General features: G+C 39.1%; 5 protein-coding genes, 1 long non-coding RNA gene and 2 pseudogenes across 9 annotated transcripts; 3 read left to right on the top strand and 5 right to left on the bottom strand.

Moving 5' to 3' along the window:
• Window positions 1-20,714: 20,714 nt before the first annotated feature.
• On the bottom strand, window positions 20,715-22,170 carry LOC133716666 (short-chain dehydrogenase/reductase 2b-like). The gene is made up of 2 exons (XM_062143343.1): window positions 22,000-22,170; window positions 20,715-21,089 (listed from the first exon to the last, which is right to left on the bottom strand). Exons 1-2 carry the CDS (start codon window positions 22,012-22,014, stop codon window positions 20,715-20,717), a joined length of 390 nt encoding a protein of 129 aa, XP_061999327.1. The 5' UTR covers window positions 22,015-22,170.
• Window positions 22,171-26,268: 4,098 nt separating this feature from the next.
• Window positions 26,269-26,863, top strand: LOC133716665 ((+)-neomenthol dehydrogenase-like; annotated as a pseudogene).
• Window positions 26,864-28,910: 2,047 nt separating this feature from the next.
• LOC133714887 (kiwellin-1-like) lies at window positions 28,911-29,842 on the top strand. The gene has a single exon (XM_062141158.1). The coding sequence runs from the start codon at window positions 28,965-28,967 to the stop codon at window positions 29,532-29,534; it is 570 nt and encodes a 189-aa protein (XP_061997142.1). The 5' UTR covers window positions 28,911-28,964; the 3' UTR covers window positions 29,535-29,842.
• LOC133714889 (short-chain dehydrogenase/reductase 2b-like) lies at window positions 29,484-31,143 on the bottom strand. 2 transcript variants are annotated; one of them, XM_062141161.1, is made up of 4 exons: window positions 31,051-31,143; window positions 30,644-30,890; window positions 30,422-30,502; window positions 29,484-30,289 (listed from the first exon to the last, which is right to left on the bottom strand). In XM_062141161.1, exons 1-4 carry the CDS (start codon window positions 31,068-31,070, stop codon window positions 30,236-30,238), a joined length of 402 nt encoding a protein of 133 aa, XP_061997145.1. In that variant the 5' UTR covers window positions 31,071-31,143; the 3' UTR covers window positions 29,484-30,235. The 2 variants fall into 2 exon arrangements, with proteins under 2 accessions (XP_061997145.1, XP_061997144.1); XM_062141160.1 differs by having other exon boundaries at window positions 30,644-30,920; window positions 31,051-31,130.
• A 1,674-nt stretch (window positions 31,144-32,817) lies between these two features.
• LOC133714881 (ankyrin repeat-containing protein At5g02620-like) lies at window positions 32,818-36,244 on the bottom strand. Its single transcript, XM_062141150.1, has 3 exons — window positions 35,280-36,244; window positions 34,709-35,124; window positions 32,818-34,222 (listed from the first exon to the last, which is right to left on the bottom strand). The coding sequence occupies exons 1-3, from the start codon at window positions 35,848-35,850 to the stop codon at window positions 33,002-33,004; spliced, it is 2,208 nt and encodes a 735-aa protein (XP_061997134.1). The 5' UTR covers window positions 35,851-36,244; the 3' UTR covers window positions 32,818-33,001.
• An 825-nt stretch (window positions 36,245-37,069) lies between these two features.
• Window positions 37,070-38,977, bottom strand: LOC133714885 ((+)-neomenthol dehydrogenase-like). 2 transcript variants are annotated; one of them, XM_062141155.1, is made up of 5 exons: window positions 38,882-38,977; window positions 38,528-38,777; window positions 38,147-38,221; window positions 37,886-38,062; window positions 37,070-37,699 (listed from the first exon to the last, which is right to left on the bottom strand). In XM_062141155.1, exons 1-5 carry the CDS (start codon window positions 38,899-38,901, stop codon window positions 37,322-37,324), a joined length of 900 nt encoding a protein of 299 aa, XP_061997139.1. In that variant the 5' UTR covers window positions 38,902-38,977; the 3' UTR covers window positions 37,070-37,321. The 2 variants fall into 2 exon arrangements, with proteins under 2 accessions (XP_061997139.1, XP_061997140.1); XM_062141156.1 differs by having other exon boundaries at window positions 38,528-38,774; window positions 38,882-38,916.
• A 1,265-nt stretch (window positions 38,978-40,242) lies between these two features.
• On the top strand, window positions 40,243-43,437 carry LOC133714892 (uncharacterized). 2 transcript variants are annotated; one of them, XR_009848851.1, is made up of 3 exons: window positions 40,243-40,543; window positions 42,583-42,937; window positions 43,158-43,437. It is a non-coding gene; the product is annotated as an uncharacterized LOC133714892 (long non-coding RNA). The 2 variants fall into 2 exon arrangements; XR_009848850.1 differs by having other exon boundaries at window positions 42,583-42,972.
• A 2,941-nt stretch (window positions 43,438-46,378) lies between these two features.
• Window positions 46,379-48,315, bottom strand: LOC133714883 ((+)-neomenthol dehydrogenase-like; annotated as a pseudogene).
• Window positions 48,316-61,055: the final 12,740 nt, after the last annotated feature.

Genomic DNA, 61,055 nt, shown 5'->3' with positions numbered 1-61,055 from the left:
ACCACTGATTAATTATTTCAGAAGCTCAATCCGGCTAGGAATTAATAAAAACTAATCGAAGCTGATCCATTCAAAGTTGAAATTGAATGAAGATGGAGCCTGTGATGTTCGTCGAGGAAGAGTTGGTATAGGAGCAGTTGTGAGGGATGGCATGGGGAACGGGAAGGAAAGTTGAAAGCTGCACTACTCTCTCTCCCCTCATGCTACTGAAGCCTTTGGTTGTATTAACAGTGTGACGTAGCTAGAATTTGTAATAAGAGGGGCCAAAAATATAGTTTCAACTTTTAAATTAAGATTTACATTCAAGTGAAATATACTCAATAAAGACACAAAGAAAGAAAAAAAAAGAAAAATCTTAATATCCTTACAACTGTAGCTTAAATCTGTAACATGATGGAAATTATTTACTCAAAAACTAGATAAAAATTCATGTAAAGCGAAAGAAATAGGAAGAGTTAGAATGGTCAACAAGGACTTTACAAACAATGTTAAGCAAAAAAATATAAGATATCCCTTCCTTCATTCAAGATGTAATAGAATTTGAGAAATGTATTCCTTAATCTGTTTATTAGTTATCAAAAAAGTCTAACACCATTCAACTCAAAAATAAGATATCTATAACAGAAAAGCTAAGATCAATGAGGTCATTTGACCCTCCTCGACCCTAGCTACGCCCTTGGTATTAATATTGTATGGATTGAGGTCTTACTTGAGAGAATGTTTTTTTTATTTTATTTTTTTATAAATTACTCGTGGAAGCCGCCGCCGTCACCATAGAAACTAATGCCCCCAACTAGACCACCACTACCACCATAACGAACACCGCCGCACTGACAGGAACCTTGACCACCGTCTGCATAATCACGATCATGGACAGACTGCATAATCTGATCCGATCCACAGTAACCCAGTCCCGACAAGCAAGACCGATCCACCATCACCCCCTCGGAGCCATGCGATCCCAGTAGTGCCAACCTGAAGAATCAATGCGGCGATCACCAAAGATGCGATCACCACTGTTTGGCTCCCAAAATCAGTCTGGTACAAACTGTCTCTTTTGAATGCGCGAGCGTGCCAGCACCGTGGGGTGCAGTCGTCGGGGCGTCCCTTGACCTGACTTCTTCTCAAACGATGTGGACGAGGAGAGCACCAACCTCGCCACAAGGTTCTTCTCTAGCCTTCCGGGAAAGGACTTTCTGCCTTACGGATAAGGACTTTGGGTGTGGTCTCTTGCGTTCACCGAATCGATACTTAGTATTGTAGACTAAGCAGAGCAATCACTGGGAAGTTTGGAGAAAGCACGGGTTGTGCTAAAGCGTGACTTTAGCTTCGCTGGGTTGCGAGGGCGTTACCATTGCTTCGCTGGTAGTGACGGTGGCAGTTGCGCTAGCAGTCAGCTCCTGGGGAGACTAGGACTGAAAGTACGGTCGCCGGGTTGATCTGGTGATGCTGACAGTCGGCTCTTGAAGAGACTAGGACTGGCGCGCGGTCACCGGGTTTCAACGAGGTTGAAGATTTGCTCCGGAGAGGCTTTGTAATCGCTGGGATTGATTGATTTTAGAGAGAGGTCTTTTTCTGTGTCGTCTTTAGCCTCATATATAGGCTCTGCAGCTTCTCCTTCTAAATAGGAATGCAATACTATATTTTAGGCCACAGTTATTGGCCTTGAATCAAATCAAAACACTTAATAGTTTTGATATCTATCGCAAGCAATAAAAGATTGACTCTGTTGTAGCAATCTTCTAGGTAAGATTAATTACCTTTTAGAGTCCTGGACGTAATCTTCCTCTTGGTCGCGAGCTGTTGGATATGCATGTATATATGTTCATATATATCTTCGCGAGCACTCATCGCAGGGACTCTCAGTCCAACAATCATGCATATATATATTGGCAGCAAGACGTGGAACTATCACCTTAATTGCATAATTGCATGAGCCACCACAAATCATATATATACATATGTATTCCTTCATTATTGACAATCAAGGATGATCACATGCTTCCTATCTCTCCCACGTCCAGCTACCATCAATTGCATGAGAAAGCTTAGCTGGTGGCCCACCTTAATACTTCCTTAATTGATCAACCAAAGACCTTAATTATGGGTAGAGAAGTACGTTGCCATGTTCTCTCTTTGCAAAAGCTTGGTAATCAAGAAAATAGATCACCATTAATTACCAAATATTTGATAATTAATAGTAAATCAGTGAATATCCAGATTTGCTTCGAGATTGCTTGATCTCCAAGTAGGCATTATTTAGCCTCTAAATAATATATTCCGAACTTGTTGAAAATAAATAGCTTGGGCCACGGATATTGGCCCGGTTTCTCTCGAGTCCCCCTTTATCGGAAAAAATGTTATTTTGGGTTCAAACATTGCCCCCAGACCTCGAAGTCAAAGTTCCCCGTCTTGACTGAAGAGGTCTTGAGTCAGCACTAGTCTTGTAACAACGTCGCTTTAAAGCCACAGGCATTGACTCAATTGATATCACTGGACTGATCCTAGATAGGCCCCTAATTAGGCCATGAAGTATGAATGTCGATGTCTAAGACGAACAATGAGATAGATTCAAAGAGTATCACCTTGATAGACAAGCACTCGTAGATGATGTACTCGCCATAAGTCTTCGAATTGCTCCAGAAAGTATCATCAACCTGAATGAAATACTTTATTTTTAGGCCACTGGAATTGGCCTTAAAGAGCTTAGAACACTGCATAAGTCCTGAGCAAGAATGTTGGCAAAGTAAAACTTTGGTAAAAACTTAAAAGCCACAGGGGTTGGCCTTGGGAGATTGATGATCAAACACTTGCATGAGCCTGATCGTAATAAGAGAGTATAATGACTTCAGTATTCAACTAATAAAGCCTCTACATCTGGCCTTCTGAAGGAAATGCCCCCCAAATCTCGCAGTGACTTGTTTCGCATGCTTTTAACAATCAGGCCAACTAACCATAAATATGGTTTTAATAAGCCTCTTTTGTTCTTAGTGGATGAGAACATGCTGTAGGTATGCATGGTTTAATCAAGAAAAGATGCTGGAGGCAGGCACACTTTTTCATGTAGAACATCCATTCATGCACATGATAGCATGTAACTTGAATTAATTATACTTTTCTCCACCGCTACTTCTAGCTTGACGCCCACTTGATCCATCTCTTCAGCTTCACCTTGATATTCCGGTGATCATATCCTGTCCTTTTCACACACCTACTGCACATGACTTTTTGATAGAAAGATTTCCATTGCTGCTACATCCTATCGTTGATCAGGAAGAAGATTGCAGTAGAGCGACGTACTTCTTATAATGCTGACGCCACCCAGTAGACATTCCAATATATATATATATATATATATATATATATATATATATATGCAAGCGAAAAGCCACAAGTTGGCTCTGAGCTCTGAAACCTGCAAGAAGGTTAGGGCTACGCAGTGTCCTTCTCTGCAAATCAATGTATACTGCCACTATAATTGGCATTAAATCATCTCACAAAGTAAAATCTTCGTAAAATTTCATGGCCACAAGTATTGGCCTGGGTGATACTAAGACACTCAAACAAGTCTTAATTAAAATCATGCCACAGAATTTTGAAATCCCTCCCCCATATATACATACACAAGTGTATAATATTCGAATATATATATTTCCAGGAATTTAAAATCACAGCAACCATGATTGAAGAACATGACCTGTCTTCGTCCAAGCAAGACTTTGTGTTGCCCCCCAGTCCGCAGTCTTGTGCACTTCATTGCATAGTCCCCAGACTTTCAGGAATGGCAATAACAGAGACAAGAGCACCATATATTTCTCTTGTACATGCCCTCTGTAGACCCTTGATGTTTATAACCTGACCACAAAGATATCGCTGCTATACTTGGGGAAAATATTTTCCTTTGCATCTGCTGCCATGCGTAACTACATTGAAAACGAGTGCCGCGTTCTAAAATTTCATCAACCCAACAACTCTAATGCACCTCAAGCTAGGCGCTGCATCGTATACCCCGCAATCATAGAAGCCCATGGAACTGAATCTCTCTCAGGCACTCCATCAAACACCTTGTGGGCATAGATCATATTCTCAGATTTTTTTTTTTTTTTTTTTTTTTTTTTTTTTTTATGAAAGCTCAACAGAGTAGCCCACAGACAGCCAATTTATCAATAAAGTGTTTGCCTCAAAATCGTCTCGGCTCAAATTAGTAGCCGAGGGATTTGAAGTCCAATTGTCCTTCTTGATACGCAGGCGTGCCAACTCGCGGCCAATTGGCCAAGCGAGGTTTTGATAAGATTTGCGCTTGATCTGACTTCTTTCAAGTGACTGTGGGCCGAGGAAGGAACCGTCTCGGCCGCTGGGTTCTCTTGCCTTTGTTGCAAGGACTTTCGGCGTCTTCACCGATGTTGCTTCTAAAAAGATATTTTTGATATAGGTTGCAGAAAGTAAAGTGCGAAAAGTGAAAGAACAAGAATCTAAATGCGAATTAACAAGAATCTAAATGCGAATTAATTAAATTGCATGAAATTTAAAGAGACTGAAGAGTAAATTGCAGGAAAGATAAAGTGCAGAACGTAAAGAAAGCGATAAAAATTAAAGTAAGCTAGAGAAAGAATGAAAAGATTGATATTGTAGAGAATTTGATGTATTGATTTTGAGTTGTGTTGGTCGGGGACCTTTTACAATGAGCTAAATGCCTCCTATTTATACTATTACAAACATAACATTTAGGAAAGAAAATACAATTAGGCGTAATAAATTCCTTAATCGCACCATAATTGCATTCTTCTTGCGGCGCCATTATATTGATTTGTTCTTAAATATGCAATATTCTCTCTAATGCCTTCAAACTCAATAAAGTCTCGGCATTAATTATTCCAAAGAATAATTATCGCCGTTATTTCCTTCCCTTCTCATTTCTTCTCCAAAAGTTAATATCTAATAAAATCTCATAAATATGAAATTTATTGAGATATAATCTGTAAAAGCATCATATTTTCCTCACCTATCGGCCAAATATTTTATGGGCCGATTGACCAAAATTGGGTACAAACATAGCCCCCCCCCATTTCCTTGAGCATCGGCGAATGTCGCCGAGTGGTTAAGGAAATGTTTGCAAATTAAACTTGAAAATCTTCTCAACCCATGTCATGCATAATGAATTATGATAGAAAGATCATCGTTTGTAGCATCTACATAAGCCCCAGCCCATTTAAAGCTTCTAGCCAAAAATATAAATTTGGTCTTCATGGCCTTAAATCTTCACTGATGATATGGTGAGGAAATTGGTATATTTAGAATCTGAAAATGCATCTTTTCTGGTCATTTAAATTAAATTGCCCTTTAATTACTAGACCACATAATCCACCCAAACTTACATCTCATGACCACCAGTAAATACTTAGCAACTTTAATGAAGCTCCTTGAACAATTAGGCACTCGGCCAAAATGAAGCCGATAACGAATATTGCTTGTATATATGGGTTAAAACACAAGCTTTCTTTCCAAGCACACTTTCTTGCCTCTTTCCTGTGTCGTCTTCTTTTTTTTTTTCTTTTTTTTTTTTTTCTTTTGCAGATTCTAAAGAAAAAAAGAAAATTATTATGGCCGTTATGGAGGTGGCCAACGATGCTTTATCGCAAACTTGGAAACTTCTTTGTTTTCGGCCTTTGGTTCAAGCCTTTGGAGGCTGTGAAGCATTAAACTTAAACCCCATGTAGTAGGTTCTTGTTCTCTGGCTATTATGTAGGCCAAATTTTCAAGCTCTGCATATGTACTTGAATTACCAACTTCGGCTTCTACTTCAAATTTCGCCGATTGTGATTTTTCTAAGTCGGCTTTATTACTGACAACCATGTCAAAGTGTACAACCTCCTCACTTAAATAATCAAACTCTTGATGGTGCTTTAGCCCTCTGAGTAGATCAAAGCCATGAATTGGCTCGTCTTCTTCATATATATCATCAATAGGCTCAATGTCGAGATCAAATTTGGGCTTACCATCTAGAGGAAAATCAACCTCCTTGTCAAAACTGCAACCATATTGAGGTTGTGTTTTGGGTGTTTGTAAGTTCCATGCGGCGTGGCTATTGAAGTCAACAAAACTTTTGTATGCAACATAACTGTATCTCCCATTAACACCATATATTGAACTTGAGCCGTTTAGATTCGGCTCGCAGAAACTCATTTGTGAAAACACCTAATACATTAGTGTCCCACTGGGCGTGCCAAAAGATGTTTGCCTCAAAATCGTCTCGGCTCAAATTAGTAGCCGAGGGATTTGAAGTCCAATTGTCCTTCTTGATACGCAGGCGTGCCAACTCGCGGCCAATTGGCCAAGCGAGGTTTTGATAAGATTTGCGCTTGATCTGACTTCTTTCAAGTGACTGTGGGCCGAGGAAGGAACCGTCTCGGCCGCTGGGTTCTCTTGCCTTTGTTGCAAGGACTTTCGGCGTCTTCACCGATGTTGCTTCTAAAAAGATATTTTTGATATAGGTTGCAGAAAGTAAAGTGCGAAAAGTGAAAGAACAAGAATCTAAATGCGAATTAACAAGAATCTAAATGCGAATTAATTAAATTGCATGAAATTTAAAGAGACTGAAGAGTAAATTGCAGGAAAGATAAAGTGCAGAACGTAAAGAAAGCGATAAAAATTAAAGTAAGCTAGAGAAAGAATGAAAAGATTGATATTGTAGAGAATTTGATGTATTGATTTTGAGTTGTGTTGGTCGGGGACCTTTTACAATGAGCTAAATGCCTCCTATTTATACTATTACAAACATAACATTTAGGAAAGAAAATACAATTAGGCGTAATAAATTCCTTAATCGCACCATAATTGCATTCTTCTTGCGGCGCCATTATATTGATTTGTTCTTAAATATGCAATATTCTCTCTAATGCCTTCAAACTCAATAAAGTCTCGGCATTAATTATTCCAAAGAATAATTATCGCCGTTATTTCCTTCCCTTCTCATTTCTTCTCCAAAAGTTAATATCTAATAAAATCTCATAAATATGAAATTTATTGAGATATAATCTGTAAAAGCATCATATTTTCCTCACCTATCGGCCAAATATTTTATGGGCCGATTGACCAAAATTGGGTACAAACATAAAGATAGTACAATCAAGAACTGCTTGGGGATTGAGCTCGATTCCTCGTAGCAGCAGTGAGAGACTATTCTGGATTGGGTATGGAACCTTCTGCAATTCGATTTTCCTTCTTCTCGCCGCCGGAAGAAACTCTCCCTGACTCCGTTTTGGCGTCAAACTCCTTCCACGATGCTATACCTCGATGCCTGCCACTGTGGTTGGCAGAAGATTGTCCATTAAGGTCCACTCACTGGCCTTTAGATCGACTTCACCTCAGTTGTACCTTACCTTGCTGGGAACATTCTAGCGAAGCTCGCTGGCGACGCTTAGGCGGATTGTACTCAGCGAATTCCGCTTAAATGTTTCTATGGAAGACTTTGGCGAAGGGCGTTCAGCGAAACTTGCTTCGGGTAGTTATCTCTCGCCAGAAAAGCATTCGCGAACATGTTCTTCGTGCCAATTTGCTCGCGGCCAGTCGCTCTTCGCGGCCATTCCTTCGCGGCCCCGCGCTCTTCGCGGCCAGTCGCTGATATCTCCGCGTCCTTCGTGACGCATAACTCTCTTTTTGTATTTTTTTTTTTTTTTTACTAACTAAAAGAAAACTGCAAATTGAAAATTAAAAGCAAATAAAGAAGCTAGCAGCAACATGTTTGGCTAACCTCTAGAAGGCCACGGGGGAGGCCACCTATGCTTCACTCCAAGCTCCGATGTATCAAAATTTATAGCATGAAAACCTCTCTTGTGAGAGCTTGCAGGAAAGCAACAAAGATACTTCGCGTCAAAAACTTGGAAGAAATTTGGCTCGTAGAAGGAGTAATATTGCCCCCCAAGTATCTTTGTTGGTTGACGAAGCATGATCTTCAATTGCAAATTTGGAGATGATGGTGTCCCAAGATCGGCTTTGTCGCCAACTACCATGTCATAGAACATGGTTTCTTCAGAATAAGCCACAGATTGGCTATTGTATTGGACCACTTGTTGGTCAAAATTCTCATGATCAAGAGCCTCAAAAGACTTGTACTCCTGCATATGATTCTTGGAACCAATAATCAAATTGTAATTATCATCATATTCATCATAGATTGGCTCCATGTTGAGATCATATTTAGAATCACCAAAGAGTGGTAAATCGATCTCTTCTTCAAAAATAGGCATCTCAAATATTTGTTTGCCTCTATATTTTTCCCAGGCATCATATTGTGACGCCCCTATGGACTGTATAGTATCATCATAGATAAATTTCTTCTGCAAGAAATTTGGAGCTGAATAATTGTAAACAAGAGTTAACTTGTATTGATGATACTCAAACTTGCAGTCGCGAAGTACAAATTGGCCACTAGAATAATTATTCTGGCCATTCTTGCAAGGTGGGTTGAAGATGTATCCTCCATGTATATCAAAGCCACCGCTTGGCCTTGAAACACTGATGAAGAAATTCAAGTTGAATTGATTAATAAAGCCACATGTTGGCTTTTCAAGACCACAACTTAATTGATAATTAAGTTGGCCATGATTGTGGCCACCTTCACCATGACGTCCAGTAGCATGGCCAAAGCTAGATTGATGATAGTAAGGTGGGCCATGCCTTAATTGATAATTAAGTGGATTATGCTCTTGACCCTTTGCATGGTCATGACGTCCAGTAGCAGAGTCATAATTAGATTGATTATGCACCTGCTTTTGGTTATCAAGGGGGTGAACCTGGGCAATATCTTGCCCCCCATGCATCTGATCAGTAGCCACATATTTGGCCCGATCAGTAGCCACATATTTGGCCTGATCAGTAGCCACATATTTGGCCTGATCAGTGGAGAAATCAAATATTTGTTCAGAGACAATTTCATTGTCAGAAGAACAATCTTGTTGATGATCTTCTCCATGCACAGCCTCTATGGAAGGCTGTGATTCAACAATAGGCATGCTACTTTCCTATTCTGCGACGAGTTGGTTGAGAGGAAGGTTTTTGCCTTTAGATTGATCACTTCCTATAGGCAATTCAATCTCAGAAACACCATCTTTGCTTGCAGCTTCTTGATTTTCCAAGAAGTTTTCTTGCTTTGTGTTGATGGCGTCGACCTCCCCATGTTGCGAATCCACATGAGTTGCAGTCAGATTGGCATCCCTCTTGCCCATAGTTGCGGACTCTGCCGTGGTGTTCGTGACATGTTGAGCAGCCTGTTTGTTGCTGCTCGAGAAAAGCTTCTGGCATCTTTCCATAGCTTCTTGAAAGCGTTGTTCACTTTGCTCCCTAGTTTTGGAGTTCTGCTGGAAAAGCTGCTCCGTCTTCGCACACGATTTAATCAACAGCTCCCAATGTCTATTACCATTAATCGCTCGGATGTCCATCTCTTCTTTCCAGCTCGCATCTTCTGGGATGGGAATAGGCACAAAGTCTTCTATCGTCGCCTCGTCATCATCGTAAGTTTTATGCGACTTGTAACTAGAGGCCTTGCGGTTTGAGAAGTTTAGGAACTTGCACTTCTTCTTCTTGAGAAAAAGAGGAATGACTTCAGGAGTTTCTTTTGGTAAAGATTTCCCTCTGGCATCCCAATGATGGAGAACACAAAAAGACTCTAGTGCGGTCCCACTGGGCGTGCCAAAATGTTTGGCTCCCAAAATCAGTCTGGTACAAATTGTCTCTTTTGAATGCGCGAGCGTGCCAGCACCGTGGGGTGCAGTCGTCGGGGCGTCCCTTGACCTGACTTCTTCTCAAACGATGTGGACGAGGAGAGCACCAACCTCGCCACAAGGTTCTTCTCTAGCCTTCCGGGAAAGGACTTTCTGCCTTACGGATAAGGACTTTGGGTGTGGTCTCTTGCGTTCACCGAATCGATACTTAGTATTGTAGACTAAGCAGAGCAATCACTGGGAAGTTTGGAGAAAGCACGGGTTGTGCTAAAGCGTGACTTTAGCTTCGCTGGGTTGCGAGGGCGTTACCATTGCTTCGCTGGTAGTGACGGTGGCAGTTGCACTAGCAGTCGGCTCCTGGGGAGACTAGGACTGAAAGTACGGTCGCCGGGTTGATCTGGTGATGCTGACAGTCGGCTCTTGAAGAGACTAGGACTGGCGCGCAGTCACCGGGTTTCAACGAGGTTGAAGATTTGCTCCGGAGAGGCTTTGTAATCGCTGGGATTGATTGATTTTAGAGAGAGGTCTTTTTCTGTGTCGTCTTTAGCCTCATATATAGGCTCTGCAGCTTCTCCTTCTAAATAGGAATGCAATACTATATTTTAGGCCACAGTTATTGGCCTTGAATCAAATCAAAACACTTAATAGTTTTGATATCTATCGCAAGCAATAAAAGATTGACTCTGTTGTAGCAATCTTCTAGGTAAGATTAATTACCTTTTAGAGTCCTGGACGTAATCTTCCTCTTGGTCGCGAGCTGTTGGATATGCATGTATATATGTTCATATATATCTTCGCGAGCACTCATCGCAGGGACTCTCAGTCCAACAATCATGCATATATATATTGGCAGCAAATAGTTCCACGTCCACCTTAATTGCATAATTGCATGAGCCACCACATCACATATATATACATATGTATTCCTTCATTATTGACAATCAAGGATGATCACATGCTTCCTATCTCTCCCACGTCCAGCTACCATCAATTGCATGAGAAAGCTTAGCTGGTGGCCCACCTTAATACTTCCTTAATTGATCAACCAAAGACCTTAATTATGGGTAGAGAAGTACGTTGCCATGTTCTCTCTTTGCAAAAGCTTGGTAATCAAGCAAATAGATCACCATTAATTATCAAATATTTGATAATTAATAGTAAATCAGTGAATATCCAGATTTGCTTCGAGATTGCTTGATCTCCAAGTAGGCCTTATTTAGCATCTAAATAATATATTCCGAACTTGTCGAAAATAAATAGCTTGGGCCACGGATATTGGCCCGGTTTCTCTCGAGTCCCCCTTTATCGGAAAAAATGTTATTTTGGGTTCAAACAACCACCACAAGCCACAAGTCGTACACCAATACCCATCCTCGCATCTATCCTCCCCAGAGAATCCACATCACGAGCAGTGAGAGTCCCATCAACATCAAACAAGGCAATCACTCCAGGCTTCATAACAGCCATTTACAGTCTGCTACTTCTCCTGCACATCAAATTCAGAATAACACAATGCTCAACTTAAAGTCTAGATCTTTTGATCAAAGAATTGAGCTTCAGCTTGTCCAAAATGAACCCTTTGAATCGAAAACTAGAATTTGACTTTGGAAAACAACATTAGCTTTCTTCAGGATTTGGGCCCGAACTGTTCGGCAACAATAAATGCGGTTTGACCAGGGGCTTCAAGCTCGACCGGACCTCTTTCTTCATTTGGCCCACTAAAAAAAAAGGAAACCGCAAACACTGACATTTATGCAATTATGAAGAACCAACGCCCAGAAACTAAGCAATAAAACAGCAAACAAGTATCCACCCAGATGTTGAAAACCAATGAATTAAGCATTAAAACCCCAAACCCAGTAAGATTTTACTAAAGATTTAACACTGCATTGAGGCCTACACCGTGAACTAGAGCACCCTTAAACCCATCAACCATCATAAACTGAAGAAACCAAAGAACCCAACTTTATATCAAACCCAATGAGAAAAACAAAAAAGATTTGAACTTTAAGATTCAGACTTAATGAGATTTAAAAGTTCAAAAGATGTTTTGGGATTCACCTTGTAATTGGGTCAATGCGAAAGAGAATGTGAAGCAGATCCTTTGCAGTTAGACTTGTAAATGACCAGATTTTGATCCGGACCCGCTCCAAATCCGTGGCTATTGAACAGGTTTGGATCGAAAATTTTGATCCGCTGATCCGAATCCGTTAACCCGTTTATTTAACGGATCAAATATGGATTTTGGTCGATCCGATCCGTTGATAATCCGGCCTGTTTTCGTAATAATAAAATATTATTTTTATTAATATATTATTATTTTTTAAAAATATAAAATATAAAATATGAAGAATTTCTAATACAAATTTTTTTTTTTGCAGAAATTTAAATGACAATCCATCACCCAAGATTCCAAGAAGCATTAAGAATTTTGATAATGTAATTCTACTTTTGGTGATACTTTTTATGTTGTTTTAATATTTTATTAATATTTTATGAGGTATCATGATATAAATTTAATATTACTATTTAAAATTTTAAAATATTTGAAATTATAAACGGGTCGGATTAGCGGATCGGGTATCCGTTAATCCGGCGGATACGGATTTGGATCGAGCTATTAATGATCCGCCTGGTTAACGGAGCGGGTTTGGATCAATTTTTTTTTTAAGTAAACGGATTTTGATTTAGGTCGATCCGATCCATATCCGGTTCATTTACAGGTCTATTTGCAGTGCTCGAATCACTTGTGAGAATTGTTTATATAGAGGATCATGCGCTAACCCAATTGGACTGAACAAATGAAGAGGGCCAGTGATGGCTGGACACGTGTCCTTTGAAGGAGAATTACTCTTCCCTCTTCTTTTTTGAGAGGTAACTTGAGAGTTGAAGGTAGACTAGTAAAAGGGTACACTGGATCTGGTTTCAGATCTAAGCAGAAGAGAAGAAGATATTATAGGGTGTTTTTATTTAGCAGGGAATATGCTATAGAATCTGACATGGAAATCTATTATGAAAATCAATAAATAGCTTTTATTTTTCTGATTTTGTTCTATAATTGGAGGATGGGAGGGTTGAACTTAATTAGGATACTCTTCTTACATTTTGTAGAAAAATTCCTCATCACCAAATTTAAATGCTAGTGGTCCAACTCTTTAGTTTAACCTAAAGATTAGCCTACATGCATGAATGATGGTGTGCATGCCTGCATGTCTCAGCCATCGAAAACAATAACACAATGGTAACGCGATTGAATAGTTAACATATTTCAATCCTGATTCATTTGAAATAAGAAACTAGTAATATCACTGTGCTGTCATTGAGCTTCTTCCTGTTAAAGCGGGTTAGGAGTTAACGCTTGATGCCTAACTCCATTTGTTAAGAGTGGAATCTGATTAAGAGTTGTCTTATTTATATAATGGCTCTGCTAGGGTTGCGCTCCAGCCGCCCTTGGCCTCTCCTCCATCACAGATGGAGATCTATTCCGACCTCCTTTTCATCAGACCTATTGCGCGTGCCTGCTGCTATCTCCTCCTAGAGACCAAGGCCAAGGCTAGGCTTTTCACCTATCTCCTTGTTCTTTCACTCTCAATCTGCTTATGGAGCCCCAAGTGTTTCGCTGGGGACTGCAGATCAATCCTTGTCGTGGTGGACTGAGGCGTCAAGGAGAGGTAGATGTTCTTACCCAAATAGAGCCCGTTTGAAATCGTCGCTGTCGACCAAAGATTTGGGCTCCATGGAGGCTGTGCAGATGAGAGATTTTGCTTGGGCGCTGCCGGCGGTGAAGCAAGAAGAGGCCAGCCTGCGATCTGTAGCTCTGGTGATGAGCGGCTGTGCTCATAGCTTGAGGAATACGGCGACGGCAGGGGTCACGCTATCGGCGCCGGAGTTTGCTGGATTGGTGGATCAGATTCCTCCTCCAACCTTTTCGTTGATCTGGTTCCGACCAGTTTCAACGTTCCATGGCATGGGCTGGGGAGTCCTAATGGTGCAACTGACCCTGTGGTTGCACTTGAAGCTTTTCGATATGGTGGTCATCGCAGCGGCCGGTGGCGGGGCAGTCCGTGGCATGGGGCTGCTGGGTCATGACTGCGCGACGCCAAGATTAGCTGGGCCTTTTGGGCTTGCTTACTCCTTTTGGGGCTGGGATGAGGTCTTTGGGCCTTGTCTTGGGCCTCATGAGAAGTGGGTCAGCCTTCTAGGGTCGGATCTCATTTAAGTTTTTATGTACTTAGCCTATTTACTTGTCTTTGGTAATATAGTTTATAGGCTTTCTTGAATAAGTGAGCATGGGTACCGTCAAATGATCAGATCTAATCTATGTATCGCTGTGGTATACCACAAACTCTTTATCTACCCTGAGATGGTAGAGGGAGGATATGAAATGGTCATTTCTGGCCTGAGTTTATTAATATATCAACATGATATTCTTCAAAAAAAAAAAAAAGAGTTGTCTTATTTATTCACATTTCTTTGCGGCAAAATATATTATTTTAGAAGAGAAGGTCTTTGATGGTGTAGTTACAAGTCTGGGCCCGAAGTCCCTCATAAGTCATGTAATCTGGTGGCGCATAAGATTGTTCGGTTTTGTGTTATTCAGAGGAATTTGTTTGTTTGGTTAGAACATGAGATTTCTTAACTGTTAGATTGTATTATGCATCATTGTTCATGTAACCTTTAAATATATCTCGTGCATGATTATGAGTATTTATATTGAATATTCATTAACATGATTTAATTTCCTCAGAATACTATAGTGGTGGAGAATATAAGTTATCATTTTAGCATTGATAATTAATGTTCCAACTTGCTCACCCTTCGAAATGAACAAGAAAAGTGAAGATGGAGTCATGGTGCATGCAGCATTTGATCACTTTCAGCACTATCTGTTAGATGGCAGTCATGGTACATGCAGCATTTAAGCATTTTATCACTTTCAGCACTAGTGCTATCTGTTTAGTACCATCTGTTTAGTCTTGGTAGGAAACTAGCTTCTTCCTTTCTTTGTAGTTTGTACATATTATGAAGTACGAACCTATTGAAAGGTAGCTTCCGAGAAGCAGACCTCACTTCATTATTATCTAGTGCTACAGTAAGTTACAAACATACTCGCCACTTCCTTCCAAAAATATAGTTTTGAGCATAAACCGTACAATATTGAACCGATGTATCAATTGATAAATTGCAACAGTTATATTGATAGGCCATCTCTGCCTAATGTACCCGGCAATGATTTAGTCTGCTAGTAAGTCTACTATTACATGAGAGCGGTCTATCATCAATGCTGTACCGAAGTATAGTCCAATGTTGTACCGAAGTATAGTCCAATGTTGTACCGAACGAAGTATAGTCCAATGTTGTACCGAAGTAGATCCCGAATTGTAGATATCATTGAGCACAATGTTCATATTACACAAAGCTTTATCAACTAAAAGATAAGACGTCATTAGGTAAGGAAAAAAAGAAAGAAGAAGAAGATAAGACATCACTTTGAGAAAGGAAAATGATTAGACCAAACAGACCTATTGGTACGGATTAGTCTCTAGACTTAGAAAACTTTTAAAAAGAGTTAATTACTGTTTACTCCCTATACTTATAGGATTTCATCGTTTCAGTCCCTGACCTTCGAATCTCACCTAAAAGGTCTCTGAACTCTCAATTTCCTTCCATTTCGTCCCTGCCGTCAAGCTCCATTCAAATTGTCAGTTAAATTGCTGAAGTGGTATTCCTCACGTGCTGAAATGTCTAATTTACCCTCACTTAGTTTTTTTTTTTTAATTTATTTATTTTCTTCTCTCTCTCTCTCTCTTGTTTTTTATTTATTTATTTTTTTTTTTTTTACCTCTTCTTCCAGCTCTCTATCCTCCTCTGGGTTTTTATAATTTATTTATTTTATTTTTTATCCACTTGCATCAGTGCTAATGGATCTTGAATAGGTAATGACTTAATTGGAAGCTGCAAAAGGATGACCAAATGACACAAATAAAAACCCGGATGCATGGACATAAACTTTGCTTTTCTTCTTGACTATTCTACTATATATATCGTTTAACAAGCCCCTAAAAGTACAGATAAGTTTCCAAAAGAAAAGGACTTTCAAAAATCTTTGCTCGCGGTAGGGATGGCAATGGGGCGGGTTGGGGATGGGGATCACAATACCATCCCCATCCCCAGGGTCATTCTCTACCCCCATCCCCGCCCCAATCCCCAATAAAAATATATTGGGGATTCCCCGTCCCCATCCCCATTGGGGACTAAGTCTCCAAACCCGCCCCAAATCCCCAATAAGAATTTAATAAATAAAATAATTTTTTCTCATATTGCCTTTTTTAAAATCAAAATCTACAACAAATAAATTTAAAATATAATTAAATTCATAAATCATAATTCAATGAGTGCAAAAGTCAAAACATCATTAAAATAAAAGTGTAGATATTAAAGTAAAGTAATAAATGTATATATTTGCGATTTATATTATAAACAATAAATTAAAATATATATAAGTTAAATATATGTATATATTATTGGGGCGGGTTTGGGGATGGAGATCACAATACCATCCCCGCCCCATCCCCAATCTTAGATAGTGGGGATTGGGGATCCCCATCCCCATCCCCATCTGTCCCCGAATTCTCCCCCCATTAGGGGCGGGTATCCAATGAAGCTCCGCCCCGCTGGGGATTTTTGCCATCCCTAGCTCGCGGGTAACAAGTGGTTTCAAACCAAACAGAAAAGCAAGCAAAGTTCTAAACAATCTCCACTCACCGCAAAAGCAATCAACTTTCAAGTATCAACCCATCTATAACTGTTTTTTTTTCCCATCATAGTGGCGGTGTCTACCGAAAAATTCAAAGTCAACCAAGCACAACCTAAATCTGGCAATTACAACTTCGACAGAAAATTGCACTGCACCAAATTCGTAATACTTCTTCCAAGAGTGAAAATGCATAACTTCATCATCCCAAAACCCTAGTCCAATTTCCAAACCTCACATTCTGACCAATACATAAAAATCAATTCTTGCATGTCAATCTTTCAATAATCCAACTTTCTACCATTTCCTTCGAAACAAAAACCGATCAAAAATCAAATTCTAGAGCTCAAAAGAGAGGAAATTCACGAAAACCCAGTCACAAAAAACCACTCAGAATTCACAAAATTACAGATTACAACAACGATTACAACAATTCAAGTTCATCTTCTACGAATTTCAACGTGCCAAAAAACAATGGCGACTAGATTAACAACATGCATTTGAATTATCAAGCTCCCAATGCTACGATTCTTTCAAATTCTTCAAGAACAGAAACAGTGAGAATTACATAAACCTAATCAATATGTTCTCTCATTTTCTCAGAGTGAAGAGAAATTTGAGAGCGTCGACTCACTTGGTTGTTGTTGTTGGGTTGGAACATCTTTGTTCTTCTCCTTCTGAGTTGACTCAATGAGTCATCTCTCCCTCTCTGACTCACTCTCTCTCTTCCTTCTTCAACTGAAATTTTAGCTATTAAGGGGAGGAGAGAATCTGAAATATCATTTCTTCGGTTCTTCCAGCTCTCTAAAACCGGGCATCACCATCCTCTTCACGCGCTTCATCCACGCAAGTTAGCGCCACAACCACCACCACTACCATGGCCCCCTCTCGCCCTCTGCCGCCGAAGCCTCTCGATCTCGACCTCACAATCATCTCCGCCAAGCACATGAAGAACTTCAACTGGAATAACAACGAACTCAAGCCCTACGCCGTCTTCTACGTCGACCCCGACCTCCGCCTAACCACCAAATCCGACGACTCCGGCTCCATCCGACCCGTCTGGAATGAGCGCTTCACTCTCCCCCTCTCCTTCTCCCTCTACGACTCCTTCCTCACCCTCAAAATCTTCCACTCCAAACCCTCTGACACTCCTAAACCCTTAGTCGGCTCTCTCCACCTCCCCCTCAAAGACCTACGCGACCCGGATAAACAGAGGAGGAGAGAGATGGAAGAAGAAGAGGTAAAAAGAAAACAAAAGAGAGAGAGAGAAGAAAAATAAATAAATTTAAAAAAATAATAATAAGTTAGGGTAAATTAGACATTCAGTGCCTGAGGAATGCCACGTCAGCAATTTAACGGATAATTTGGACTGGAGCTTGACGGCAGAGACGACATGAGAGGAAATTGAGAGTTCAAGGACTTTTTAGGTGAAATTCGAAGGTCAGGGACTGAAACGACGAAACTCTATAAGTATAGGGAGTAAGCAGTATTTAATCCTTTTAAAAATATTGTGTGTTCTTGCTCAATTTTTTTTTTTGGTTATTATTAATTTATTTTGTAAACTTTTCGAACCACCTAGAATGGGTGAGAATCGGTGTTTCAATTAGCCTATAAAAACCATACTGTGATGTCTATCGAGCAGTGAAGATCTAGAAGAAAACAAAGGAAAAAAAAAGGATGAGATATTTGTCGACGAATAATTTCTGGGAAATGAGAGTCCATCTATTAATATATTGTTTTGTAAGTTTCGAGTAAATAGAGAACTAGAGGCAATTCCCAACTGCTAGAATGCATGTTAGAATACATATTTTTTATGGAGACTCTCGTTATTATCTCGAGATGTTCTCCTTATGCTTATTTTATTTTGGGGTTCAGGTATCCCCCCCCCCCCCCCCCCCCCCCCCGATGTATTCTGCGGTTTCATTAATGGTAAAGGCTTAAGGGCAGCCGTTCTGGCCCTCTTTCAAAAAAAAAAAAAAAAAGAATGCAGTCATCGTGATCCCAAGACTCACAACATTGGGAGATGAATGTTAGTTTTGAAGCATGATTTTCGTCCAGAAACTTCTTTATCATAGCACACAAATTTTAAATAGCTAGTTTCTTCGCACAAATTTTCTTCACATTGCCATGGCCAACAATCATCAAAGATATATAGCTAGTTTTCTATCACTCTAGAAAATAATAGAAATGGAAATATAGCACACAAATTTTGAATAGCTAGTTTCTTCGCAGAAATTTTCTTCACATTGCAATGGCCAACAATCATCAAAGATATATAGCTAGTTTTCTATCACTCTAAAAAATAATAGAAATGAAAATATAGCACACAAATTTTGAATAGCTAGTTTCTTTGCACAAATTTTCTTCACATTGCAATGGCCAACAATCATCAAAGATATATAGCTAGTTTTTTTTTTTGAACGAAAATAGGTCAGCCCTTTCATTAAATACAGCAAGCAGTACAAGAACGAAACACCCCAAAGGGGTCGACAGAAAGCAATCGTTCCTTAGAACCTCAAAAAAACCCTATTCTAAACGAATAGCATCCCAGAAAGCCCCTAGTACACCCATCTTTTAGGAAGTCCAGACACCATTATTCTAAAAAAAATCAGAAACCTCGAAGCAGGCATAAAAGTTAACAACTAAGGCACTGATTTTTGCGACCCGAAAACATAATTAAATTAAACTAATTGTAGAAGGTGACGCCTCACCTTCCACTCCTCCCTCTGCAACCGGGGACACCACGAGCGGAGTAGACTCACCCTCCCCCACTTTCATTGTTCCATGCGCATAAACAGCCTCAGTATCTGATGCTTCAAGAGTACTATAGGCCCTGGAGACCGAGACCCTCCATCCCCATAGCAACAGGATAATACAGCCCACTTGAAACCCTAGACCAGTGAACCCCAAGCTGAGGCCCACAGACCAGATCAAGTCCCAAGAAGCCCACCCACTCCAAATGCAGGCCCAAAGAGCAGTCATACCACCACTGCCGTTCACCATTTGCCGGAATACACCACTTGCGCTTCCACCACCACTGGCAGCACCCACCTGGAGGCCGCCATCCATACAAGCAAGGAGCCCAGTCAGCAATAGAACCAGTTCCAGCAGAGGGTAACGAGCCCTATCACCATAGTCGAAGACTGATTCCAGCCCGACATCCATCTCTGCCGGCAAAGAAAAGACGGGATCACCATGCCCCCGTGCCGTCGTCGGGAAGCTTCGGCATCTCAAGGCTTCAGATTCCATCAGCCGGGTGATGTTGGAATTCAGACCATCAACTAACCAGCCACTATCGATCCCTTGCCCACCTGCAGCCCAGCAACCAACCCAAGCACTGACGCTGGCGTCCATGCCTCCGATATCGAAGACGCTAGACCCTGATAGCCGGAACCCTCTCCACCTCCAAGGATCGATGGCACCTCCGTCGATCCTCCCAGCAGGAACCAAAAGCATATCCGGATCCATCACACCTCCTCCAACGCTGCCACCAGCAAGTACAAAGAGAAGGAAAAACAGAAAAAGACGACCACTGGCACACCCCCGGTTGACGTAAGACACGTCGGGAAAAGACAGCGCTGTGATCCCATTTGTGGCACCAGCCATAGTTTTGAGAATTTTATCGAAGACGAAAAGTCTTCGAGGAAACCCTAGCAGAGCGGCTAGGTCAAGATATATAGCTAGTTTTCTATCACTCTAGAAAATAATAGAAATGGAAAAAAAGTAGGAGAATTTGTTAAACAGCGATAAGTGTGCCTCCTGGCCCACTATTATGTCTCAACTTAACCACTCGTTAAGGTGTTGAGTTTTAATCACAAAAAACCTCGCTACAATTAGGTAAGAACCACCTACTTATAAGTTATGTTTTCTTTTTTCATTTTTCCAATGCAGGATATTTCCTCTCCAAATTGAAATAAAAAGAAATTGGCAATGAAATTTCGTCGGGCAAAGGATACTGTGCCAACGCCTTGTCCGTCGCCAAATTTTCTCATAAAAAAGGAATACCGTTGTCGTGGGATTCTTGTACCAAAAAAAATAAAGCAAAAAGAGGCACACTGACTGAAACAATGGTTTGGCACAAGTTTCCAGCATCATCAACACTAGCAGAGAGCCTTCTTTTTTTTTTTGAATAAAGCAGAGAGCCTTCTTAGTTACACTCAGAATCTAATACACCGTTTGCATATGAACGTGCTATTCTAGGATCATATTCATGAAAATGAAAATGGGTCTGTTGATGTTAATTAAAAGGGTGAGACTTCTTGTACATAGAAGTATAGACCTAAAGGACTACCATTTGGAGCCATTGCCAACCTCACAACACTTGTAGCATCATCGATGGATAAGATGCCGGCATTGCAGGTCATATCTGTTTTAACAAATCCAGGATCAACACAATTGACGCATACCTTCGAGTACTTCTTGGCCACAATTCTGGTGTATGCATTCAAGGCTGCCTTTGAGAGTGTATAGGTAGAGGGGGTAGGAGGCCAGCCTTTGGTTTCAAGCATATCTTCTTTGAAGTCCTTTAGAAACTCACTTAAGACCTCCTCTACTTTCTCTTCTGTAACGTTTTCGGCATCACTTAACACCGCTTTGGCCCATTCATTTGGTATATGCTGATCAAACAACAGGTATGACAGTATAACTTCATCTTGACATTATGGAAAGTGAAAAATCAAAGGGTTAAATACTGCTGACTCCCTATACTTATAGGGTTTCATCGTTTCAGTCCCTGACCTTTGAATTTCACCTAAAAAGTTCCTGAACTCCCAATTTCCTCCCAATTGGTCCCTGCCGTCAAGCATCCGTCAAAAACTCCGTTATCTTCCCCTAAAAAGTCTATTATACCCTCATTTACTTAAAAAAATATATATATTTCTCTTCCTCTTTTTTTTATTTTTTTATTTTTTTTTCTTTTTACCTCTTCTTCTTTCGGCTCTTTCGCCTCCTTCTGTTCATCTCCTCACCAAGATGGTTCCAATCCACAGACCTTCAAGAGGTGAAATGAAAAAAAGAAATAACACAGAGGAAAAATAAATTAAAAAAAAAAAGTAAGTGAGGGCATAATAGACATTTTCGGCAACTTTAATAGAAAATTTTGACGGCAGGGACCAATTGGGAGGAAATTGAGAGTTCAGGGACTTTTTAGGTGAAATTCGAAGGTTAGGGACTGAAACGATGAAACTCTATAAGTATAGAGAGTAAACAACATTTAATCCAAAATCAAATGAACACAAAAAAGTAATCCTGCAGAAATTAAGTCAGTTGCTAAGATTTAATATACAAAATTGCAGTGGCACCACTGTGGTGATAGCATGAGTTAGTTAGAAGTTGTAAACCTGATGTACATGTTTGGTCATCCATTTCCCTACTGTTTAAAATAATTTTCGGGTGATTGCTTAATTAAGTGCCTTAACATGGTATACATTGTAGCTTTGGTTGCAAGGCTTAAGGCTACACTGATAGATTGTAACACAGGCAACTATTGGTGAATAAGATAGCTTTAAGAAAACTCTTCATATATACCTGTAATGTCCCCATGCCAGAAGTAAGACTGACATTCTTGGTGAATCAGATAGACGGAGGAGAGGAAGGAATGCTTTGGTAACTTTCTTTGCACCATAGTAGTTTGTTTCGACACATACTTCAGCTAGATCATATGTTTGAGTCATTAGTTCACTCCAATTGACTCATCCACCATCCTACTTCAAAGAAACAGAACTTTTATTCTCTTGGTTTTGGATGTATTTCGATAATGGACTTGCATTTCAAAATTTGAATATGAGATATACATATATTCTTTCAGGGTCGGTCTTGAGATGCTAATGGCTTGAGGCGAAGAGTAAAAATGTGGCCTCCTATATATATATATATTAATTTTTTTTTTTTCGCTCCAAATAACAGTACAAAATCATGTATTTTGAATAAAAGTAAAGATGAAGTTAATAACAAAACAAAAGTATATCAATATTTATTCCCTACAAAAGTTTAATTTGGGTTAGTTTTCCATACGGAGAAGGAAAGGGAATAGTTCTTCATATGGAAAAAAGGAAAATAAAAGTTTATATGTAGGCCTGGCAACGTGCGGGTATAATGCGGGTACCGTGCGAGTTCTTAACGGGTCGACCCGGTAATAACCCGTTAGCTTAACGGGTTTCGCGGGCTAAACCCGGCGGGTTTGCGGGTTATCCGTTGGAACCCGTTAAGACCCGTAAACTTTTTTATTTTTTATTTTTTATCAAAGCAACTAGAACCAGTTAAGACTTATGTATATAATTTTTTTGACAACAACATTACTATATCACAAGGCACTGCAAGTAGCTTTTTTGACATTGAAAGGCAATCAGGTTGCGTATAAGAACAAAACAAGAATATACAATTAATTACCATTCAAACAGAAAAGGGAGATTCCAACATTCAAAAGGTAACTATTGGCTCTGCAATAACTATTTGTCATAGTCAAAGTAGTATTAGATCTGAAGCCATAGTCATAAGGTGCTGTATATAAAGCAGTCCTCTAAGAAGATTACTAATTCAAAGTTGAAGATCTACATACATACACACGCGGGAGTAGACCATAGCATTGCGTATTTTTATAATTAATTCTTCGTTTGGTAATGCTTGCTAGAATAAGATAAAGTTTGAGAGTAAATTAATTTTAAAAAATTAAAAATCCTAAAGTTTGTTAGAAATGGGTTTTTTGGGAAGGGTTTTGAGTTAACGGGTTTAGCACGTAAGGCCCGTTAATTTGCGGGTTTTTTACGTGCGGGCTTTTTGTAGCTCGGATTAATAAATGGGCGGGTTTGTGCGGGTTTGCGGGTTACGGGTTTAAATGCCAGGCCTATTTATATGGAATAGGAAAAGGAGAAAAAAAAAAAAAAAAGTGAGCTGGGCCACAGGGTCCAAGAAAAATAAGTAATTAAAAAATAATATAAAAAAGCTGAAAGGATGAAGCTAGTTCGATTTGGGCTTTGGGCCCTCCTCAAATCACTTAACTGATTGAAAAAACCAAAAAAGAGAAGGAACTGGAACACGATTCGAACCTTGGTGGGGAAGGACGCGAACTCTCCTCATTTCCGCTAGAGCAACAAAAATTTTCTTCTTTAGAGGAGCAAAGAGTATTTATATATAGGATTAAATACTTGTTACTCCTCAAACTTTTGCCTGAAACACAATTTAGTCCCTCGCCTTACAAATTAAACTAGATAGTTCTTATTCTCTCTAATTCCCACATAACAAGTCCAAAACAGGTTTAAAATGACTATTCTACCCCCAAGATCCTTTTTTTATTTTTTTCTCTGTCTTTTTTTAATTTCTCTCTATTTTTTTTCTCTTTTTATTTTTTATTTTTTTTCTGGCTGGTTCTCTCTCTCTCTCTCTCCAAGCTCGTATCCGACCTCGAGTTTATCCACTCGATCCACCGCACTCACTACCACTCTACAGCGCTTGGTGGGCCCCCTCCACTCCTCATGGAAGCTCCGCAACCACAATTCCATCTCCACCTCCGTCGTCGTCCCCACTAAGCTCAGCCACCTCTCCTCCTCCTCATCCTCCACCACTCCCACCAATAAGCCACCTCACTATCACCATCCAACATATTACGAATGATCAGAAACACCCAGATCAGATCGAGCAATAACAACACACAACCCAGATCATAAACACCCAGAAACAACCCAGATCCTAAACACCTAGAAACACCCAAGTCGTTGACGTACTGATCAAGATCGAGAGGGAAGGAGAGGAACGGGTCTCTGGGTTTGAGATTCGAATAGGAAATGAATATGTTGAAGACCCGACTCGACCCGCCGAATTCGATCCAGCAATTCACGAGGTCCACCGCCACGAAGCTCGACCCAGAACCCGAACCCGAACCCGGGTCCTCCACGCTCTGGAGTCCCAAGAACCCGCCCGCGTCTCCGACAACCTCATCGTCCGGAGAGATGATAAAAGCCAGCCCGCCACCGATCAAGGAGGGGTTCAAATTGCTGACGGAGAAATATGGGAAGAAGTATCCAACTAGAAAGGAGTACATGCAAAGCCGCCCAGCACCAAGCTCTGGATCCGACTGTAGTCCACAGCTTCAAAGAATTCTTGGATCTATCCGAGGAGGCATTCAGCCAGGTGAGGTGGGTTCAGACGGAGAGGTCCTGCGAAGGGATCGTGACCGTCTATTTTGACGATCTCAGGCATGCAGAGAAGGCCTTGGCGGAGAAGAGGTGGCCAAGGTATGTTACTGTGTTTGGGTATGGGGTTACTCTTGGATTTGGGAGTGTGAATTTGGAGAGGTGGAGGAATTTTGTGGGGAGGATTGGCTCTAGATTAAATTAAATTGGAATATGGAGTAGAGTAAGAAGGGGAAAAAAAAAAGAGCAGAGAAGAACGAAGAAAGAAGGAGAAAAGAGGCGCTTGGTGGTAGAATAGTCTTGGAGAGAGAGAGAGAGAGAGAGAGAGAGCCAGGCAGAAAAAAAAATAAAAAATAAAAAGAGCAAAAAAAAAAGAGAGAAATTAAAAAAAGAGAGAAAAAAAAATTAAAAAAGGATCTTGGGGGTAGAATAGTCATTTTAGACATGTTTTGGACCTGTTGTGTGATAATTAGAGAGAATAAGGACTATCCAGTTTAATTTGAAAGGCGAGGGACTAAACTGTTTTTCAGGCAAAAGTTTGAGGAGTAACAAGTATTTAATCCTTATATATACTATCTATATCATATTTACAGAAACTCCGGAGGACCCCGGGAGCCGGTGGCATGAGGCGGCTGCCTCAATCGACAGCCTTGACACGTTTTAATCCTTATTGGGCAGAAACCAAAAAAATCAGACAGAACACAGGATTTTGGTTACGCAGTGAAAACCTCAAATATGAGATTAAAAACACTGCGGGGCTCTTACTCTTGAGAACCCAAAATAAAATCAATTCTCTTATTATGATGAAGGATATGTTTCTTTACGAACACAAGTAGTTCTAGCTCGGCTACAATCACTAGACTTAACTAATGAGATGTTTGTCTTCAACCTTGAACGCCTTCTTCACTTGAATGATCTTCAATTATCACTCTTCTTGCATCCACAACTTCTCTACTGGTCTTGAGAGAATCAATGCATGTAGGTGAATGAACAATGAAACACTTAGACACGGAACAAGTCTTTCATGGACTCCTATGGAACTCTTTCTAAGCAAGCAAGACACACAATAATTCTTGCATCAAAATCACGCCAAAATCAACGCTGCTTTTCTGAATATATTGAGGAGAAAACAAATCATCAACAATTAAGACTTTACCCTAATTGGACTCCTACTAGGAAAGATCTTTTAATAAAAGATATCCAATTAAAATAAATAAATCCTAAATCACCTTGGACTTCAAAAGCACGATTTTATCAGTTGGAAAATATCTTTATAATATAACATCTAAAAATCAAAAGATACTTTCCAAAATTGGACTCCCAAAAACATAGGGTTGACTAGGACTGACTCGGGGATTGCAACACATGTTGCAATCTCGTGCTTATGTATGAGATGCAATTACCATACTTGAAATTCTCCGAGACCAGTTTTGATGAACTTTGTAGGCTTCTTCAATGCTTTGTATAGGGATACCAACGCATCAAGTGTAAACCTTGTACTTACAACAACTAAATGCTTTCATTAGTTCAATGTACTATAATGTGAAAATTGTAGTTTGATCTTTGATTTGGCCAAAGGGTGGTCTATTTGAGTTGACCCCATACCTTTTTCCTATATCTTTGCAAAGTATAAGTCATCGATCTGAGAGTTCAAGAGACCGTCAAAAATAAATTCTTTTTCTTACTGGTTCATGCAGGGACTAGGACAGATTGATTGGAAAAAGTTGTTGACTGAAACTTACGAGTTAACAGAAGAATGCTTGCAAATCAATTATTATGGTGCTAAAAGAACAGCTGAAACACTAATTCCACTCCTCCAGCTATCTGATTCACCACGAATTGTTAATGTCTCATCCTCCAGGGGGAAGTTAAAGAGCATACCAAGTGATCGAGTGAAAATAATTCTTAGTACTGACGTTGAGAACCTAAGCGGCTAAGCGAAGAGAGTGTAGATGAAATATTGACAGAGTTTCTAAACGACCTCAAGGAGAGTTTACTTGAAAGCAAGGGTTGGCCTTCCATGATGTCAGGCTATACAGTCTCAAAAGCAGCAATGAATGCGTATACAAGGATTCTAGCCAAGAAGTACCCCGGTTTTCGCGTCAACTCTGTCTGCCCTGGCTATGCCAAAACAGATATAAACTTCAATACTGGTGTCTTACCTGTTGAAGAAGGTGCTGTAAGTGTCGTGTATTTAGCATTGCTGCCTAATGATGGCCCCCACAGGCCAATTCTTTTTTCGATCTGAAGTACAAAGTCTTTAAACGAAGATTGATTTATGCAATTATATGTCAGTTGTAAGGCAATAAAACTTTTATTAGGGGATAATAGCTTCTATTGAGGAGCAATAAAACTTTTATTAGTTTTTACTGGAGGGCAATAAAAATTTATTGAGGGGCAATAAAAGTATCCGACGACCTCTTCTGTGACCTATGAGATTTTTGACAACATTTCCGGTGAAGTCCGGTGATCGGAAACTGGCGACCGATGACGAGAATCTTGAACAAAATGAGACATCTTAAGGGTGATGGTGAAAACTAATAATTAGGTGAGGTAAGGGGATTAATGTCCCTATAATTAGGGTAAAGAGACATTTTTCCATAAAAAATAAAAAAAATCTTCTAGTATTAATCAACCAATTAAGCCTTGGTTTGGTGGGATTTGACTCCTCCATTCATACTATCATCATGTAATAGTGACCGTTTAGGTCTTCCACAGTTTCGCATTCGCTAGTTTGTTTCTTGTGTGTTTGATATTTACTAGAGAGGTTTTGGCTTAGTCCCCCTCTCTTTGTATCTCTTTTAACTTCTTTAAATAAATTTTGAGGCGTTAAGGAGGTTCATTGCCTTTCTTAACCCTCTATTCAGCCAAAAAAAAAAAAAACAATCAACCAATTAAGCCTGTGTAGATCCATGCCTCTACTGCTTTTGTATGCTGATTAATATATACTTACCTGTGCTGATAAACACCTTCTCATGTTAACATCCACAGCAACATTTTTTCTACTAGCAATCTATGCAGAAATAAAAGTATATTAGTCAGTCCAGGTCCAAGGACATATTGCTCATTTTTAAGACGATATATATCCTAATAATTAAGTCCTAGACTTCCTAGCTATTTCTCCTAATTGCATGAAAGATTGGATATAACTAATCTCAAACACTAGTAGTGATGATTCTCAATTACTTGAAAACTCATGATTTACCCACCATCTATTGGCCATCAAGTTGAAGTTGAATGCAGAGGCCGTATGTGCAATGACAAAAGCAGATTATTTTCCGAAAGTGAATTATCTATCAAAGTTTTCTCTAGAGCATTAATAGTTACGACCAACCAAAGTCACTCAGTATTTCTACCACAAGTTGAAATAGATTTTGCTAACTAAAGAAAATTATCATATCATTGTGTTTAGAATTGACTACTTATTTTCTTTATTCAAGATGAGAAAACTTGCGGTGTTTCATACATCAGTTTTATGGAATCGCCTTCAACATCCCCATGGCCAATTTTTACTCCGTAGTTACATGACTAGCAGAACAATAAGAAGACACTTTTCTAATAAAACAGGGGACACCTTCAGATGAAAAAAAAAAATTAGAACAACCAATAAGGACATTTAGTATAATTTATACACATTTCAGTTAGACAGTTTTTACTTTTTAGTATAGAATCAGCCATAGCGGAATTTCCAGAAAGGATCTATTGGCTTTTTTATTAACTTTTACTACTAGTAGAATCAGAATCATGAAATTATCATGTTAATTGATTCCTAATTTACTGACTACTGAAGTAAAATTTCATCATATGGGGAAGGAAAGGTATACCTTAATGTTCAAGAATTGGTATTAGCAGTCACAATTTCCAAAAGAAAAATATCATGCAGGTTAGACTTCAATAGGTTCCTGACTTTGCATCTCTCATATAGGTTAGAGGCTAGGCTACTCTTAAGATTTTAAGGGAATATCTTTGGAGTAATCTATCATTAATGAATCTTTAGTTAATTTCTCTTGTATTAAGGAATCTTATTCTAGTATTAATCGACCAAACCAATCTTACACAGGCAGCTGCAGTACAGAACCATCATTAAGTACAAAAATGGTTCTTTGTATATGGTGATATAATGAGCTGTATGCGGACAGTCAGATTGTATGTATATGGAAGGTTACTGCACAATTTGACAGTATACTTATCAGCAATATTACATACGAAGCGGTATCTTTCACAGACAGTATGATCATTCTAGAGAGAATCAAGTCAATTGATATTAAAAACCAGCTAGCTAGCTTGATCTCTATATATAGCTTACTTAGGATTCAACTTCCTCAGACCAACCAAAACAAAACCAGCAAGAGTACTCAGAAGAACATGAAGGTCCACTTTTGTTCTTCCGGTGCTTTCCTCTTCATCTTCATCATTCTTGTAACAATCTGTTTGAGCATTGAAGCTCAAACCTGCAATCCAAGTGGCAAAATAGTCGGTAAAAAGCCTCCTCCGGGACAATGTAACCCTGAAAACCAGTCTGAATGCTGCAAAAAAGGCAAGCTCTACACCACTTACAAGTGCTCTCCTCCGGTGTCCAAGCGTACAAAAGCAACCTTGACGATCAACAGCTTCAAGAAAGGTGGTGATGGTGGTGGAGCGTCTGAATGTGACAATAAATTCCACTCGGATAACACCCGGGTCGTGGCATTGTCCACCGGGTGGTTCAACAATAGGAAGAGGTGTTCACACTACATTACCATACATGGTAATGGAAGGAGTGTGAAAGCCAAAGTTGTTGATGAGTGTGACTCCACAATGGGTTGTGATCCTGATCATGATTACCAGCCTCCATGCCCTCACAACATCGTTGATGCCTCTCCAGCTGTTTGGAAGGCCTTGGGAGTTAAGAAAAGCGACTGGGGTGAAATGCAGATATTCTGGTCTGATGCCTGATTAAGTGACTGCCTCTATATTGTGATAAAAATAAGAGTGAAAAAGGTTCATAAAGTAACATTAAATTGCAATCTATAGTTGCTGCTCTCCTGCATTGAGACTAGGAGTAATACAATAACAGGTATAGAAATGAATCAATATTCAATAAGTCTTCTGCGTAGCTAGTAGCTACACACCCTCTTGTAGTCAAAATTCATACCTTCGTTTAGTTTGATCTTCAGATCTTTGTTTACGAATGGCTGGTGAGCCAGAAATTTTTGTAATCACTGGGTCAATGAAGATAAAGTAATACAAGTTTTTGTTAAATATACAGGCTTTGCCAAAATCCATAATTATACAAGCATGCTACATGAGTGCTATCAGGGAAAGAAGCACCAACCAATAGGTGCAGCCACAGGCGGATCTACATACATCATGGGGTGGGCTCAAGTCCGCCCAAAAATTTTGGAGAAAAAAAAATTTCTATATATAGTGTCAACAAAATGTTGTCATCTTGATGTTAAAGCCCACCTGAAAATAATTAGGAATAAGTTTTCAGTCTCCTCTCCGTCATTTTCATCACTAATCAGCGATTGAGTCCTCGTTTTCTTCTTCACGTAGGTTTCTCACTCTCGTTATCATAGCCAGTAAGCCACTGCTTGTTCTCTTCCAAATACTCTCGCCTCCCGGCGTCCGTCGACGACAATACAGAATGATATTTCTTACATTTGTGCATAGTTGTACCGAGAAAATGTGGTAACAGAAGTCCCTCCCAGCTAATCATCAATGGCAGAATCAAGATTCTTTCATCATTTGTATCAAAAATTTTCATTTCACCTCCACAGTCCACATATCCAAAAATGTTCATCCTAAATGACATTTTATTACTTATTGATAATTAAACTCACCTTAGCCATACCTGCGGCTGCAACAGCATTTCTGAAAGCGTCAGGATCTGTAATGGTTCCACTAACACCTGCATTGTTTACCTGTGGAGATTAAACCAATACAAGTATAGATTATTACTTCAGGTTATGTGCTTATATTTATAAGAAATTTTCAGCATAAGCTTGTATAGAACTACATATAGAGAAATCGACTTCTTATGTATGTTTTCTTTGTATGCATACCAAGATATCTAGTTTCCCAAATCGGGTTTTGACAAAATCGGCAAGGGAAGCAATGCTAGCAGGGTCTGTTACATCAAGCTGATGATAAACAACAAGGTCAGAGAGGCCGGAGTCTTTTAATTCTTCAACCGCTTCAATGCCCTTCTTCTCATCTAAAGCTGTTAACACTGTCATGATCCCATTTGAGGCCAACTGCTTAACTGTTCCAAATCCAATCCCCTGATTTGAACCTGTAACAACCGCGTACCTGATCGTGCAGAAATTATTGGATACAGACCTTGATTAAACAAAATTAATCGGGCAAATAGGTCACATGATGAGGGATTGAAGATGAGAGTGGGGCTGTATGCAGGGAAAGTGTATGTATGAAGCTTCATTAGAAATAACAGTGAAACATTACGAACTACCTCTTTCTTGATTCTTCCATTGTTGATAGGCTTTCTAAAAGCTTGCTTTATCTGATTCTTGTATGAACCAGGCCTCTGAATATATAATTCCACTCAGTTTCTATGTAGGGTCATATTCCTATAATTTCTGGGTTTTTTTTTTCTAAACAGATCACACTTTGTCCTGTTTTGCTGGTAGGTGCTTTCTTCCTTGGCAAGCAGGCGAAGATAATGTTCTTTTCTTGTTTGGTTCTTCGTCAAAGGGTGCAATTTGTCTGTTATATATAGAAACTACATTTACATTTCAAATGAAAATGATGAGCAAAACTGCAAAGTTCTGCACCATTTAAAATTAATCATAGAATTTGATTGGCTGAAGATCCAGCTAGCTATAGGTATATATATATCCTAATCAGTATTTTTTATTTGATCTTGTTTGGAGTATAAAGCCAGAAAATCTTCGAGTATCTTCATCTATTCTTTCAAAAACATTAGCTAAGATCATGAACCGACCTACCAAATGCTGCATGCATGGACGACCAAAAGAATAATATGGACCACTGATTAATTATTTCAGAAGCTCAATCCGGCTAGGAATTAATAAAAACTAATCGAAACTGATCCATTCAAAGTTGAAATTGAATGAAGATGGAGCCTGTGATGTTCGTCGAGGAAGAGTTGGTATAGGAGCAGTTGTGAGGGATGGCATGGGGAAGGAAAGTTGAAAGCTGCACTACTCTCTCTCCCCTCATGCTACTGAAGCCTTGGTTGTATTAACAGTACACGTAGCTAGAATTTGTAATAAGAGGGGTCAAAAATATAGTTTCAACTTTTAAATTAGGATTTACATTGAAGTGAAATATACTCAATAAAGACACAAAGAAAGAAAAAAAAAGAAAAATCTTAATCTCCTTACAAGTGTAGCTTAAATCTGTAGCACATGGAAATTTACTCAAAAACTAGATAAAAATTCATGTAAAGCGAATAATTTCTGAGTTAGAATGGTCAACAAGGACTTTACGAACAATGTTAAGCAAAAAATATAAGATATCTATAATAGAAAAGCTAAGATCAATGGGGTCATTTGACCCTCCTCGACCCTAGCTACTTAGCTAGCTACGCCCTTGGGTATTAATATTGTATGGATTGAGGTTTTACTTGAGAGATTTTTTTTTTTTTTTTTTTTAAATTAAATGAAAACTATCCATTGAACTCCAGATTCAAAATTCTCAATATAAACCTCAACAGAGAGGATTATAAGTTCTAACCCTTGAAATTAAGCCATCTGTTCAAATCCCCAAGAATGTTATTGCAAAATAGAAGTAGAAAGTGTTGCCATGAACGTGATCTCAGCCATCAACAACTCTGAACAATATTTGAGCACGTATGGCTCCATATTTCATAAACTTAAATAGCTGAAGCAAGCTTTTGAGGAAGTTATGGGCATTGTAACATAGCTGCTCGAGTCTTTATCTATCATTGGAACTAGAAAAGTAGAAATTGGAAGGAAGCCGGCCCTCTATGGTTTGAGGAAGTTTTGATAGGTGATGTCTACTTGATTTGCAGCAGTGTGGTACTCTTTAATTTCCTTGCTTTCATCGAGCAAGATTTCTTACAATGCCACATTTAGCCCCTTGATTCTAATTAATTAATAGCAAAGGACTTGTAATGAAAGCATTTTTTTATAGTTTAGCCTGTATATATTAAAAAACTTTGAATCGGAAATAATTTATAGGATAATAAAGTCAATTTACAAAATAAAAATAAAAGTAGTGGAAACGTGGTGGGTTTCTATAAGAAAACACCTACTACTTTTAACTACCTCACCACACTCTTAAAAAAAAAATTAAAAAAACCTCCCCACACACAATGTGTGTAGGCCCATGCTAGTTCAAATTAAGAGAAGGAAATATGTGGCTTACATGCTCCAGAGTCCAGACATTCCTATCAATCATTTGTGAGGTAAAGGCCTTTAATATGAATGATATCCTTGATCATAGGTGCTATGAACATCTGAGTTTTGGCTTCCCATTTCAGGGTCCTCATCAGCCTCCCCAATATCTCTCCTTCTCTTCTTCCACTTCGACTTTCGTAGGCAATGAACAACTAGCATAACACCTAGCCAAATAAAAACTGTTCCCAGAATTCCAATGCTTATAGTCAAAAAGGCTACAAACAACAATTCATTTTTCGGATTATGTGGCATGATAACCCATGTGGCTGCAACAAACCCTGTTGCCATGAATGCCACAGCTACCCACATTACCTTATGAGCAACCCTCAACAACCTTATCAATGGCTTTCTCCGATATGGAATGATACTCATAAGAACAACAACTATCGAGAGTGATGTGAATAGCGCGACATAATTGCTTATTTCAAACACCTTGAAAGCAGTTGTTGTGCCTGCTATTGACTTCCCTTTCATATGTGTATCCTGATAAACACCACCCGGGGGACTAATGCCAGCAGCAAAAGTAACCGTTGCGATCAAAATGGCAACTAGTGTTATAGTGTTCCTTGCATTCTGTAGTGCCTCTGTATATACTTTTTCATGTTTCCTTCGCCGGCTGTAGAAAATCTCGGTACTCATTTCTGTTTGGTTCCATTTGCTTGGATAGTGTTGTCTTGCAAAGGTTTGCAAAAGAAACTCATGCTTCTTCTGTCTTTCATATTCCAGTCCCTCTTTAACTTCAAATGCTGATCCAACTTGCTGCTGACGTGATGAGCCTTCCCCAACCTGAAGCTGAGGCGATGACTTGCTAGATGGTGGGGATGGCAGCTTAGGCGATGACTTGCTAGATTGCGGTGATGGCAGCTTAGGTGAAGATTTGCTGGATTGGGGTGATGGAAAAGGTGTTGACATCTGGGACATAGGTGCTGATGATCTTGATGGGGACTTGGATGCAGCAGACCAAGCTATGGACAACTGCAGTTCATGCTCTTTAAAAAATTGTGCTCGTTTTGGAATGTTTTCAGGAAGTGTCACTGGCTGAGTAGTGGCTTTATCTGCTTTTGGTGAAGTTGATAACAGTTCAATCCTTGTTTTACCTCCTGCTTTCATTAGCATGGCTTCAAGACGCTGATTGTCTTCACTTTTCTTGCTCTGTTTGAGGAGGTCAAGGGCTGTCAGTCCTTCATTGTTTCTAGAATTGAGCTCCACTTTTTTTTTGCTGATTAGGTACTCTGCAATCTGGGACAAGAGAAGATAAAATTAATCAATCTCAGCCAGGCCTTATTAACGCACTTTTTTCGCTATGGTTGTAAGAACATTAGGGATGGATGAGCAATTTCAGACTTGTATTTTTTTTGCTTTGATGGACCAAAATTTCATAATGACACAATGACATAATGCTTAAAAATACCCTAAGTTTCATGGCAGAACACTTATATTATACGTTTGTTTCTTAATCTGACCTTTTCATTCATTTTGCAGTTCCATTGTTGTAACTAAGTATGGTATATGTCATTTTCTTTTTTGCAAGGATAAGTCTGTCTATTATGACTACAAGATGCCGGTAATAACAAATTTAGCAAAGTTTCTTAACCGAAAGATGAATACATTTAGGCAAGTTACATACTCTCAAGTCACAGAAAAACTTCAGGTTCTATATTCTGGTCGAAAATTGAAATTATCAATCACCATTATTAATTTGCTTAATACTCTTGAAAAACTCACCTTATGTTGTGCTTCAGAAACTGCAAGATGTAGGATGGTATTACTATAACGGTCTCGACAGTCAAAGAAATCCACATCATCACAGACACAGGTCAAGTATACTATAGCATCATAGCGCCCATATTTCACAGCCAAGTGGAACACTGTCTCTCCGGCTTTTGTAACGATCTGAAAAGATGGTTTAGCCACTGAGACAAAAACCTGAAGGACTGAGATTTTGTAGTTTATTGCTGCCAAGTGCAAGGGTGTTTGACCACTGAGATTGTGCTTTTGAGCAAGCTTTGGATCAAGCTTGAGGAGTGTCCAGGTTATCTCCCTGTTTTCTTTGCTAGTTGCATAGTGCAATGGATAGTTTCCTTTCTCATCAACCATATAAGCAAGGTCAGGACACACTCTTAGCAACTCTTTAACAACATCTGCACCACCAATAAAGATACCATTTATACACATGTAAACAGAAATATAGCTGAAACCATAAAGAAAATGTACTAAACTAGAAATAATTGAAATGTCATTTCCATATTAATTTATACTTAAATGACAAAACTTTTATATATACATAGTTACTTACCCTTGTGTCCACCAGTCACAGCCAAGTGTATACATGCTTGATCAAATCCTTCTTTCCCTAAACCCAGCTTCCCAGGCTCTTTCAGTAAGAGCCTCACCACATCAAGATGACCATAGCTACATGCCAGAGAAAGTGCACTGATTTTCTCTCTACTGTTAAGCTTACTAACTACTTCAGGATTAGCTTCCAGTAGTATGTTTAAAATCTGGGGATTCCCTGTTCGACAAGCTTCATGGACTGGAGTCTCCTGGTTCTTATTCTCAGCAGCAACCATGTCCGGGCACAAAGAAACAATTTCAGATGCCATTTCAAGGCATCCAAACTTTGACACAAGGTGTAATGGCGTGTTCAGAGTATCAGCTTCTCTTTGCTCGAGAATTCCTTCATTTTCTCGGACTAAGCTAGCAAATGTGACTATGTCCTTTCTCTCGATTGCCTCTAAAATCCTGAAATCCATTGTGACCTCTTTGTTTTTGGCCATATCCAAACAACTATATATGCAAAAGGAAGGTGCTTTGAAAGTTTTTGCTACAAGTGCTTGGGTGGAACAGAGAAATCTGTTCACATGCATTGACAAACCAATAAAGATACAAGTTGTGTGCAAAAAGTCCTCCCAGCATCTTCAAAGCAAGTTCATGATGGCAAGATAATCTTGAAGACCATAAAATCTTCAGAAAATTAAAGACCTGAAAAATGAAAGCTGATGGAGGTGGTGATAGGTTCCTGGAAAACCAGATTTGGGACCCCATATCCCATGCAAGTCTACGTACTGGGAAACTTCGTTTGACATTTGAAGCATCGTTCTGTATTAACCAACAACCGCGTAAAGTTGGACAAAGTATGCAAATGCAGGCAAATACTTCTAAGAGTCAACTTTGACACTTCAGTTTCTTTGTTTCAGACAGAACTTAACAAGAGCTTGTTGTACAGAAGTCAACAAAAGTCAATTCACCTGACCTCTGGACTATCACACAACTCAATTGTTAAAGAATCTAAATTTAAGAAAGAAAAATTTCTCGACACTCTTTATTGAACAGTAAGAACATCTGGAAATCAAACATTAAGCTTAAGACAATACGAAAGCAAGCCAACTAGTGGAAAGTTAATACTCACTATCAAACATATACTAGGCCCAAGTAATAATAACCATTTATTAAATAAAGAATAATGAAATTAAGTCTTCCATACTTGTATAATCAAGTGTGTTCTATAAATTCTGTCCATAGAGTTAGCAGCTTATTCACATAGATTGATGTTACTGCTGGACATGGGTTCTTAGAAACAACTTTTGGGACCACAAACCATTACTTGAGTCTACTGGGAAACTTCTTCCGAGTGTCATTGTAGCATGGACTTTTCGGGCATGCTTCTTAATCAATCACACAACCGCGTAAAGATTGGAGAAATTATTGCTGAGCTAATCGAAAGATAAGTATGTAATGTAAGCAAAAACGAATATGTAAATGCAGAAAACATATATAAGGCAAGGGAGCTATAAGCCCCAACTGTTAATGATTGTGATTTGTTTAACCAAGGAGCCAAAGTTGACTTAATGGCTTGAATTGATTTGTTTAACCATGATTAGGTGCTATTGTTTACAGATCTCTATTTTTATTTTCAATAAATTAATTGACATTTCATTCAAAGATAAAGTAGTGTAGCTATTGGCCATTAATTAGCTAATTGCTATACCTTCAGATCTGGGTGTTGCCTTTTTCTGCATTAATTCCTACGTTTTCATGCTGTCAATTATTGGTGTTTTATGCAGTGCATCTTCTCTGCTGCTGATGTTGAGAAGTGAGAACTAATAACTTTTCATATACTTACCAACGAGAATACATAATGACTTATAGTGTACCTATCTTAAACTGATAATGTGTTGCTAACAGTCACAGATTGCTTATTGTAGAACCAGAAGAGAAGCTACTAGCATCATTTTCTTAGTCTCCTCAGAAATTGGATTGATTGCTTATGAATAAGCCATTCAAGGATCACTATTGGAGGATCACCATTACATGAATTGGTAAAATGGTACTTTATACTCAAAAGGATGATGCTTCTTGTTGAAAGAAGAAGATACCGGAGGGATTGCCATTTGGAAACACAGCTAGCCTGGTAACATTTTCAGCAGCTTCATCAGTGGTTAAGATGCCTGCATTGAAGGTCATATCTGTTTTGACAAATCCAGGGCAGACGCAATTGACACAGAAATTTTTGTACTTCTTGGCCAGAATTCTAGTGTATGCATTCAAGGAAGCTTTGGAGAGTATATAAGCAGAAAGTGAAAGTGGCCAGCCTTTGGTTTCTAGCATATCTTCTTTGAAGTCTTTTAGAAACTCATTCAGAACCTCATCTACTCTCTCCTCTGTAAGTTTCTCAGCATCACCTAACACCCCTTTGGCCCACTCGTTCGGTATAAGCTAAAACAAAATGCATGATATGAGATTTTCAGTTTAACTTTGGATATCTTGTTATTCTATAAGCAATAGGCCTCCTACAGGGAAAAGTCTATACAACCAGTGTGTGTATATAGAATGTCCAGCTCACAATAAGTACTTAATTTGGTGAATTTTATAAGGATGCCAAAATAGGAACATTCATCATACCTTTAACCTCCCTGCGCCAGAACTAATATTGACTACTCTTGGTGAATCCGATAGCTCAAGGAGAGGAACAAGTGCTTCGGTAATTTTCTTGGTGCCATAGTAGTTTGTTTTTAGACATTCTTTGCCTAACTCGTATGTCTGAGTTGCAAAATCACTCCAGTGGACGTCCACACCTTCCTGCATCAAGTTGAAGAAACTATATATGTGTTCTTTTGTTGGTCAATGTCGCATCCACATCATATAAACTGAAGATCGACTTACCTTTCCCCTATTTGCAGCTGCAGCTATGAAAGCTTCAGGTTCGTTAGTGAGTCCATTGACTGCTGCATTGTTCACCTGTGTAAGGTTCCAACAGTTTTGATCTTAATTTGTTATATCTGTCACACAAACTGAGATCGAATTCAAAGAAAAGTATGATACCCTTCCTGTAACTTGGAATTAAAACGAGTTAAAATTACGTACGTACAACATACTGAACATAGTGGATAAATACATACTAATTGTCATGTTACAGTATGCTGCTGCAGTTCTAGATTAGCATAAAGTAGACAAAGCAGGATGTCGATCAATACAGTTTACAAGGTATATTCTATGAAAGACATTCAACATGAGCATGAACAAAGCGATAGACAAGTTTCATACCAAGATATCCAGTTTTCCAAAATGGGTTTTGACAAAATCTGCGAGGGAAACGATGCTATCAGGGTCTGTGACATCAAGCTGATGAAAAACAACAAGGTTAGAGAGGCAACACTCCTTCAGTTTTTCAACAGCTTCAATACCCTTCTTCTCATCTCTAGCAGTTAACACTGTCATGACCCCATTTGTAGCTAGTTGCTTTACTATTCCAAATCCAACCCCCTTGTTCGAACCTGTAACAACTGCATACCTTCTGGAAAAAAAAAAAAAAAAATTCGTATTAAATATAAAAGAATATATTAGGTGTTATTGTGGCCAAGGAGTTTAGTATGAATCTTAAAAAATATCAGGTAGCACCTCTTCACTGTTTCTGCCATTGTTGATAGGAGGATGAGAGCTTTCTAATTTTCTGGTTTTTGTATTGCTACTATGTAGTTATAAATTGGATTTTGGTTCTGTAATCATCGACTTTGTCATTTTTCTATTGGTTTGTAGTGTTTGGAATAACTAGGTTGTCCTCCTTTGTTAGATTCTTTTGATGATTGATTCGATTCCTTATTAAGTTTTGATAAAGGAAGAAAGAGCACTCTATTGCCACTTCATAGTTCCCTGCAATGGTCAATGAGGTATTGAGGTCATACATCAGTATATGTCTGGCAGCTATACTCTTCTTCTCCCTCTCCATTTTTTTTTCTTTTAGGTCAACAAACTATAAGACAGTAATGTAAAACCTAGATATATATATGTGTGTGTGTGTGAGACCCGGAAATTTCAAGTGTCTCTTTTGAGTTTCGACGGATAAGTTTTTGGTTGTTTCCTAATCTTCAACATATCTCTTATGACAATTCTTGCAAAATTATTATTTACAAAATTTGTTCAACTTCTATATTACTTTTAAATAATTATCTCTTTTCTACAATTTATATTGATTCCTAACATATTATTTTCTTAAGTTTATTATTATCATCCCATATCGTTAACCTCTTTCTAGAGAACTCCATCGATACTAACCTTATTAAGCCCAATTCTCAAAAGTAGTTCTTTAAGAAACAAGCTTGACACAAGGGTTGGCAGGATTGGCAAAAGCAAGGTCTTGCCTTGGTTGGCACCCCCATCCAAGGTTCGAGCCCCAGAGTTGTCAATTTATCCCTTGCTGGTAGGTTGCTGAGTGTCGGGGTCTTGCGGGGCCCATGTGAACGCTGGTGAAATGTGCCAAATTCACGGGTGTCTAAGTCATCTCGAGGCTTGATTGCGGATACCTGCGGGTCCTACCGCCTGACCACTTCAGTGTGGTAGTGTGGGCTTTGGGACGTTGCGGGGTCTGTCTACTCCCAATTGTAACCGGTTCGGGGCCCAGATATTAGTTGGGCTCCTACCAAGGCCAGCCTCGAGTAATCGGGGCAAACGGCCGATCATAAAGTTCCTGGGCCGGGGGGTCCTGCCTTCCCCCCTCCCAAATACTCATTGCCCAAAAAAAAAAAAAAACAAGCTTGACCTTTTTCGGCCGGAAAACAAAAACTCCCTTTCTTCTCCTCGTGAAGCTTCTCTTAGCCCTGTTTACGTCAGTCAGTTTGCATACCTTAATGCACCTAAATCGAAGCCTCTGATCGAAAAACGTTCTTCATCAAGTCATCATCTCATCTATAACAAATCCAAAAATCAGTGCGATCAGATCTGTAATGAAGTCTGTATATCTATCTGAGTAGAGGTAGCTCAGAAATCAGCAGATTTCGAGCTTCAGCTTTTCTTTATCCTCTTTCCTTATCAGGATTCCTCAAATTCCCTTGGAAATAATTCTATTATGAGGTAATATCATTGTTCAGTTTATATTTCCTTCTCTTCCTACCAATTTTAGAACTCAATATACTTTATTGAGTATCCTACTCAATGAGGTCCTCTTATTTTACCTTGCATGTTCAAATCGGAAGTGGCATTCCTTGATATATGACTGGGCTTGGCCAAATTCGTCTTGTCTCCATCTTTTCCTGTCGAATTTCATGAGGGAAAGTTGGTTCAGTGGTGAGTGTCCTATTTTCTCTTAAATTTGTTCTTAATGTGGTTAATGATATGATTGGCTGGTTTCTGGTTTTGTATCTATATTCATACAACATGCTCTCATATTGCTTAGCTTGTATTTGAAATTTGGGTTTACTTTATCAAACTCCCTGAGTTTTATATTAACCTCATACAGAATCCTTTTTGGATTGAATTCCTTGTGTTTGGACCCAAAATGAACATTTTGGCCTGATAAGGCACGTCTTGGAGAAATTGAGCCAATATCAGTGGCTCAAGCTATATATTGTCGACAAGCTCGAAATATATATTTAGAGGCTAAATAAAGCCTACTATGGAAGTATGACAAGTCAACTTTAGCATATTTTCCTACTTCGGCTAGGAAAAACCGAGCTAGACAAGGAAGGAGGGGTGGCAGACTAACCAAATGAAATCAAAATGTGCTGAAACTTTCCAGATCCATTCTAGACAGCCCAAGGATCATTTCTTATGAAGAGTGCAAGAGCTTTTTTTGAGTGGAAGGCCTTCAAACAATCAGCCCAATTTTCTACAGAAGCAAAACTGGAAAACTGGACCTGTAAGAGGTCCAGCAGCATTTTCGGCCCAACCACATGGAATAAAAATCTGAAAATTTGTCAGGATGATCTACACTCATAGTGGAACATTTCATATGAAGAAGTCGAAGGCATATAATGAAGTCTTGTTGGAGAAATAATTGAAGGAATAAAGGGGCAGAAACTGACCTAAAACCAGCTCAATATTCACATGTTCATGTTTCCTACCCACATGAAGAAAGCTAGATGCTTTTCTCTTTTTCCTTGGATATATTTTTCTTCTACAATCTCTTTAATAGATCATCACCACTTCCATGTTGCTGCACCTTCATGCTTTGCTTTCATTTCATCTTTTCTCTATCTTTTCCATATTTTACAAGTGAACTTAGATCTACTTTCATTATTTTTCTTCCACTCATCATTTCACTCTTCTTTTTCTTCCCTATATAAACACCTTCTCCTCCCATTCACGACCCATTCACATTCAACAACAACATCTCTAAGATGATCTAAGTTCTCTCTAGAGCAAACCTCTCTAAGAGCAACTCCTCTCCCTCTCTTTCTCTTTCTCTTACCGGTGATCACACTACTAGTCCTAGTCTTCTCAGAAGCCGACTTTCAGTGCCACCAAACCCTCTGTCAACGTGCTTCGGTCCTAGTCTCCTCGGGAACCGACGGTAGTGCCGCGACCACAACGGTTACAGAACCAGCCAAGCAAGGGTAACGCCCTAGCAACCCAGCCAAGCTAAAGTCACGCTTTAGCAAGATCTCAATACTTCCCGGTGATTTCGCTCTGCTCAATCTGCAATATTGAGTATCGATTGTGTTAACAAGAAGAGACTTCAGCAAAGTCCTCACCACGAGGCAGAAAGAATCCCACGACGAGGTTGGTGCTCTCCTCGTCTACAATCGCTTGATAGAAGTCAGGTCAAGGGACACCCCCGACGACCGCACCCGAACGGTGCTGGCACGCCCGCGCAAGAAAAGAGACTGTTGACCAGCTGCAACAAAATTGGAGCCAAACACCTTGCATATTGGAGCCTATTCATGTGCATTTCAATTTGAAAGAGACTCCATTTTCCCTTTCTGAACACATCAAAATCGATTGTCTTTTCAGTATGTTTTTGTCTCTGGTTAAATGATTTGCAAGTATTGTGAAGCCTTCACGTCACCTCAGTGATGTTTTTACTAAAGCTAATATCCAAAGCTTGTTATTTTCAGCCTCATTAAGGAATCTCGAAACCGATTCAGTTTCGTTCAATTTCTGACCAGCTGAAATGTTTTGAGCATAACTCTTTCAATTTTCATCCTTTTTACTTGATTCCTTTTGGGATGTATTCAGTACACCTTGAACTTTATTTCTGGAAATTTTTAGCTTGATTGGTCAATGTTTACTATGTCTATACCATCAGACTGTCCAATTCCAAAAAATTCAGCTTTGTCATCTTTCACTTCCATATAGTTAGTGACACTTGCTTATTTCCGGATTAGGGCCTCCTATAACTCAAAGGAGATCAGTGGACGATGGTGTTGCATCGATTATTCACCCAACATCCCTTAGCTTTGGACTCCAGGTGGGGGGACTCGCCCTAGTTAGTGGTTTTCTATACTGTTTTATAGTTTGAAAATTGGTTTTCTATGATTATTCTTATTTGAGATAATGAGGGTGACCTGAGAGTGAGAGGAGCATAGCAACTTCCTTGGGCTTCGATCCCCTAAACCTCCGGAGGGGCCGTATGGACGGTAGAGTGTCTGACATCCTTTGAGGTGTGGCACTGCTTCTAGGTGATACGGCGTAAGTGGACACTCTCGCTACGCCTTGCCGGTTTAAACGATAGTAATCGTGGTAAGGGTGTAGTTGGCTTTATGATCGGTCATCAGGTTTGTTAATCGAATATCCGAATGTTTGAGTTTATAGAAAATGTTTTCAATGTGGATTTCATCTATATATGTAGTTTTTACTTACTCGCCGGCACCTATGTTTATATATTAGAATTTTTTTCAAACCTAGCTGGGGTTGAGCCCTCTACTGGGCTAGCGAGGACGATTGCTCACCCATACAACAGTTGTGTGATTGCAGGTACTGTGCACGAAGACGGGACAGCTAGGATTGGCGATGGGTGTGGCATGCTTTCTCTCAATTTCAAATTTGTGTATTGTCGAAAAGTTGTTCCCGTTAACAGGTTTTGGATTGTGGATTCCAAATCCTATTATCTATCTCATGATTCTACCTATTTCATAAATCCTTGTTTTGTAGTAAGTTTGTAACAATTGATCGGAACATCTTCTTCAATTATTTTCTACCGGTTATGTGTTTGCTATGAAGTTATTGATTCAGAAATTGCATACCAAGTTCCTTTGGTATTCTACTCAACTTGATCAGCTTATCATGCTTCTAGCTTGATTTTACCTTCCATTGAAAAGACATTTTTTGTCAAATCTTATTCAAATGCCTTGCGTATCTTTAGGAGTGTGGCTGAACTATTTTTAGCTTATGCTCCTAATGGTTCGCGGCACTGTAACGTGATCGATTTGAGGAGGTGCAAATGTGTGTGTGTGTGTGAGGAGGTGCAAATCGGGGCGTTACAATATATATATATATATATGTGTGTGTGTGTGTGTGTGTGTGTGTGTGTGTGTGTGTGTGTGTGTGTGTGTGTGCGCGCGCGCGCTCTAGGTTCACATACCTAGACAGACTTTCAGCATGTGCTTGAAAGAGATAGAGATGTGTATTATATGCGCATTTTTATCGTACCAAGATCTCCAGTTTCCCAAATTGAGTTTTGACAAATGTTGAGAGTATATACATCCCACATGGGAAGAATAGGACCTTGCTAGTGAGTTTATAAGGGTTTGGGCCACTCTATCCATTGCCAATTGGTTTTGGATGTGAACCCCAGATTACTTTATCATGGTATCAAGAGCCTTTGTCTAAAACTCTTCTTGCTCATTTTTTTTTCTACTATCTGTTCCCTCTCCTTCCCATGGCTACCCCCACCAACACCACCACCACAACAACATCAAACTTCCTCACCATCAAACTGGACCGTCCCAGATTACTTTATCAACAAATTCCTCAAAGAGTAGCAATCCTTGCAGGGTTTCTCACATCCAGCTGATGGAAAACCACAAGGTCAGTAAGGCCAAACTCTCAAAATTTTTCAACTGCCAAAGTACCCCATCTGTTTTTATCTAAAGTAGTTAACACAGTCTTGACCATTGCTTTTCAAAAAAAAAAAAAAAAAACACAGTCATGACCATTTTTGAAGGCAGACTTGAACTTGTCCAATCAGTTAAGCGGAAATAGAACAATATGATTGATTTACTAGATGGTGTCCCACTACTAGTTGTAACCATGAAGCATCAAGCTAACAGGCTTTTTGAAATTTCTGCACTTTATTAATTAAGGTGATTTTGGCACTAACTACAGAAATAGTTGGTAGAATTCTCAAGATGATGTGAAGTACTGTTGGAGAGGAAAAATCTCACATTGAAAAAGTGACAAATAAAATATAACTTATAAGTGGGTGGATCATACCCAATTGTACCGAAGCTTTTTGTAATTAAAACTCAACACCTAATAGGTGGTTAAGTTGAGACAGTATTGGTACAATGGTGGGCCACAGACCACACTTGTCGGTCGCTGTTTAACATAACATTATATAATGTTTTGCACCATGTGCATTCATCAACACAAAATGTATACAGCTGCTAGCTTGCGCTCATTTGGTATAAGCTGAAACAAAATGCATGAAAATAAGAAAAAAGATGATTTGAAAACACAAAATTTGTAGAAAGATATCTACAGATATTAGATATCTAAAAAGGCGTTGTATACACTCGTTGTGTGTAGGACTTCCTCCTCCAAGAGAACAAATGTACAGTTTACAAGGAGAAATACCTTTAATGCCCCCTTGGTGGAGCTAGTGTTGACAACTCTTGGTGACTCGGATAGATCGAGGAGGGGAAGCAGTGCTTCAGTTACTTGCTTGGCACCACAGTATAGTTTGTTTTTAGACATTCTTCAGCTCATATATTTGAGTTATTATTGCACTCCAGTTTACTTCTGCACCTCCCTACATCAAGGAGGAGAAACTTTAATTTACATGTTCTCAGGTTGGACAAATGTTGCATCCCTAATTTTGTTTGATAATCAATTTACCTTAACCATACCTGCTGAGCAGCTATGAAAGCTTCACGGTCGACTTTAATGGTTCCACCAACCCCTGCATTGTTTACTTGTAGAAGTTCCAAAGGTCCTTATCTTTCTTACATTTCAATCAAAGGTTAGAATAGTAAATGCAATCAAGAAAGTTACTTTGAGATTGTCTTTCCTATTTGTTGAACTAAGTCTAGATTCAGCTAGAAATTACAAGTAAAAGAGGATAATTAGGGATTACTAGTGTCTCTAGATCATAATAGTACTGCTCGAGTGGAAATTCACGCATTAAGTAGTTCTACTGAAATGTCAGCATAAGTTCGTGTTATGTATTTTATGACAAGCTGATAGATAAACATATATTTTATAAAAAGAAATGTCAACAGATTGAGAATTATTCTTAACATACCAAGATATCCAGTTTCCCAAATCAGCATTTGACATAGTCTGCAAAGGAGGTAATGCTAGTAGGGTCTGTAACATCAAGTGGATGAAAAGCCACAAGGTTTGAGAGACCAAACTCTTTTAATTTTTGAACAGCTTCAATACCCTTCTTTTCATCTCTGGCAGTTAGCACAGTTATGACTCCATTTGCAGCCAACTGCCTAACTAGTCTGAATCCAAGCCCCTTATTTGAACCAGTACTGACAACTGCATACCTGTGATCGAGAAGAAAACCTGCATTAAATCAGTGAAGACATGGTTGATGGACTTTTTAAAAATCTGGAATGCTTCAGATGGTAGCTATTTGCTATTTCCACCATTGTTGATGAGCTTCAACCACTCTTTCTGATTTTAGTATTAGTAGAACATTGACTTTAATTCTACTGTCATTTTCTGCCGGTATCCATTTTTTAGTATATCTAAATTTTAGTCTTTGATTGTTTGTTCTCTTTGTAGAATCTTTGGTAGGTAAGTGAATCAATAAATAAAATACTGCAGACGACCAAACCCAGTAATTTTTGACTAAAATCCTCGTTGCCCTTTGGAATTGTAAAGAGATATGGTTAATTTTTCAGATTAGTTGGATGTTGGAAAATATTAAGTGCTAGGGTATCCGAATTAGAACTTTGAAGCCATCTAACCAACTAGCTCTTTGAAACAATTGTGCAGTTTATTAAGGCCATTTTATCATAAACAAAGTGTTTATATACCTTCATCAATCATGATTAACATTTTTATTTGAAATACTAGATTTACAATGTATAAAATTGAAAGAGTATATTATACGGTGAGACTTCTTCTGAAGAGAAGAAGAGTCCAGAAGGATTGCCATTTGGAAACACTGTTAACCGCACAATAATTTCAGCAGCTTCATCAGGGGTTAAGACACCAGCATTGAAGCTCATTTCTGTTTTAACAAATCCAGGGCAGACACAATTGACGCTGATGTTTGTGTACTTCTTGGCCACAATTCTAGCTAGTGTATGCATTCAAGGCTGCTTTGGAGAGTATATATGCAGAAAGAGAAGTAGGCCAGCCTTTGGTTTCCAGCATATCTTCTTTGAAGTCTTTTAGAAACTCCCTCAAAACCTCATCTACTCTCTCTTCTGTAAGATTCTCAGCATCACTCAACAACCCTCTGGCCCATTCATTTGGTATATGCTGATCAAAACAACATGCACAAAATGAGTACATTTGTAGTTTTCTGAATATTAAAATTAAATAACTATAGGTGTTAACATACTTCATACCGTTAACTGTCCCACGCCAGAAGTAATATTGGAAACTCTTGGAGAATCAGATAGCAGCTGAAGGAGAGGAAGGCACGCTTCAGTCATTTTCTTGGCACCATAGTAGTTTAATTATTTTCACACATTCTTCAGCTAACTCATATGTTTGAGTGATTAGTTTACTCAAGTTGACTACTACATCATCCTGCATCAAAGAGAAGACACTTATATATTCTACTAGTCATAAATATCAATAGCCTTTGGATTAACCGTATCGTCCCAAATAATGAATTTTTATTCACTTAATACCAGATAATAGATTTATATCAAGTACTTCCATTGACTCATAAATTGGTTGCTAATTAAACAAGAATTTATTTTGACTTAAGCTTAGAGTCTTCAAGGAATATAATTCATATAAAAGGAGTTCACAGAATCATATAAGTGGATGCTTGACTGATTTTTCACAGATATGATAATAAAATTAGACCAGTTCATGGGAGAACACTATCTCCACGTACACCTTGTGTGAGAGGACTCACAATCCAACAGCTTCAGCTTCTCACATTGAAGAAAATGAAATCATGTACTCAGCAAAGGGAATTCATTTTTACCTTATCCATGCCTGCAGCTGCAGCAGCTTTGAAAGCTTCAGGGTCTACAAAGGTTCCACCAATCCCTGCATTGTTTACCTGTGCAAGTTCCAAACATTTTATCTTTCTTACACTAAACTAAAATCCTGAATCCAATGCAATAAAGTTATACTATCCTTCCTGTTACTGGCTTGGAGATTCTATGTTGAACTAGCACTGACAGTTTACAAGTACGAAAATGGATGAACAGAGATAATTACATCATAAGTACTCTAGCTTTGACATGAACATGTCAACATAGGATATGTTCATACAATGTTATCAAAATTTTCCACATGAGCATGGCAGAGATATAGAAGTGTATTACATATGTTGTCATACCAAGATATCGAGTTTCCCAAATTGGGTTTTGACAAAATCGGCAAGGAAAGCAATGCTATTAGGGTCAGTTACATCGAGCTGATGATAAACCACAAGATCTGAGAAGCCATAGTCTTTTAGCTTTTCAATAGCTTGAAGACCTCTCTTCTCAGCCAAAGCAGTTAGCACAACCTTGACCCTTCTGAAGCCAATAGCGTAACTGTTCCAAATCCAATCCCTTGATTTGAACCTGTAACAACTGCACGCCTAATAATCAAAAAGAACATCAACAATTAACCAAAACATATGGGAATTGTTGTGGGAAAGGGTCTTACAGATACTAATTAAGCTCAAAATTGCATAGTATGTGCTGTTACCTCTTTGCTCCTTCTGCCATTGTTGATGTGTTTCAGCTTTCTTTTTTGGTTTTTGTATATTATATTAAGGACTAAATACTGTTTAGTCCTTAAGCTTTTGACCATAAAACACTTCAGTCCCTGACCTTCTAATTTCAGACGTTTAGTCCCTGTACTTCAAAATTTCGGACCAATAGGTCCTTACCGTCTAAAACCTCCATTAAGTCGTGGCGAAATGTCTATTATGCCCTCAGTTCTTTTTTTTAATTAATTAATTATTTTATTTTTTTGGAAAAGGAAATTTTTTTCTCCCTTTCATTCTTTCTGTTTGTTTCTTCATGTATTCGATTCCTCTTTTCTCATCTCTCTCTCTCTCTCTCTCTCTCTCTCTCTCCCTGGTTCTCAGAAAAGGGAAAAGCAGCTTCCCTTCTCCATCTTCCAACCCAACACGGCTAAGAAATCTCAATCCCCAATCTCCAAATTTCCCTCAAAATTAAGCCAAAGCAGCGAAAGCCCAATTCATTTCAGGGATGAGGCTGAATTGGGGTGAGTCGATTTGGTAGAGTCGGGTGACTCAAAGCCTCAAACAATCTCTCGATTGGTGAGTCGAGTTGGTTTCTTTGGGTAATGATGCTCTATGTTTCAGGAGGAGAGATAGAGAAGAAGAGATAAGCCATGGCAAGAGTTGCTCTGGAACAGAGCAAAAGAAGGGCTGAAACTGGTTGCCAGAGTTGAATTCAATTTGATCTTTCGTGGCTTTGATGATAGACAATTGTGGTGAAGGCATGGAGGGTGGGTCGGTGACAATTGCGGCAACGGAGGGATAGGATTTGATCTTGTTTTTGGGGAGCTGGGTTTTGGGCAGCGGAGCAGTGGCGTTGGTGATGGCGGTGGGGATTGGGGCATGGATTTGGAGGCGGCAGTGAGGAGGGTGAGTAGGAAATTTCTTGGTTTGGCTCAAGAGCATGAAAATGCTCAGATTGAAGATGGCAGGTGACGCCGTTTCGGACAGCATGGTCTCCTAGTCCTCCAACCAAAGCCCGCCGCAACTTCAGCCCCCCAATCCGGTCACGGCCTCCAGACCCCCGCTGGGAATCGACTGAAGCATGTCCACTCATCCTTGCTGCTGCGCGATGCCGCCGTGTCGGGTTTAGGTCGCACTGGCGAAGTCTCTTGCAGAAGCGGACAGGGGTTGAATTGCTGATGTCGGTGGCCATGGGGGAGGGCGGTGTAGGGGAGGCTGCAGAGGAGGTTGTAGGGGGTGGAGGAGAAGAGATAAAAAGAAAGAAAGATAAAAAAAGAATAAAATAAAGAAAAAAGAATTTAAAAAAAAAAGAGAGAAAGGAATAAATTTATTAAAAAAAAAAGAACTGAGGGCATAATAGACATTTCGCCGTGACTTAACGGAGGTTTTTGACGGTAAGGATCTATTGGTCTGAAATTTTGAAGTACAGGGACTAAACGTGTGAAATTAGAATATCAGTGACTGAAGTGTTTTATGGTCAAAAGCTCAAGGACTAAACAGTATTTAGTCATTATATTAATTACATGGACTTGCAGGTCAAAAAATATACATATAGCATGGTCTTTGGTTTTCTGGTCATTTTTTATTGGTACCATGGCTTTCAAACAATTAATTTTATGTTGTAGCATGAACATAAAAGAACTTAAGAGATGGAGAGAGTTTTGATGCAGAGAATGGAGTGTAGTATTGTTGATTTTTCATTATCCAACATGGATGAGAAATGGACTACATATAGTGGAAGATAAGGAACATGTAGCCTAAAGTCCTCCCTCAAACAAGGACCCTTAAAGTCCTCCATAAAACAAAGACCCTTAAAGTCCTCCTTAAAACAAAGACCCTTAAGACATCTTCTAATATATATCTATTTACATGATATAGCCATAATAGTTTACAACACTCCCCCTTGGATATTTCATGTCAATAGTGTTGCCTAGGCTGTGCGCTTTTAAGTTGCCTCGTCAAAAACTTTGCCAAGTAATAAAAACCCTGTGGGAAAAAACAACCTTGGTCGAAGGAGAAAAAGAGCACAACGCGCGTGAGTGTGGAGTAGCAATATCATAGATTCGGAGATAAGTGGAGTCTTCTTATTAGCATCATAAGTAGGTAGTATGTCTACGAGAGGGATGCATTTAGAGTTGCTACACCAAAACCTTGCCCGGTAAACCCAGTGGGAAAAACCCATGGTCGAAGGGAAAAGATGAGCAAATGCATATATGTTGAATCAAAACATCTTCAGGATGTAGTATAAGTGGGGCGACCATGCTAAAGATGTGCCTCGTTAAAACCTTGCCAGGTAACAAAACCCAGTGGGACAAAATAACCCTGGACGAATGACAAAAAGAGTACACGATGGTCAAGTGGGTATGCTTCTGGATACTCCCCCTGAAACTTACAATCATGGGAGTTCAGATAACTTCCTCAATCTGATGCTCCTCACATGTTTCTCGAAGGTGGATTTTGGTAACGACTTAGTAAATAAGTCCGCTACATTATCCTCTGATCGGATTTGATTTACTTCAATATTTAGAAGTGCTTGTTGTTGCTGACTGTAGAAGAATTTAGGCGATATATGTTTGTTATTGTCGCCCTTGATGAAACCTAATTTCATTTGCTCAATACAAGCTGCATTATTCTCGTAAATGCATGTAGGTTCATTTGTGGTAGACTTCAAACCACAACTTCCTCAAATATGTCTAATTATAGACCTTAGCCATATACATTATCGTACAGCTTTATGTAGTGCAATAATTTCTGCATGATTTGAGGAAATGGCAACAAGGGTCTGTTTTGTAGACCTTCAAGATATCACAATGCTTCCCATGGTAAAGACATAACCGGTTTGGGAGCGTCCTTTGTGAGGGTCAGAGAGATACCCTGCATCAGCAAAACCCATCAAAACATCATTGTCATTTTGATGGAAAAGGAGGAGGAGAACGTCGGCCACCATAGATGGCGGCACTGACGTCTACATCACGGAAGGTGGCGTTTTGCCTTGTGGGGTCCGATCCCATACTTCTGTCATTTCCTTTCTCTCTGTAGGGATAAAACAGGCCCATATCAATCGTACCTCTCAAGTATCGAAAGATTGTCTTTATACCAATCCAATGGCGGCATGTTGGTGTGGAACTATGTCAAGCTAACAAGTTCACTGCGAATGAGATATCCGGTCTTGTGCATTGATTTAAGTACAACAATGCGCCTATTGCACTTAGATCGGGCACTTCAGCCTCTAATAAGTCTTCGTCCTCATCCTTTGGACGAAACGGATCTTTTCCGGGCTCAAGACTACGCCCGATCATGGGAGTACTCACAGGCTTTGATTTATCTTCATTAAAGCGCCTTAGTAATTTTTGAGTATACGCTGACTGATGGATCATAATCCCATCACTACGGTACTCGAGTTCTAGTCCGAGACAAAACCGTGTTTTCCCAAGATCTTTCATCTCAAATTCGGATTTCAAGTATTTAGCAGTTTCCTTTAACTCATCTAGAGTTCCAATTAGGTTCATGTTATCAACATAAAATGCTACAATTGAAAATCCAGAACTTGTCATTTTTATAAACACGCATGGATATATTTCATTGTTGACATATCCCTTCCCAATCAGTGGCGGAGCCAGGAATTTAGATTCACTGGGGCACAAAAAAAAGATACAAAATATTATTACAATGGTAATTGCCCTCAATGAGATTTCATATTTTGAAATCCTTGCATGATAGTCTCATTATCTATGCTAGTAAAAATATATTTCTCAATATATGAAATCAATCAAGCAATCATCAGGAAACTCGTGTGCTCTAGGTTGACAAGGACCTTTTTGAAGATAATATCTGCGTACTTCATTTTGAACATTATGATGATAAGTTGAAATTGGAGGACTATTTCCATGATCAGAAGGATATTTTTCATTAATTTCGGGAGAAGGCTTCTCTAAATTACTATCATTCTTCTTTGTTTTTTTTTTTTTTTTTAACGAAGATGAATCTAATGAGGTATTTATACCTGACGACTCCTCTGCACCAGGATTTTCTTTTCAAAGTATCTTAATATATTTGAATGAAAAATAGAGTAGTAGTAAGAATCAAAAGAAGTGACTACAACAATACTCTTCACAAAAGAATTGATTGAGAATCGTCAAGTGACGATACACACACACACACGTTATTGATCTAATAGAATATTTTTTTTTATCCTTTTTCTATTAGACTTAAAAAATCTATAGATAATGAGGAAATAAGAATCATTAATTGTAATCAATTTTATTGTTGATGTCCAAAAAATTAGGAAAAGAAAAATATAATATAAATCAAACGTGGGGCCCACGTTTTCTTCCTCAAACAATCCCAACAATGAAAACAAATAAGAGCACGTGAAGTGCTCTCTGTAGGTGAAAAAAAAAATATAAAATTATATATTAGAAACCTAATATTAATATAATACTAATACTATGTATATATATATTAACTTTTTGGTGAAAATGTGAGTGGGGCACGGGACCCACTGGGCCCTACCTCCCTCCGCCTCTGTTCCCAATCAAGTAGTCACTTAGACGGTTATACCACATCCGTCCGGATTGTTTCAATCCATATAGTGAGCGTCTCAATCTTATTGAAAACGCGCTCCGTGGTTTAGAGCCACTTGATTTGGGTAATTGAAGTCCATCTGGAACCTTCATATATATCTCTGAATTTAGATCCCCATAGAGATATGCTGTAACCACATCCATAAGCTGCATGTCAAGTTTTTTTTTCGGAAACTACCAAACTGACAAGGTAGCGGAACGTTATAACGTCCATTATGGGAGAATATGTCTCCTCGTAGTCGATTCCAGGGTGTTAAGAGAAACCTTGCGCCACAAGGCGGGCTTTGTATCTAACAACCTCATTTTTCTCATTACGCTTTCTAACAAAGACCCATTTATGGCCAACAGGCTTTATACTTGGGGGTGTCAGCGTTATAGGCCCAAATACCTGTCTCTTTGTTAGTGAATCTAATTCAACCTGGATCACATCTTTCCATTTAGGCCAATCTGCTCTTCGTTGACATTCTTCAACGGAGCGAGGTTCGATATCATCGTGTTCTATAATTCCTTGAGCAATAGAGTATGCAAACACATTATCAAGGATAATAGAATCTCTATTCAACGTCTCATGTACACTAGTGTAATTCATGGAGATCTTTCTATTCTTTGGAATTGGTTCTGACATTGGAGTGTCCTCCAATGATGTCTCTTGGACATAACCATAATCCCGAATATCTTCATGAGACGGTTTATTTATATCGATGATTAATGGATCTCTTTGTACCAAACTCGCTTTCTTTCTTTTTTTTTTCTTTTTTTTTTTTTGGTAAAAAACTCGCTTTCTTTCTTGGGCGAGAATCCATCGAACCTTTGGGCCTCCCTCGTTTCCTTGCAGGGAGTCCGGCCTGAGCCACATTGCCATCACCATTAGTGGTGGCGGTGTCGTGCCCAATACCCCTAGGGGTGGCGCCATGTCCATGATTTTTAGGGACATCAATCCTTGTAGGCACGTATGCAGCAGGTATATGTGATCTTGTCACTTTAGCGATATCAGAAAACGCATTAGGCATCGAATGTGCTACGTTCTGAAGATCGAGAATTCTCCGCACTTCAATTTCGGACTGTGCGGTTTGGGGATCAAGATGAGACAAAGTGGGGACAGACCACGACAATTCCTGTCGTTCCTGTTGAACATTAGTGTTCTTATCTCCCCCTAACGACGGGAAGACTGTCTCATCAAAGTGACAATCCGCAAATCTAGCAGTAAATAGATCGCCTGTCAAGGGTTCTAAGTAGCGGATAATGGTTGGAGAGTCATATCCAACATAAATGCCTAATAGTCTTTGAGGACCCATTTTGGTGCGCTGTGGCGGCGCAATTAGCACATAGACTGCACATCCAAATATGCGTAAGTGTGAGACATCAGGCTCATACCCAGTCACCATCTGGGACGCAGAAAAGGGTTGAGTGGCAGTGGGCCTTAGACGAATAAGCACAGCTGCATGCAATATTGCATAGCCCCAAGCAGAAACAGAGAGATTGGTGCGCATAACCAATGCTCTAGCAACCATTTGAAGTCTTTTAATGACAGCTTCTGCGAGACCATTTTGGGTGTGAACATGAGGGACAGGGTGTTCAACCTCGATCCCAATGGACATGCAATAATCATCAAAAGTTTTTGATGTGAACTCTCCAGCATTGTCAAGGCGAATTGACTTAATAGGATGATCAGGGTGGTGAGCCCTTAATTTAATGATTTGTGCTAGGAGTTTAGCAAATGCAGCATTTCTTGTGGACAAGAGCATGACATGTGACCAACGTGTCGATGCATCAACCAACACCATAAAATATCTAAATGGTCCACAAGTTGGTTTGATAGGTCCACAAATATCACCTTGGATTCTTTGCAAGAATCACTACTAGCAAAAAGAGCTATACATACTGATTTTAATCAGTGTGTATAGAACCTAATAGCTACTGAAATCTGTGTGGGAAGCCCAATGGCTACCCTACACTCACAGATGCTACGTCTGTTCAATTTGATGCCGTGGTCTTTGGTCTTCCCACACTGATAGAAAAATCAGTGTGAGTTTTTAGGTGGGACCCAGCTCTACCCCAATATACCATTAAAAATCTTTGGTATTTAACATCAGTGTGAGAACTGATGAGATTTTAAAATTTTTTTTTTAAATTCATCTCTTTCATAATAGTATAATTTTAGCATTTTTTTAATTTACATAATACGATATTAATTAACATAATTATATTTAGTGATAATAATTAGATCTCGATCTCGTCTCTCTCCCTATTCTTGAGCTTCCTGTAAGCCTCTTCGAGGCTGCCGATTAGGGGGAAGGTCTTTGCAAACTTATCGATGTTGGGGACATTATAATTCTGAGAGACGTAGATTCCGACCAAAATTTCTTCAAAGTAATCAAAACCCACAAGTTGGCAACCGTCTTCAATCTCAGCTTTGTGCATCCAAAACTGAAAATTAACAAAAACCCACCACACAAAACCCAGAAACCAAAACGATCACTGATTGAGACCTGCAATATTAAGAGAAATATCATCAAGTTCTTGGAAATAGTACATATATGGTAACCCAAAAATCAAATATCATAGTGCTAAACCAACAATCCTTATCGATGGAACAAATCGAAGGCAAACCTACAAGCTTGGGGAGAGCTCGCCAGCTTCCATGACCGTGTTGTTGGATGTACTGCACAAGCTTTTGATCCTTTTGTAGAATATTCATGTATACAGATCTCGATTTTGCAAATCCACTCAAATCATTCGAATCCCTCAGCATAAAAACCAGTTACCACTTACCACCTCTTCTTAGTCCTCACTCCGATCATTTCCAATATGAGCACCGACGAGCTTCTTAAGATCAAACCCCAAGAGATCCAATTCCCTTTTGAATTGAAGAAGCAGATCTCGTGGTGATCCAGGTCCCTTTTGAATAGACTAAAACCATGAGAGATAGAGAGAGACTACAAGCTTGGAGAAAGATCCAGATCCCTTTTGAATCAACTGAAACCATGAGAGAGAGAGAGAGAGAGATCCCCTTTGAATCAACTGAAACCATGAGAGAGAGAGAGAGAGAGAGATCCCCTTTGAATCGACTGAAACCATGAGAGAGAGATGCATGCATTATCTCTAAACAGGGGTAACTGAATTTATTGGGTATAGAATATATAATTTGAGGTAATCAATACTGATCAGCTTTATGGCAATTAATAATTATTATTAAGCTACACACTGATATCTGTGGGTATTAACAACAATAATCCAAACAGATATCTGTGTGTACTATTTTTTTTTAACTATTTAATTTTCAGTACACACTGATATCTGTGTGAGATGTAAAAATAAAAATCATTTATTTTTTATCACTCATCTGTCAATCAAAATTTTTGTTTCTGTAAATTTTCGGATAAAAATCGTTTAGTCTCTAATTTGAATAAACTTGCAAAGATGAGGGAGAAGATTTCTGATCATTTTAATCATTAATCCACACTGATATCTGTGTGTATTACAACAATAAGACAAATGGATATCCGTGTGAGATGTAAACATGTCACTTTTAACAAACGTTGACACAGATGTCAGTGAGAAAGTAGCAATTGCTACAGATAACTGTGTCAAACAACATACATATATCAGTGTCATTTTAACATTCACACGGATGACAGTGTGAAAATTCATTGTTACAGAATTCTGTGGAAAATAAAATTATTTTGCAGATTATAATTTTGTTATTACTAACAGATATCTGTGTATAAATAATTCACACAGATATCAGTATAAGTTAAGTATTTTGTACATACAGATATCTGTGACAAAGTCTAGTCACACTGATTTCAGTGAGTAATAGTGTGAGCATGTTCTATGTAGGACCCAATCATTCATTTCACACGGATATCTGTATCTACAAGTTAAAACCCACTGATTTTTTATCAGTGTGAAAGTCAGTGTATTAAAAATCTGTGTGGGTTGCTCTTTTTGCTAGTAGTGAATGGTATATTTTCTTTAGTGTCCTTTGCATAGGATGGTCTCAATCCTACCTTTGCTAAAGAGCAAGCTCTGCAAAACGAATGATAGGCTTTAGAAGGAACTCCTTGGACCAATCTTTGGTTCGTACTTCTTTTCGTTTTGAAGAATAGATGTCCGTGTGAAGTCTTTAATATACGGATCATCATATCACGACCTGGATGTCCCAAACGGTCGTGCCAAAGCCTATATGTGTCAGAATCCCATAAATTATCTTTCATGACATGGTTGTATTCAATGACTCTAATAGTGGTTGCATACAATCCACTAGAGCGACATATAAGTTTCTCTAATACTCGTTTATTTCCGTAGTCATTAGAGGTGATGCAAAGGAACTCTTGTCCATTCTCACAATGTGTTTCCACATGAAAACCATTGGCTCTTATATCTTTGAAGCTCAAAAGGGTTCTTTCAGCCCTAGGAGCATAGAGAGCTTCAGTGACATTAATGATTGTGCCATGTAGCCGGCAACAAGAATTGAGCTGGTCCTCGACCATGAATCAATTTAGATGACCCTGCCATCGTAGTCACTGAAGATCGAGTAGGTGTCATCTCAAGAAATAACTGCCTATTTCGAAGTATGGTGTGCGTAGTAGCACTATCTATGAGGCGTTCTAGCTCTCCGGGAAACATACTTGAATGGATAAAGTTCGAATCAAAATCGACACTTTATTTCAATGAAAGCCAATGATTACGTCAAAGTTTCTAAATTTAATCCAAAAAGGATAACCAAGCTTAGACAAGTAGTAGTTTACTCAATCCGTTTGGTAATTCCAATTTGGTTGTGACCAGGTAAGGTAAGGCGAGATTTTGGTGAAGCGTTGCTCACTTTTAAAACCGTTCTCTCAGTTCAAACCTTTCCTAGACATCACAATTACTCTTGAGTACGCCTAGTGAGAGAGAGTTATAACCACTGTCTTTGTTGATAGTTTCCAAATTTTTGGATTTGGATTGAAACCAATGACATTTATATGGTCAAATTTTTATGCTTACGAACGCTCTTAGTCCGTAGCCTACGAACGCTCTTAGTTCGTAAAAATCGATGCTCATGGACGCTCTTAGTCCGAAGATCACGAACGCTCTTAGTTCGTATGTAGCGTGAATCCTCACGATTCCGCTTTTAGCAAATCGAACCCACGTTACAGAAAGGTGGGATAGAGGAGAAGGGAAGGTTGCAAATCCCCGAAAAATAAAGAAATTGGAAAGACAAGAAAGCAGGAACTTTAATCTTTAAAACTTACTTGTTGAAATTCGAAGCAGATTTGCTTCTGAACAGCTCCCACTTCGAATGGCATACATGTCTCAAAACGACTCCAATAGGGCTGATATTTGGAGTTCAGATATAAGAGACATAGATGAACAACTTTGATGAAGAAAGGATTTTGATCATAGGTCCCGAACAAGACGTTTAGGGGCGTGCAAGAAGGCTGATCTGCACAGGAACGAGCATGCTGAACAGCTCCCACTTCGAATGATGTACAGGTCTCAAAACCACTCCAATAAGGCTGAAATTTGGCGGTCAGATAGAAGAGACAGAGACAAACAACTTTGATGAAGAAAGGAGTTTGATCAGAGGTCCCGAACAAGACGTTTAGAGGCGTGCAAGCAGGCTAGGGTTAGAGCCTTGTGCTGATAACGTGTTGTAGAATGAACATAAAAGAACTTGAGAGATGGAGAGAGTTTTGATGCAGAGAATGGAGTGTAGTATTGTTGATTTTTCATTATCCAACATGGATGAGAAATGGACTACATATAGTGGAAGAAAAGGAACATGTAGCCTAAAGTCCTCCCTAAAACAAGGACCCTTAAAGTCCTCCATAAAACAAGGACCCTTAATTGGTACAAAGTCCCCTCTTCTCATCTCTAGCAGTTACATTGTTTGATAAAGTTTTACTGGGCGGGGAATGAAAGCTTATCAGGTATTATTAGGGGATAATAAAACCTAACACCAGACTCTGGACATAGGTCGCGGGACTTCAATCACAGATCACGGGACTCCAATCACTGATCACCGGTTGCTAAAGGTCCCCAAAGAGGTTGTTGGAAATCTTATAAGTCACCGAATAGGTCGCTGGAGATTTTTTATTATCCCTCAATAAAACCCAATAAAGTTTTACTAGGTAGCAATAAAAGTTTACTAGATTTTATTGGGGGACAATAAAATTATGGAGTACTGTTGAGGGGGGGGGGGGCAACAAAACCGGACGCTGGACCTCGGTCATAGATCTGGAGGTTGCTAGAGGTCCCCAAAGTCGTTGGAGATCATATAAGTTACCGGTGTTTGGCTCCAGTTTTGCTGCAGCTGGTCAACAGTCTCTTTTCTTGCGCGGGCGTGCCAGCACCGTTCGGGTGCGGTCGTCGGGGGTGTCCCTTGACCTGACTTCTGTTGAGCGATTGTAGACGAGGAGAGCACCAACCTCGTCGCGGGATTCTTTGTGCCTTGTGGTAAGGACTTTGCTGTAGTTTCTTCTTGTTCACACAATCGATACTCAATATTGCAGATTGAGCAGAGCGAAATCACCGGGAAATGTTGAGATCTTGCTAAAGCGTGACTTTAGCTTGGCTGGGTTGCTAGGGCGTTACCCTTGGTTGGCTGGTTCTGTAACCGTTGTGGTCGCGGCACTACCGTCGGCTCCCGAGGAGACTAGGACCGAAGCACGTTGACAGAGGGTTTGGTGGCATTGATAGTCGGCTTCTGAGAAGACTAGGACTAGGAGTGTGATCACCGCTAAGAGAAAGAGAAGGAGAGGAGTTGCTCTTAGAGAGGTTTGCTCTAGAGAGAACTTAGATCATCTTAGAGATGTTGTTGTTGTATGTGAATGGGTCTGTGTTTTAGAATGAGAGGAGAATGTGTTTATATAGGGAATAAAAAGAAGAGTGAAATGATGAGTGGAAGAAAAATAATGAAAGTAGATCTAAGTTCACTTGTAAAATATGGAAAAGATAGAGAAAAGATGAAATGAAAGCAAAGCATTTGAATTTGGTTCATATGGGATTTTGGCTCTTGTTTCTTTTAGAATTTGGTTTTAGCTTAGCTTTTAGAATTTGAATCTGCTTCATATGGGATTTTGATAGTGAAGTTATGATGAATTTGATAATGTAAAGAAAACAAATTTATGCTGGTTTAAGCTAAATCAGAAGCACAGAGATTAGTGAGTAAAAAAAAAAAAAAAAAGCAAAGCATGAAGGTGCAGCAACATGGAAGTGGTGATGATCTATTAAAGAGACTGTAGAAGAAAAATATATCCAAGGAAAAAGAGAAAAGCATCTAGCTTTCTTCATGTGGGTAGGAAACATGAACATGTGAATATTGAGCTGGTTTTAGGTCAGTTTCTGCCCCTTTATTCCTTCAATTATTTCTCCAACAAGACTTCATTATATGCCTTCGACTTCTTCATATGAAATGTTCCACTATGAGTGTATATCATACTGACAAATTTTCAGATTTTTATTCCATGTGGTTGGGCTGAAAATGCTGCTGGACCTCTTACAGGTCCAGTTTTCCAGTTTTGCTTCTGTAGAAAATTGGGCTGATTGTTTGAAGGCCTTCCACTCAAAAAAAGCTCTTGCACTCTTCATAAGAAATGATCCTTGGGCTGTCTAGAATGGATCTGGAAAGTTTCAGCACATTTCGATTTCATTTGGTTAGTCTGCCACCCCTCCTTCCTTGTCTAGCTCGGTTTTTCCTAGCCGAAGTAGGAAAATGTGCTAAAGTTAACTTTTCATGCTTCCATGCTTCCATAGTAGGCTTTATTTAGCCTCTAAATATATATTTCGAGCTTGTCGACAATATATAGCTTGAGCCACTGACATTGGCTCAATTTCTCCAACACATGCCTTGTCAGGCCAAAATGTTCATTTTGGGTCCAAACAACCGGAGAGGCCGCCAGATACTTTTATTACCCCACAATAAAACTCAATAAAAAACAATAAATATTTTATCGGGTGCAATAAAATTTATTGGTTTTATTGGGGGCAAAAAAGTTTATTGAGTATTATCGGAGGCATAAAACCAGACGCTGGATTTCGGTCACCGGTCCAAAGGTCGCCGAAGACTTTTATTATCCCCTAATAAAACACAATAAATTTTTATTGAGGGGCCATAAAGTTTAGGAAAATTCTACAAAATGTTAACGTATGACATGCATACAATTGCCTTAAAAGTGGTAATTTGAGTCCTCAAAATAGTAATATTAGTCCTCAAAGTTGTAACATGAGT

The sequence above is a fragment of the Rosa rugosa genome, chromosome 6 (genome assembly GCF_958449725.1).
Source record: "Rosa rugosa chromosome 6, drRosRugo1.1, whole genome shotgun sequence".
In the NCBI taxonomy this organism is placed as follows: domain Eukaryota; kingdom Viridiplantae; phylum Streptophyta; class Magnoliopsida; order Rosales; family Rosaceae; genus Rosa; species Rosa rugosa.
The sequence above is the reverse complement of the archived record's forward strand: the minus strand, read 5'-3'. Positions and strand labels throughout refer to the sequence as shown.

Coding starts and splice junctions, on each gene's coding strand:
- LOC133714885 (XM_062141155.1), bottom strand. CDS start 38,901: ATGGCAGAAACAGTGAAGAG. Junction 38,222..38,527: donor TTGGAAAACTGGATATCTTG/GTATGAAACTTG, acceptor AACCTTACACAG/GTGAACAATGCAGCAGTCAA. Junction 37,700..37,885: donor CTGGCGCAGGGAGGTTAAAG/GTATGATGAATG, acceptor ATTTTGTTTTAG/CTTATACCGAACGAGTGGGC.
- LOC133714881 (XM_062141150.1), bottom strand. CDS start 35,850: ATGCATGTGAACAGATTTCTCTGTTCCACCCAAGCACTTGTAGCAAAA. Junction 35,125..35,279: donor TGTGACTGGTGGACACAAGG/GTAAGTAACTAT, acceptor TTGGTGGTGCAG/ATGTTGTTAAAGAGTTGCTA. Junction 34,223..34,708: donor TTTCTGAAGCACAACATAAG/GTGAGTTTTTCA, acceptor CTCTTGTCCCAG/ATTGCAGAGTACCTAATCAG.
- LOC133714889 (XM_062141160.1), bottom strand. CDS start 31,070: ATGGAAGAATCAAGAAAGAG. Junction 30,921..31,050: donor ATGGAAGAATCAAGAAAGAG/GTAGTTCGTAAT, acceptor TGTTTAATCAAG/GTCTGTATCCAATAATTTCT. Junction 30,290..30,421: donor CAGCCGCAGGTATGGCTAAG/GTGAGTTTAATT, acceptor ATTGATGATTAG/CTGGGAGGGACTTCTGTTAC.
- LOC133714887 (XM_062141158.1), top strand. CDS start 28,965: ATGAAGGTCCACTTTTGTTCTTCCGGTGCTTTCCTCTTCATCTTCATC.